This window comes from Sander vitreus, chromosome 2 (assembly GCF_031162955.1).
Source record: "Sander vitreus isolate 19-12246 chromosome 2, sanVit1, whole genome shotgun sequence".
Taxonomy (NCBI): Eukaryota; Metazoa; Chordata; class Actinopteri; order Perciformes; family Percidae; genus Sander; species Sander vitreus.
The window spans coordinates 12,949,575-13,010,425 of record NC_135856.1 but is presented as its reverse complement, the minus strand read 5'-3'; the positions used below and the strand labels follow the sequence as shown (position 1 = coordinate 13,010,425).

Below are 60,851 nucleotides of genomic sequence, written 5' to 3'. Positions count from 1 at the left end.
GAATGAGATTGTATTTCCCCAGAGCAAAACATAAAACCCCAACTCTCATCGGTGATCTTTAGCTTGGCAGCCTGCAATCATCCATCACCACCACGTTCAGGTTCCAGCTCAGGCTTTGGGACAGTAATATGTTTATATAGGAACTTTTTACAGACCAGGATCACATGTCTGCGATAGGCACTGAGACAAGCAGACAGATGACAGACCGATCATCTAACAGGCAGATAAAACAGATGGATATGGAGATGACTTTGGGGCTGCGGAGAAAGATAGTCAGTCAGCCCGTCAGTCCTGTATGGCAGATGGACCACCATGAAGTGCAAGGACAGAACCAGTCTGTTCACAGGGCACCCTCCTCCTCCTCCTCCTCGTCCTCCTCCTCCACCGCAGTTAAAAAGCACCTGTTAGACAACAAATTAACTTGTTGACTGTAAAAAGCAGGACAGCTTTATGCCTGTTTTTATGATAATGAGCTTGATAATGGGATCTAGTATTATCTGTTCATTACTGTACTCCACATTCGGATACCAGACGGCAGCGTGGCAAGTGGATGGTTGAAAAGATATGGTGTTTATTGTCTGAGAATGGAGGGAAGAGGAGATGCAAAGAAGGGAGGATTAGGGAGTGGGAGAAAATGCAAAAGACATACTTTATTAATCCCTGAAGCTAAATAAAAAATTTTCACACTGTTATTAGTATATACGTTACACACAGGCTTGAAATACATTAAATGGGCTGCCTATGCCCATGGCGGTTGGCATCTCTCCAGCTACCAGTCCACACTCCGTATGTGGTCCATACAAGGACTTGAACCAGCAAGCCTCCGGTTCCCAAGCCAAGTCCCCACAGACTGAGCAATTTGATAATATATAATCAACTTATATTTAATAATCAAACTACAGGTCTAGAGGAAGTGTAGTCCTGAATGCTTCCCTAATAATGCCTTCCCTAATATATGCCTTTATGCCTAACAAAATACAACTTTCAACTAGATTTGTGGCAGTTCTTGGCTAACTGGTGCCGTATTACACTAACTTAACTGGCCATCTGATAAACTGGTAAAAGAACTAAATAGTTATCAACTTAGCTTCCAGCCTATATAGTAGCTGTAACCATTTAAAGTTACAAGAGTGGCACTTTAATTTCCTCTTAATGTGACCTCTAACTAGAACATCTACAGCATTATTTTGGAAGGTTGTAAGGCTAATCAAGTAGTTTACCAAGACGGTTATAGCTAGTTTGGCTAACTAGCTATCTTACTAGCCAAAGCTAATAAAGTCTATTAGCTAAAATGTAACAAGACGCATTTGTCTCAAAATAAGCTTCACCAATATATTTTGACATGCCACAGTAGGAAAAGCACAGGTGTAAATACTAACATTAATGATGGCTGAATTCCATTTAGCTGCTTCAGTTTCAGGGTCCTAAAATTGTGCATGGCTGAGCTGCACTTGTTTTTTTTTGGGATGAATTGTCCACTACAATTGGTGCAGAAAATGGCTTTCCTGTCTATTAAGATAACAAAACCGACAGAAGAAAAAATATGAGCTTTTATTTTTGTGAACACAGTTCACACATTTGAGAGAACACAGGGAGATGGAAAGAAAATGAAGAGGAGTTTTGAGAATATGGCAGAACAGATATGAAGCACAGGTCTTCCTGATCCTCATCATCTGACAACTGACTCTCCGACAGATACCTTGCAGGGTTGATAATATCTGGCAAGCAGAGCAACAGATCTGCTCTCTGCTGGCAGGCCCAGGCACAGAGGGATGAGGTGTTCTGTCAGTACCACAGCAGGCTCACTGACGTGTTGGCACCAGTCGTTTCTTTTTTTTGTTTTGAGGTCAGTGTGGTTCACATTTATTGGAATCAGAAAAACATCAAGTGCAGATAATATGGGTGATAACTTTATATGCAGGGCGAAATAACACACCTGTGTAAAAGGACAACTGAAGTCATACAATAAATATATAGCTGCATATTATACATACTACATTCTTGTTTATATGTACTAACATTCACTGTCATGAATTGAAACGACTACATCTGCTTTACATTAACGTTGCGTATTTTTAACACACGTCTGGTATACGCATCACTCTACTGTGTAAAATTATCTTTTGTTGTATATACCTGTGAGTATATATAAGAACAATAAATAACATCAATACGTAACTTTTATACCTGAAATCTCTCTTGTAGTTGGAAAGAGTGTTGCATTGTACTAAGACAAAATGTGGGCATCCTGGTGCACACCATGATAACAATGATATACTGGTGTGTTTTGTTTGTAAATAGTTATAAACTGTGTGCATTATTGCATCTCAGGCAATTGGAGCACTTATTCAGAACGTCATCTTCGATCATTGCCATTGTGTACTAAACTTCTGACAAACAGGAATGGAGTGTAGAAATGTAAATAGATGTTCCTTTAGAAAATGGCAGAGGAATAACAGCTAAGGAGTGAGATGGGGGGGGGGGTTGTTATTGCCTCACTTCATAAGTGTGAATTAGTTGAGAAAGCTGTAGGAGTGCAGTACAGCAGAGCGTGTGATGTAAAGCAGTGGTTACCAAGGTACAAAAGGTCTAGGGAGTGTTAACCAAAATATACCCATTATCTCACTCCAAAAGCAGATCAGAAATGTATTTCTGCTTTAGGTGATGTCTAACAATATAACTGATGTAATAAAGTGGAGTCCAAATATGAAAAACACCCTCTGACGTCACGTACCATGTGAGTCCTGGCGAACACACCGCGGGGAGATGCTTTGGATGTCCACGGTATTACAACACAGGTCCACCAATCCATCTCAGGAGGTCTTGACCTGTCAGATACGCCGTCAGTGCAAGGTGATGTTACACTAGAATGACAGCCGCGTATGTGCGACATGTGGGATCTCCCCTGACACACTGGGATGCAACATTATCATTGATATCAAAAACAGAAATATAACAGAGGTGTAAGGGCTGCGTAAGGAGTGCCAGATTCTGACCATGTGTCCACTGTGCCTCGATGCTCAATCTGAAGCGGGATGGAGTTTCCTTACCTAGATATTTTAAGATTAAATACACGCTTACTGTACACATAATATAAAGACACAGGTACCAAAATAATACAGAAATTATAAATACCAATATTATCGAATACAATCATGGAATATGAGAACACATGTTGAAATTCATCATTTTTGGTAAGTATGTGAATTCCTTGTTTGTGGATTCACTTTTTAAGAATATATTTGTAAATACAAGTAAAAAATAGGATCAATTCGGAACAGATTTGCCAAGCACGAATAAAAAAAATAAAAAAAGGTTCCAGCAACACAATTTTAGATTTTCAAATAATGATGTAAAGCCCTCTTGAAAAATGCATATTTTTCCTCAAAAGTTCAGACCTTTCCTCTGAATAAATACTGCTTTGACCATGTGAGGATGTCAGGTACCAATGGCACAGCACCACCTAGTGGTCTCATTAAGTAGGATGCAACTATGACAGTGTCATACAGTTTATTTTTTAAATCTTTTATTTTTTTTTATGTTTTCTAATTACATAAAATTAACCAAAACATTTAAAAAGCAGATTTGAAAACTAGGTGCAACATATGAGGAGTTTAATGCCAAACAATATATCCAGTTAGGAAATAAAGAAATGATAAATTACAACTTGGCATTCCAGAAAAGCATTTCAGGACCCAATAAGATATGGTTATCCATCACTGAATCCCTTCTGCTTTTTGAAATATTGACTGATGAAATCAGGGAGCTGTGTTCATTTCCACAACGGATATCTGGTGTTAGGATTTAAACCTTTCATATATTTAAGTGACCTAAAAACAGGAAATTACACAATACAGTAACAAAAAAAAAGAACCACAACCTTTAAACATTTTAAGTCATGTGGCTGGTTATGACATATACAAGTTAGAATTGTTTCACGGGTATAAAGAGTATACATTACAGAAACCTCAGAGTGAACAAAAACTTTTTCCGAGGGTGGCAGCAAAAACAAAAATCCAGATCAGCGCGAGACCCTCCCATCTCCACTGAGCTTTAACAATCTTTATCCAAGTATCAATATCAAAATTCAACTGTCTCAACTGTACACAAGATGATTTGCTTTCTGAAAAGGTCCTGAAGGTTTGTTACCTTTCAGAGCATCGGTGGTACTTTGCATTTCAAATAACAGATTACCAAAATTCAGCTTAAAACTATTGTTAGACAGAAAAATGTAACGCAGTAACACAAAAGGTTGTGCTCTGGAGGACCTCTTTAGACTTAATTCATTTCAGTGTAAAACAACTACACTTGTAAGTTGTCAGTGTGATCCAGTGTTGTTGATAAACAGAGGCACAGCAATGCAAGTAAATGTGACAAAACAAATGTCCCCTGCACGCAGATTTTTTAGCAAAACCTTTTCCTCAAATTTGTAGTTTCAGCCTGGAATGATGTCAAAGGTAAACAGTAAATATCAGTTATTTCGAGCTGGGATTTTCTGAGCATATCCAATTTAATCCACTCTTTGGAGATGGTCTGAGAAGCATAAGACTTGCTGCATTGTTTATCTTTAACAAAGACTAAAATAGGTTAGTGGACTGAGTGAGAAATTGATGTCTTTGGGCCCTGTTGTGGAAGTCTTCAAGCTACGCAGTGCACTGTAGAGGAGGAAGAGGCGGCGGGAAGGATGATGAAGAGCTGAGAACTATTAACCATGGGTGGTGTCATCCTCCACAAAGTCTTTGGCCTGCTCCGCTGTGATCACATCGATGTGACTCACCTACACACACACACACACACACCAATCAATGCCTCCATTATAGCCACTCTGACGAAGCAGTGATCATTTATGTTAAGCCACAGGAGGCTCAGCAGAAATCAACCTAGCTTGCAGGGAAAATTGTGAATTAACAGTAAACATGATGATACACTGGCAGATATTGGAGTAGAACTTGCTCTTTTTTAATCCAAAAGCTTGTACCAATTTGTATGTTACAGTCATGCCAAGCAAACCTTACTATGACTAAGCTGATAGTAAACTCTATTTGTTTGCAACACTACAAAACTCTCACTGCACACTTGACTCACCCATCACAGACACTACTGATTTTGGGTTGAGTTTGTGTGTTGTGCCTTTATGCTGAATCGTGCTTTAAAGTTTAATCTCAAACAACTCTACAACTGCATGTTCAATCGTATCTTTAGGAACATGGCACGGATTATGTCAGCGACAGACAGCTAATGGAACAATATGGTTTTTGAACAAAACTGGAGGTTTTACAATGGCATAAAAGCATAAGCTGTAGCAGGCTGTGGTTACAGTCATGACAAACCCTAAACCCTCACCTTAAAGATAAAACAAACATACAGCATGGCATCACGAAGCCCCCATGAATTCTCCTCCCTAATAATAAAGTTCTCTTTCGCTCTTTGCATGCCCCAATTCACAGAAGCACTAATGGAGAATAATTCAATGTCTTGAAATTAGCCGTCAATTAGCCAGGATTCGTCAACTTTGAAACTAGGTTCTTAACTGTAACCATGACACCCTGCTGGCCCAAAAGGTTAATAGTTTTGTACAGGATAAATGGGATATTTACAACATATTCTTCACTACCATTACATTTTGCACTTTTATATCCTGAAGAGTTTTCAGCTAGATATTTTTTGCTGCAGATGCACTGTTGAGCAGGTTCTCCTAAAGTTGTATTGTTTGTTAAATCTTAAAAACAGCAAAATCTGCTAAATGAAAGTGAATTTGAATTTGTATTATTTTAGAAATGTTTTAACACTGTTAAAGCTATAATGCGTAGTTTCTGTCGCCCCCATGATAGAAGCCTTCTGTGATTGCACACGCCCCCACCCCTCCCCCACGCAGTTGCTAGTAGTGAAGGAGCACACAGAGGATAAAAAAAAAACAAAAAAACATGATGGAATCTTCTGAACATACAGTGGGGCAAAAAAGTATTTAGTCAGCCACCAATTGTGCAAGTTCTCCCACTTAAAAAGATGAGAGAGGCCTGTAATTTTCATCATAGGTACACTTCAACTATGAGAGACAAAATGAGAAAAAAAAAAAAAACAATTCAGAAAATCACATTGTAGAATTTATTTGCAAATTATGGATTCAGTCTTCCCAGCCTGGTGCAGGTCTACAATTTTGTTTCTGGTGTCCTTTGACAGCTCTTTGGTCTTGGCCATAGTGGAGTTTGGAGTGTGACTGTTTGAGGTTGTGGACAGGTGTCTTTTATACTGATAACAAGTTCAAAAAGATGCCATTAATACAGGTAACGAGTGGAGGACAGAGGAGCCTCTTAAAGAAGAAGTTACAGGTCTGTGAGAGCCAGAAATCTTGCTTGTTTGTAGGTGACCAAATACTTATTTTCCCGAGGAATTTGCAAATAAATTTATTAAAAATCCTACAATGTGATTTTCTGGATTTTTTTTTCTCATTTTGTCTAGTGTACCTATGATGAAAATTACAGGCGTCTCATCTTTTTAAGTGGGAAGACTTGCACAATTGGTGGCTGACTAAATACTTTTTTGCCCCACTGTAGCTATACTGAGAAATACAGAGAGAGTTGAGTGGAGCTGATAGTCTTAATTCGATTTGTATCAACTCATTTGCCAATGGCTTGAATGTAACAGACGTTCATTAATATCAAAAAGTTACGCACTAAAGCTTTAAGATCCTACACGTCTGTGAGAAAACCTCTTCAGATAAAATTGAAACTTGAATGATCCTTGACAACTGGGCAAATCCTGCCCTTTAGCAGAAGACTCACCTTGTTTCTGAATTTGACACCGTAGAACTTGTCCGCCGACTCGAGCAGCTCAGGCCTGAAGGTCGTGGTGATGAACTGGGCGTGGCCTGCCAGCTCAACGATCATGTCTGATATTGACGTGTAATACAAAGAGAAAAGTGATTTCGACTTTCTTATATTTTGTGTCAAAGACAGACAAAATATCTTAGGACTGATGATCTGAGGTAAATAAACTATTTTCATTATTAAAATAAAGGAAAATTTCAAAAACCTCTGTATTACACTGTACCAGACCTGCCAACCTTGAAAATATTTATTTATTTATTTTTTGAGTAGGAACTTATTGATTTATTATCGAAGTTCTGGTTGATGAACACGGCGGCACGCACGCGCAAAAAATGTGCCATTACCGCTGTCTTTGATCATCTTTGTATCGTTTAGTTCACATGCTTACCAATCACTTCACCTGGTCCTAGGACATAGTCATAGCCCAGGTTACTTATGATCTCTATAATAACCTTACCCTCCATAATGTTCCTACAGTAGCCTAAAGTCTTATAATAGTCTCCAAAATACTGTAATACTTTTATAGTATGTCCCAAAATACTAGGCCTATAGTAGCCTATTTCTATAAGATTACTATAATATTGTTCCAAAATTGGCCTACTATACGATTCCTATAATTCTTTTTCGTGATGGTTTGTACAGCCTAGGCAAACAAACACGAACAATATTACAGGATACCCCCAGGATCCTCCAACTTAAATTCAAGGCTTTTTAAGACCTTTTTAATACCATTAAAATGAAATTCAATACCAACTTCGTACCCATTCCGAAGTATGAGTGGAAAATGTCAAATCTGTATACATTTTAAACCCTAGAAAATAATTATGTACAAGTATGCTACTTGAATTAAATAAAACATTTTATTTAAATTATCAGTCATATTTAATACAATTTATGGGATCATAATATAATCCAATAAAATAAGATATATTACACTGCATAATGAGCACTTTTACTTTTGGTAAAGTATATTTTGATAATACTTTTGTACTATTACTTAAGGAAGATGTTGAATGCAGGACTTGTAACTGACAATTAATTTGTAACTCTACAACAGTTTTCTACTTTTACTGCAATACATGATCTGAGTAAGTCTTCCACCTCTGTAAATCACCAACAACAGTCGTGCATGAATACCTGCAGCAGTGTTTAACACTGAAAACACACAGCTCAGTTCCCTGCCGGTCTTTAACGTTCCCAGCCGGTCACTTCGTCATCTAAACAGTCCACTCACAGTGAAGTCCTGCACGGATCAACAGATGTTAAGAGTCCGGCGGCTGCTCGCTCCGTTTGTTATAAGACGCACACCGAGCAGATTAATGCGCTCACAGATCCAATCTTTGCAGATGTTACCACTCGGTGTTTGGCTAGTTAATAAGCCGTTAGCCTGTTAGCTTGAGCTTTGTCTGAAGGCGCTGAGCGGCCAGCCAGGCTCCGACACATTCTGCACATCCTCCGCTCCGTTTAACCGCTAACGAACTGGTACCAGTCAGAGAGGCGTGTTTACTTTGTGTCTCGGTCCTCCGGTGCGTCCAGCGACGGGCTCCGGTTTTTAATTAGCCTACATTAGTAACAGTTAATTTTGTTAAGTATGAACTTAATCCTAGGAAAGGCTTTTGTAACGAAATCCAAGACTTTGTATACCAAATTCAAGGCTTTATTAATAATATAAATAATATTTCTCCAAAAGTTGACAGGTAGGCTATGTAAATTAATTCATTTCACCTTTCTACATCAAACCCATTTACCTTTGCAAGCACGGTCCTTCCTTTGGGAAACCAAACAAATGGGAATGAGAGAGGAATAACACTTGCATTTGATGCTTTCGTTTTGCTATCAGTAGCAGATATCCCCGCTTGACATTTAAGAGGAAGGAACCCAACGCCGTGCTTGGTCGTACTCTTTAGTTGTTTTTTTTTCCAGCATGCTTATGGCTGCTACGCTGTTTTAGCTTACTACCATCAAGTGTTAGACTGAGACGCGTCAACGAGTGAACTCAAAGCAGTCACCTGATTTTTGCGTAGTTTAAAGTGACAAATCGTATCACCGTATTTCGATGTCAAAATGCCTATCTACTAAGCAAAATGTCTACAGGTTGGCAGGTCTGCTGTACTTATACTAAACTAACCCCTTTCCCAAAAGACAACAGGCTATAAAACTAAAAACCCTTTGTTATGCTACGCAATTAGAAATACCACAATACAGAGAATAATAAAAATAAAACTTGTGCATTAGGAGGTGTGTTTAATTAGTGCGTTGTGAAATGTGAACACGAATGTGCGTTAGCATGTTGGATGTTTATCCATCATATGTAAGACATTCACTTAATTCCCTCTCTACATATATTTAAACTAGCACTTTACCTGAGACAGCCTTCCTGTGCTGGGCGTCGAGGGCTTGGTCAATCTCATCAAACAGGTAGAAAGGAGCGGGGTCACACTTTTGGATGGCAAATATCAGTGCCAGAGCCACCAGAGACTTCTGACCTCCAGACAGCTGCTGCATCTCTCTCATCTCACCCTGCTTCCCTGTGAACGACACCTACACGGGACAGGGGAGGTTGGTTGTTAGACACGAGGCAGAAACACGCAGAGAGATTTGTTAATTTTACTTATTGGTTTTAATAATAATAATAATAATAATAATAATAATAATAATAATAATTATTATTATTATTATTATTAGATTCTGGTTCGGATGATCAAACCGATGAACAGAATGCTTCTGTGCTGTTATGGCAGATCTACTAACAGATACATTTAGAGTGAAGAGAATCGGGTATTACTCATCGCATGACTAACCACCTTATGCCGCATTCCATTTACCTCGCAACTCGGTTTTAACAAGGTCAAAGTCGTAAACACGCCCCCTGACCTCGGATTTACGAGCTCGGACAACCTCGCAGTAGCCCGAGTTCAAAATCCAACATGGCTGCCCCCTGTATCAACAGTTGTGAAAAGCTGCAGTAACATAAAGTTATAAGCACTTCTGTCTTATTTGTGTCACTAAATCAGTCGTTCACACAGGCATGTTCAACTTCTATCTGTGGACATGTTGTGACGCTGTTTGCATGCACAAAAAACGGCGTAATGCGTTGTTATCAACTGGTATTGCTAACAATAGCTAACCGGGCTAGAGCTAATGAAAACAATGAAAATCCGACTTTTGAATACAACGCATTCAACTCGGGTATGACGTCATTCCCAGCTCCGGCTTCCGAGTTCCAAGGTAAATAGAACGCGGCATTGGTCCTGCTTTGTAGCGATAGATCAGGCTTGTTGATGATAGTCCAGAAATACACATTCACATGTTTCCAGACAAAAACTCCAGGAAACTCTCATACACTAGGACAATGTTATACCCTTGCAATGCTTACCGTAGTTCAGTCTGAATGTGTGAATTACAGTATATAATGTGAATACTACAAGAAATGCACCAGAGACCTCACCGTTCTACATTTTCTTACCATTTTACATTACAACTGCCTTACAGTAATAGAAAATACAACTTTAAATATAGTTTAAAAACTAAATCAAAGAGATATTGTCATTTCAACACCTTTGACTCGGATTTAAAAACATAAATAATACTTTGTGTAAGAAATTGCTGTACATGTTGAATTACTGTTATAAAAGGAAAAGCACTCTCAGTCAAAAGGGATGAAATGAATAAAAAGACTCTTACCCTGATGCCGACTCCAGTGAACTGGTCCACTGAAGGAACGCTGCTCTGTGAACCGGAGCCCCTCTCACTATCTGCACCACCCTCTCCTTCATCTTGAGACTGGCTGCCTTCAGCATCACCCTTCTTCATCACCAACGTAGCTTTGCCACCTGGAACCAGCTTCTGGAAAACCTCACTGAAGTTCTTTGACACCTGAGGGAGAGAAAACATGACAAGAAGAGGACCAAAGTGAATATTAGTCATATTTGTCAGATTAGAAAATGTGCATCTAATGTGAGGTTTAAGCAAAATATTATTCTTTTCTAAAAGTACAACTATGAGAATAAATATTAAGTGGAATAATTTATCAGATTGTTAAAAAAGAGAATTAAAAAAAAATATATATTTTTAACACAAATAAAATGTTCAAACATTAAAACTGCAATACTCTTCTATTTCCGTGGTGGCAGTGTTTCAACAGCTGAAATTGTCATTACATATATTGTTTTTACATATTTAATTGATCTAAAGAAAAGCTGATTGTGTAACACAAAGTAGTAGTTTCCACAAATAGAGTTAACCTGTTATACTATTAACTGTGAGGCTACGTGCAAATGCAGATGTCTAAAAATCACTGTTTTAGTAGTAGAGTGTGAGTGTGTGTGTGTGTGTGTGTGTGTGTGTGTGTGTGTGTGTGTGTGTGTGTGTGTGTGTGTGTGTGTTTAGTAATGATTTGTTCATTCATATTTTCTGCAACACTTGGATCACTTGAAGATGCTGACTGGCAAAACTGCCACTAATTCTCTACACTGGTATAATATTGCCCAATTTAACTGTAGGTGCCATATTCTATAAATATACAGGATTGCATTGACTCTTATATCTTATGCCAGAGCTCCACTGTAGGCCATAGCCAAGGGGATTAAAAACATGCATGTCTGAGAAATATTCAATAAGCCACCTACAGGCTACATCTGTGTTGTCTTGTCATGTTAACCCATTAGCTGACTGATATATGACAGACTTTTGCACGAGCTAAGTGATGTCAATGAATGTATGCACCCATCTGGACACTTTGAACAGGGTCTGACGTGCCACGTACCTGTTTGAAGGTGAGCTGGATGGCCTCATACTTGCGCAGCTCCAGAACGTTCATGAGCTCCATGATAGATTTGTAGCCACGATCCAACTCATCCTGACGCTTGATTAGCTTTTCCTTTTGCTCAGAGAAGTTGACAAACTGATCCAGAGCTTTCTTGTTGACATGACTGTACTTCTTCAGCTCTGTGTTGCACTGCTCCAGTTTTCGGAACAACTGTTGGAGAGGAAAATAGGAAAGATTGAATTGTTATAATTTTAAGGTAAATCAAGCTGGTATGTTTAAAATACCTCTCAAAACGTGCTTGTTTTCAGAGTCTTGTCTGTAATGTGGCTTTGAAGTATTATAATAATAATAGCCTTTTTATTTATTCCATTCTTCTCCATATTAGTCAGACTGTTTTTTTGGTTGCTATACATCATTTGTCCCTTTTTATTATTCCTGGTAAATAAGTTTTAAATACACTATAAAACCCTAAGATTAAGATTCTTAAGTTAACGATTTAATGTTTTAAGATATATACATTGAGAGGCAGTGGAGGAAAAATGCATGCCTGCTTGAATTAAAATATTCTTATCTAATGTTTTGAAAACTTAATTTAGCATTTTTGCTGTTATTACACCTACAGTGCCAGCTAATTTTGCAGAAATGATTTTATTATTTGTTTAGGGATTTTTTCCCCCCACCGAAATATGCAAGCAGAATTCTGCCAACAAACTTGTGTATCATCTTGATAGATTTTGCAAAGCTAGACAGTGAGCTGCTAGTATTAAGAGTGTCCACTTTTAGACTTTAAACAAGGACATAAATTCAGATCCATTATTCATTTCAGTACAAGTATGACCTGATTAGGAAGCAGCTTTGCCTGGATCAAAAGTGGTATGCACTCTACAAACTCTCAAACTATAAATGTATCCATCTGAATCACTAATGACCGAGGGAACACAAGCAAGCGCCATTATTACTTGGCCTTCTAATCCACTTCTGCAATCAATGGCACCATCTTGCCCCCGAGCAGTCCGTGTCCTGTGGAGAGCGATTAACTATGTGGAGTGTTTATCAGACAGTGTGAGGCTATTTTCAGCACTGTCAAGACGGGAAGATGACACATACATACACAGACACACACAATGCACACACTCAGACACTTATTAAAGATGCAGCCAAGTTCACTCAACTCAGAGTCTGTGCTCCCAGAAGCAGCTGGCTGAAAGAAAATCAGAGACCGAGCACTATCTAGTGTCTGAGTCACTGGTGAGTGGGTGGGATGTGATGGTTGGGTCTTATTCCTTAGGAGATCTGACTCTATCCGTGTGTGTATGTCCGCACACTAATAAGCTTGATACAGGAGTAGGATTGGATGCACAGAAAAACTAGATCTTCATAGTTATTGTTAGTGCTGGTGTTGTTATATCTTTAGTGTCGATGTGAAGTATTTGTACTACAGTATGTAAGTACTATTTTTTATAGCAACAACTGCTCAAGTGACTGTGTTATAAAAAAAGCTCATAGCTCAGCAAGGAAAGACTGTCTGGGGACAATCAGACAGACAGTCTTTCCTTGCAGTCTTGAGTACAAATTTCCCACTTTGTTACCTAAAATATTCACTTGATTTGTCTTAGATTGCTAAAGCCTCATTTTAACTTCAGATAAACTGTGGAACGTATGTTGTTTTGCAAAGGACTGTGTATTTCATCGCTTACTTAATTGAAAGCATACAGGCACCTGACTATTATTTTAAAGATCCAATATGTAATATTTTTACTGTAATAAATCCAAAAATGACCCCCAATGTGTCATCAGATATTAAGGAAACATGCTAAGTTGAAATACTATCTTTTCTGACAACAATGCTAACGCCAGTATTTTCTCCTTTTGAAATTTCCGTTCCGTGACGGAATTTCTGTTTGTGTTTTGGCCTGTGTGTTGATATCAACTGTCCAGTTTGTCAGCCAGGCCGGGTTGCCAGATATACCTGTAAACACGTAAACCCAGCGCGCTACAGCTGTAACGTCAGTCCAGCCATGAAAACAGCAAACAAACGAACAGGATCAACGAAAACAGATTCTACCCGACCTTAAAAAAAAAGAGGCATTTTTCTAGCAGTTGCGTGACCAGAGACATTACAAACCCCGGGTAAATATTAAAGATGTATTTGTAAGATGGAGACAGTTTAGAGCCCAAAAGGACGCCGAGTTGACTAATTTCCTCCTAAAGGTGAGCATTAGCTTCATTCTAATTTATCACGACTACAAGGGACGGGCATTTTATGTCATTTCAACATTTGTGTAACGTTACTCATATTGAATTATATAGCTAGAGTACCCAAGTTGGTTACTCGCAAAAACAATTGAGACACAGCCAGTAAAGTGATCCCGACTGGTCCTAACGCCGCCATGCTAACCCTGCCATGCAACCAGGCAAGCGGGCCACGGCTGTTTACAACGTGAAGCCCGTTCAGCGGCCGTAGCCGACAACGGTGAAGTAGTTTAAGCCAAGAAAGGGGGGCTGTAAATCAGGAAGAGAGGACTGTGAGTTTGCAGTGTGTTTAGAGATTGCTGCCCTAATTCTAAGCCAATAAAGTGTGTTCAGTCGGGTGGAGAGGATGGCAAGGTAGTGGTATTTTTAGCGGTTCTCACCGTAATTCTAAGCCCGAAAAAGTGTGTCTGTCAGTTGGCTACAGAGCTCCCCGTGAGCACGGACTTTTATGACTGTCAATATAGCCAGCATCTAACGTTAGCGACTCCACTGTGCTGTGAAGTAATGTCTGGCTATGTGAGACAAGCATCTAGCAACATTGTTGGATGCTGCAGTCTCAGCCTGGCAACCTCCGTCAACTTCGAGTCTGGGGAGGAGGGGGCGACGACGCTCTCCATCAACTATTTTAAACACTAGCTGTCAGTATTACATATTGCACCTTTAAGACAGAAAAATGTGTGTGTGTGTGTGTGTGTGTGTGTGTGTGTGTGTGTGTGTGTGTGTGTGTGTACCTGTTTGAGTGTGAGGGTCTGGTACTTCTCAAAGGCCTCCTGAGGTAGCGAACCAAGCTCTCTGATCTTCTTCATGCACTCCTCCTTCTTCTTGAGCAGCATGCCCTGCCTGTTAGTCATCTTCTCCAGCTCCTTGGTATCGTGGTTGATGGCATCATTCTGCTCCTTCTCAATGTTCTTCCAGCGGTCCATGCTCTTTATGTGGTCCTTGATCTCCCCCTCTGTCTTGTCAACCAGAGAATCCAGATCTGGGAAAGACATTGGAGGAGGCGGTGAGGTTGTGCAGTAATAGAGACAGTTTCATTCCAAATAAAACATGAGTACATTAACCCATGGCTCAGAAAATTATAAATACTGTCACAGGCTTCTAAAAGTTACTGAAATTAACTTTTCAAAAGTAGACTGCTGCATGAACTAAATACATGGGTTTCATCTTCATTCAGTGGCCACAACTACTCCATTTGGCTTTACAACAGTCATCAACATCCTGCTAACATGGAGGCTATTTCTCCCACCTTGTTAAGAGAGAGACAAAAGAAAACACTGATTGTTTAATGAATCATAAATGGAAAATTGGCATGCAAAGATAAGGTCATGCAGTGAATATGTCTTTACTTAGTTAGTGACAATGATTAAATATGAACCCATAAAAAACAATTATATTCAGCAACAAGTGTTATAGCACCACGAGAACATTTATACAACAGCCAGGCGCTCTCTGGAACAACACATTAGCCACATTGTGAGTTGATCCCATCACAGCGATTCTCCCCATCTGCTGGTGGTAGCAACCCATTGAGGACAGTTTCTGAATTTAGATTCCTCAGTGACAGCAACTTTTGGGCTCAATAGATATTAAATCAGTTAAGATTACTTAAGATACCAGACAGTTGCGAAAATCTTTGTTAGCTGTTGGAAATATACCTAACGATATATATGGCTGTCAAGGAGTGACCAGTACTGCATAAAAAGGCTGCTTAAATCAATTATACAATCCAAAAATCATCATATCTGTCACTTAATGCATCTTGATATCCATTTTTACTTATATTCTGGCCTTTTCTTCATGTATTATAAGTATCAGTGTATATGTGTATGTGTGTGATGATCTGGATGAATTATCAGAAATTATATTTTGTTTAAGGGTCCTGAGGGAAAAGTGTGTGTGCACTTTTTTTAACTGCTTATCTAAACTTTAGGCTACTCTCAATACCCCAGTGTTGTGTCTTTGGTACAATGCGTACCTTCTGATCGTGCCAAAGTCTCTTTGACACGTTTGTTGATGCCGTCCAGCTCAGATGTTGTGGCTGTGAGCACTGTGCCTCCCTCAGTCTCTCGCAGCTCATTTAGCTCCTGTGTTAATGCAAATTAGGTCACATCAAAAAAAGAGGGTCATACAAATTCAAACACCTCTGACAAACAAAACCTTTGAACTTGTTGATTCTGCATACAAGTATGTATAATTGGATTTAAGAATAACAAAAAAGAACCAAACAGCACTTAACATAAATTTTACATTACCCTATAGAAAAATGATTCCGTATGCAGAGCCTTACTATGAGATGTATGACTAACATATGAATAATTCGAGGGAGTTTAAAAGGGACAGCGTACCTGCTCCACTTGGTCAAGACGCTTTCGTAAGTTCTCGTTGAGATACGTTTCCACTCTGGTCATTATGCCCTCCAGCTTAATCCTCTCGTTCAACAACTGTCTGTTGTCCTGTGGGTAGATAGGGAGTCAACACACAAAATACAAATGGTTACTCTTTGCCAAATGCAGACAAAACAAGACATTGGTATATTTTCAGTAACTCCATATGTAAACATTTTTAACTAGGTTTTATCTTGCTCCGTGTTTTAAATGGAAGAAATCTGCCACATCGAATGCGCAATAAGAGAGCCAGAAATGTGAGTAATGTTAAGTGAAATAATATCTGCCTTTGACATCTTATACAGATTGCTATAATGTGACAACAACTTCCACTTCTCACACAACACTGAATAAAGATGTTGCTTAAAATTGTATATAAGCAGTCTCTGGGTAGTATCAGCTACATCTGTGGTTATTTGTGAACAAGGACACTCGTACATGCAGTCTTTGCCCCACAATTGTAAACAAACCCCTCTGTGTGTGGGTTCACTTAAGTCCAGGCAAATGCCATATTAACAATAACTCCTAACAAAGTCTTATGTCGCAAACAATATATCTTGACAACCGCCAACAATGCAGAACCAAACATGAAAGGATCCATGGTGCGGGGGCGGAGATGTTGCACAACGATAGTGAGAATGGCTGAGAGTTCATTGAGGTAAGAGCTGAGAGCAGCTGGCAGTGAAAGTGAGAAGGAGGGGTTAACACTGGATCACAGGAACAAACACACAGATGCTGCCTGCTATTCTCACCTCAGTCAGGTCATTTGAATACACTAACAGGAGGCGGAGAGGGAGGGGAAACAGAAAACAACAAAAAACAGATTCTCTGAACTACATATAAGCAGGTGTGGGGGGGGGGTAGTAGCTAAACCACCAGTTTAGCTACACAGTGATTTTCTAAAAGGTTTCTGAACCAAATGATCCTTCAAATCCATGTCCCACATTATGGCTGAATCAAACATTGTAGGTTTTTGTTGCGCCACATAATTGAGACGTCATACATTTGAATATCAAATCTAATATATCTCACCGCCTCGGTACAAAACCATTTTTAATTGTTTTCCCGATCCAAGACAAATCTATATCAGGGACAGAAATCCCTGTGACTGTTGGTTATTTCAAAGATCCTGCATATAAAAATAGACACAGATCATAAGTCTCTGTCCAATCCTCCTGCTGACCTGCTGGAGTTGACGGATCTCATCGTTGAGGTCATCGACACGCCTCTGGTCCTCCAGGCTGAGCTGAGAGAGCAGATCTGTACCGAGCTCGGCCTTCAGTGACTCCCTGGTGGACTCCATCGCATGGAGGCTGGCCTCCAGACTCTGGAGACTGCGTTGCTGTAGAGGAAGGAAGAGTCAGACATCAGTGCATAGCACATACAGACTGAGCTAGGAACAGGCTGAACCCGTCATAGTGCATGCAACAAAGAATATTCAATTTGTTCAGGTCTTAGTGACCTTGAACTCTGGGCTGGTATAGAAGCTTAAATGATGATATCGTGACAACATCAGTCACCTTGGGCATGAATGTCTTCTCTGACTGCTGCCTCTTCTCCTTCAGCATCTTCATCTCTGACAGAATACTGTCTCTGGATGCCTTAAACTTCCTCTGCTGTGTCTCGATCTGCTGCATTTGGTTCATCAGTTGGTCGATCTCATTGTTAATGCGTGGAGGCAGGGATTAAGGACGTATCAGACAATGTTTATTATGGACGAGCATTTTCATTTGCATTACCTCTGTTGCACTGCCTAGTCAAGACTAGACTGCCTGCGAGTCAAGTCAATATTTTTTATACAGCCTTGTTACGAGAGGTCTATTGAGTAGTTAGCTGATAGGGCGAGTGACATTAATGGGGGGGAAAAAAGGAGAAAAAAAACTCAGACAAGCAGTAGATGTTGCATGGACATAAAAGATCAACATAATAAAATGACAATTACTAAACTAACAATCAGGATGACAAAATTGTAGATTGTAAACATATATGAAGAATGGGCGCACATTGCATTTTCCTTTTGCAAGACTCACAAGGCTGAAACACTAAATACTGTTCATCCACTCAGTATAGAGTAGGACAAAAAAAGCATTATCCACAAATTAACCAAAAACAGAAGCATCAGAACATAAAAAATGTCACAGGACAGCTAGTAGGCTTTTTAGTGCAACAGAGTGCTTCAATAATGTGATTGGCCTTCTAAGGCAAGACTGGCATCATTGATATCAAGGCAGAGGATTAAGAGGGGCGGCACGTCACATCAGTAATCTAATTTAACAGACCAGCTTATTGATCGTCCAGGACTACAACACTCTTAGGGGCCTTTGAGGTTCAACTGGACTCAATAAACACTGAAGCCAATCAATCTGCTGATTTAAAAAGAGCTACTGAAAGTCAGAGGGCCGACTACCCTGCTGTTGCCCAGAGCAGATGGAAAGAAATAGCTGGTTTAAGGCCATCTGATCAGAGTTTTCAAAGCTGACATCAGGTAACTGCCCTGAATTAAATTAAATAAATAAAAAAATCTAAGTAAAAGAAACCTGCATTGACCTCTTTGATGACCATTTAATCTCTCATGAATAAAATACAAATCAGGGGTATTTGACATAACCAAGTTGTTAAGAGTTGTAGCAGTTATGAGCAGTCACAACGCAAGAGCCCTACTGCGTGACCTCAATACTTTCACTGCAATGCGGTGCTGGTGGCAAAATGAAAACTTAAAATAGAAGGGATGTGTGAGGTGCATCAGTGTAATCTCATGTTTATCGACAGGGCAGAGGTGGAGAGTGAACAAGAAGAGGCTTTTAAATAATGAATCTGTTCTCTGACTCATCGCTGCAGGACTTAAGGACTAGCACCATGTCATCCATCTCCCCTGCCTACGCACACATATATACACAATCACCAGGTGCACACATTAAACCGCATACGCAGTCACACAGGTGTGCAAATACACATATAATCATACCTGGGCGGAAGTGATCATATCCATAAAAAGACCGTATATGCCAACCCAAATCCTCTCTGATCCCCCTGTTTTGCCTTCATCAGCTGTCCAGAATTGAACCATACACTAATCCTTCTTGACCTGCTTAGACCGTCTTATTGCACCCGAGTAAGACTGGGTGAAGTAGCTACATAACCCAGATGATTAATCTGCATTTAAAATTCAGGTTCAGTCATGCGACATTATCACACTGTAATTGAGTGAAGACTGCACTCAAGGATGTTTCAATGGAGTTCCTAGACAAGAGAAAGGCTCATATACACTGAACAGTGGTATATGAATTATAATAATTCTTTATCAACAGACGGATGACTGTGTAAAGGTCTTTTTAAAAGGCAGATATTTTCGGTTTCCAACACACTAACAAAATATTGACTGTGCACGATGTTCTCTAAAGCTGAGTGAAGAATGCCAATATCACAAGTGCCTACAGTTTATCACACTTACTGCTTTCTTTCAGTGTATTCCAGACAACAGCCGTGCATTGCCTGCTGTCCTTAAAATATATATATTTAAATACATGATTTTATGCAAACTGAAAAATATGTCAACTGTAAATCTAATTTGGAAAAACTACTTCCAACTGAAACTCATCATTTAACATTTTGGAAAAATAGGCCATTCTACCCTGATAACTGAAACACTTTCATTACAAGATAAGAAACAGATTTCTGACTAACTGTATTCAATTTCTATAAATATAACAATATTTCAAATGGGATGAAGTCTTAAATAACGTTAAATAATTCATTTTCAAAAATGTCATGTACTCCTTCAACTACTTCCTGTTTACCCCATGGGATGAAAACTGACAAAATAATTGTTGGTATTCATTTGTGACCCAACCCATTTTGTTAAAATCAATACATCTCAATGCCAGCCAACAGAAAGAGACCTTTCTAATCTTCATTGAAACGCCAACAGATTTCCGTTGTAAGTAATACCGCAACGTCTGCAGCACTGCTAGCCATGCAGGGACTTTTTAAAACTCTAATACAAATCTCACAATGAAAACAATTTCAAATGTGTCCGACTTCAGAGTGCACAGTTTTTCTGTGGGCATTGATGATGTAATATTATATTTTTGAGATATAATTAAAAGGATATGTTCAATGTTCCTGCGCAGGTTCTCATTGAGCTTGGCCTCCAGCTCACCCAGCTCCTCCTCAGCCTTCCTCATGTCTTTCTGCAGCTCCAGGCGAGACTTTCTGGTATCGTAGTAGCCTCCTGTCAGGGCTCCACGGTGGCTCACCTGGTCACCTAGAAGGTCACAACACAATGTTCCGAATATAAGAGATAAAAGGTTTCTACAGTACTGGAATTACAATGACATATAGTCCTTAAAAATAAAAAATAAAGTATGCTACACAAAAAGCTCAGCCACAAGGCACTACTTCTTGTGGTAGTGGTATATGCTACGCTGTGTATCACAGGTCAGCTTACCCTCCAGAGTTATACAGTCCATGGTGAAAGCTCTGGCCAGCTGGGTGGAAACTTCCATGCTGCGACAAATCAGGGTCTTCCCAAACACGTGCTTGAAGGCCTTGTCAAAGTTGGTGCTGTAGCGTAGCTTGCTGATCATGGGAATAGCGTCCTTATGGGGCAGAAACACGTTGGTATGAATTCAGTGGTATGGCTCATGTATCCAGCTAATTTATATAGCTCTCGTTAATGTATTGTGTAAAAAGTCATTTCATTTTATATTGTATGGGGCGTTTTCTTTTGCGGGGTGCAAATGTTCCACCTAAACAAGTTCCTTCCCCAGAATATTTTGCAGAGCCACCGTCGCTGTGTCCGGAGCTTAGCACCGCCCAAGACGATTGTGATTGGTTTAAATAAATGCAAACAACCCGTTTATTCCTGGAATGTTGTGTGGACTAGCCAGACCTTCCTCTGCAGCGCTGTGGCGAGGTCTGGCAATGAAAGACTATTGAATGGGTAACAGTGGAATATATGGTTGGTGTAACTGGGAAAATTGAGTGAGCTCACTGTGGCCTCATGTCCCAAGGGGGATGAAGTTAGGATTAAGTTAGAGTAGGTGTATGGTAGTTATACCTCAAGGTAGCAAAATCAAGTAGGTTTTTAACATGCATGAATACAGTTTATTGTATGTTAATGGTTTCAGAGTTAGTTTTACACATTTGCTGTCAGGGTCTAAATGTACTGCCTACAGTACCAGGTGCAACGTATGCATGTTCCTTACATTGGTCTCTGGGTAGGCTGTGTCCCTGACATCAAGCTTGGTCAGGGGCAGGAATGTGACTTCTCCAGGCAGGTTCATTTTGTTGAACTCCATTAGTATTTTGGTGCTGACCTCGTCAGTCTCCACAATGTGATAAAACAGTCTGGGGGAAAAAACATGACATGAGCAGATAGGCAGAGATACGACAAGGAAAAAGAAAAATAGAGACATATGAGTGGATGAGTTTGCCACATTGTAACTTTAACTACAAATCAACCAACAAATATGTGTATATCTATGGCATTTAATGTAAAAAATATATACAACTGCTCCCATAATAAGTAGACCTTATTTGATAGAGACATTTCCATTGAAAACAACAAGTAGCTAGCAATGAAAATTTAAAATGCAGCCCCCACCTGGTACCAGCAGTCACCTCCACACAGGTGTAAAAGGCAGGCTCACACTCAAAGTTATTCATGACAATGCCGTGGTAACCATTGATGACATGCTGGTTGATGCCCTTCCGACGAAAATGCTCAAGGACTTTGTTGATGCTGTCAATGCCGTTGAGAATAGCCTGAAAGACCACAAGAGAAAGAAGAGGAATAATGAGTCTGGAATTTGATCCTAAAATCAATTGTTTAAAACTTCAGATTGGAAAATACCATTCACTACAGTATGAAAAATACTGGATGAATATTAATGTAACAATTAACACAGCATAAAAACATACCAAATCATTATAATATATAATGTTCTCATAATAATTGTTAATTTTTTTTTAATCATAAAAAGCAGCCATGATCTTTTCTCTATAAGTAGAAGATTATTACAGAGGAATTTCTTAAGAGATGAAATACTGTGCTGTTAAATGAAGAAAATCAATAAAAACAAAACAAAAAAACAACAATAAAAAATGTGTTTCAAATACATTGTAGCTCAAATTGTGAGGTATAGACAAAAACAGGAAGAGAACTTTTAATTTTGTTAAAACTGTGCTGCACTATGAACTGTACACTATGAATATAAAAGGTGACAGAATAGATAGGTTCCATCCTATTCACTGGTGCCTGTCCTGAAGACAGGTTGAGTCAGCAGGGACCAATGAAAGAAAAATAAACGCTGGACATTTGCCCATGAAAACACAAAAAGCCTTCTTTCATCTTGGCAGACATTATTCAGAGTGATATTTGATTGATACCAGAAGAAACGACTGGTGGTTATTGGATGAGGCAGCGTAGAGTGAGTCATATGTAAATTTAGCTAGCTACGATAAGTTGCCAGTAGCGAGGCAGATGAATGATTCTATTTGATATACCTATCCTGACAACTGGCTGAGTCACAAAGTGAGTCCTTCGCAGCTTTCAGCTGGGCTCAAATAGAGAAAGGCACTTTTTCATTTGGGGTTTGATTTATCTTCACTTGCCCATTCCCTCTCTCACAGTACTCCAGCAAGTAAGTGCATGTGGGAAGGTTTAAAATATGTGTGGCGTGTCTACCTCTGGTTAGTCTATATCCTTGACGTTCCACTTCAGGGATTGCTCATTTAGGCCAGATATCCGTTGCCTTGGGCTTCCTTTGTGTTGGCATTTTAAACTCCGGTCGATTTATGAGGATGGTTAACCTTTTCTCAGATCTCTGCATGGTAAATCCAGACAGATAGCTAGACTATCTGTCCAATCTGAGTTTTCTGTTGCATGACTAAAAACAACTTTTAAACGTATACATGTTCGCACCAAAAGTTCCTTCCTATTTTGCAGTGGCACCGAGGCTTTTCTCTGGTGCTTAGCACTGCCCAAGACGATAGGGATTTGGTTTTAAAGAAATGCCATTAAACAAGAGCACGTTTTCCTCCCATCCCCGAATGCTATGTGAAGTAGCCAGCCTCTCTTCCAGCGCGCTTTTGAGGGTCTGGCAAAGCGAGACTAACCTCTGGTGTACAAGTGTCATCCGGAGAGAAAAATGCAGGTAAGTGTGTGCGTGAGCGCGCAAGTAAAACGATTAGTGTGGTACCATGAATTTGTCATCAATTTTGTATCCTGTAGCTGAGTTATGCAAGTCAATAATTACACAGTTGTGTACAGTGACACGGACCTTGCCAGTGGCCGCTCGAAGGAGCTGCTGTTTCTTCTCCAATTCCTCTCGTTTGGCAGCCAGGGCCTGCTGCTCTGCGTTCTCCTCACGCCACAGGTAGCTGGACAGACACAGACAGTCACACACTGTTACACTTATGTCACCAGAAAGATCAAAACCCAACGGCAGCCATGATACACACAGAAGAAAAAGCCAGTCAGTAATCAAAACACCCAAAAACTAGGACACTGTCCTAAAATGGTTAGATTTATGTAGAAACATTTTTAGATGTAAATAATTCATACATCTTACTAGAAAGAAAAACTCAGGTTTAATTCATATTGGAAGAGTTCTCTTCTTAAGGTGTGTGTATTGTGTGTTGTAAAGTGTTGTATAAATACAATGCATTATTATTATTAAAAATTAATTTATTATATGCTTGGACGAAATATTAAGTAAATTATAAGAATATTCACCTCTTTTTTCATAATTCCAAATCATTTAGATTTTTTGATCCTTAAGTGAAACACAAAGTCCCTTAATTCTTGTTAAATAATCCAACTTAAATAATTCAAACAATATAGCTTGCAGCTATGGGGTCTGCATGTTGTGTTCAATCAAAGATGTCATTATGCTGCCTTTTCACCCACTACAGATAAACAATAGCTCACAGTGAACGGGTGGGTGGATTCAACATTAGACAAACACAAACATATTCATGAAATGTTTAATTTAAATAACAGGCCCTCAGTACCATCACTACATTTTTAAATGTATATGAAAAAAACTTCGTTGAGTCTCATCTTAATTAATAGTTGAAGACTTGAATGGAAATCCTCAGTTTGTCACATTTCAAGAAGCAGGGAAGCAGCTGTCGAGACTACATTTTCTCCACATCCCACAACACAATTCAAAAAGGTGTCTGGCAGCAGAGGCCTGAGGCATCATCCTCTCTGTTATATAAATAAACCTCATTGTTTAACAGGACAGAGAAGGCACGGTGACATTCACAGCAGACAATACTCTGGTATGTAACTAAAGGTTGCCAAGCAGAAACTGCATATTGGCTTTAGGGCTGTCAACAAATATTCTTTAAAAAAAACAGGACATATGAAAATGTATATTTAAATTTCGTTTGGGGGGGGGGGGGGGGGCTGTCTGCCTCACATGCTGCTGGAGATAAACAAACAACAAGGAGGAAGACGACGCCAACAAAAATGTCTAACTGGAGAGGCGACTAGATTCAGGAACTTCTGTCGGTAAGGGCAGACGTCAAAATCTTGAGACAAATTCGGCAAGAGACTTGTTGGTTAATTACCAAATTACAAACCGGATACATTATTGCGGTGTAATCTGTATACTGTCCTGCCTCCTGCATGCTCCAGAGAGAGGTCTATTATTTTATTTGTTTATTTTGTAACGTGTAGGTATGTAGATATTTTAAAATACATGTTTATGTTGAAATAAATATAACTATACAAGTAGTTATGTCTCCCATTGTATTGGTTTGCCCTCTTATGTACATAATGCGCACAAACAGATATTCCCTATCAACCTACAGTATGGGGTTTTTTTTTTAGAAGGGAAATTCTAACTTCATTTTTGGACAATTTGACAGCCCTAATTGGCTCAAAGAGGGTAAACAATTTAAGCTGAAAAGCTTGATGCAAGATGCAGGCATGACTCATGTAAAGATTTATCTAAATGAAGTGATGCTATACTCTGTGAAACTACACACAAATATAAAAAAGCATGAGCACAAGAAAAGGCCAAACTTTAAATTAAGTTCAAGATGTGTGATCAAAGAGAGGTCTGGAGGGGAAAACAAACTTCTTACTTTCTTTCGCTCTGTAGCTCATCTTTCCTGTTCTTTACTTCATAATACTTTTTGTCCAATTCCTCAACACGGGTCTTGACCTCATTTAGATCTTGATCGAGTTTCTATAAAGAAAAGTTGAAAGTTGATATTAGATATACTCACCTGTTAGGAGGTTATATTAAAAACTACAGAAATTACACGACAAAATACATCATACAGTAGCATTTAAAATGAATAATAAACAAAGTATTTAAAGTTCCACAGGTATATTAACTTCAGTTAATCATCAATATTAAAACCCTTAACTACAACCTGATGTAATTTCGAAAAATAACTAAACAGGTTATCACTTTGTTATCTTTAAACAAAAAGAACATACACTGTACTGCTCAAGGTTCTTCTCCTTGTTGGTCTCAGTGTCCTCCAGGTCTTTGTGGATGGCTGTGATCTGCCTCTTTTTATCATTGATGGCCTGGTCCAGAGACTTCAACTCCTTCTTAATCCACTTGTCCCTCTCTTCCTTGGAGGTGAACTGGCTGCCACGGCCCTGCTTGGCATACAGGTCTGTCCTCTCCTGTGTAGCCTGGGCCAGTCTGGAGTGAGGCATAACCACAGAGGGAGTTACATTTTTCAAAACTAATTCACAAGTTCACACAGCATCCCCCTCTTGCAATGCAAATGGATTCAAAATGTGATGACCGACTCATCGAGCTATACATGGTCATCAGCTGCTCAAGGGGTCATGGCTGAGAATGAGTCATCCCTACCTAGATATGCCGCGCTCCTCTTTTTCCTTCACCATGTTGAATTTGGGTTCAGTCTCCTGCAGCTCTTTCTGCTTCTCCTCGATTTTCTCCAGCAGCTTCGTCCTCTCTTTCAGCAGGCGTTTCTGGAAGTTAAGTTTGAACGTAATTATAATTACTATGATTAAGATACTAAATGAACTCCTGCCTTTTAAAAGTTGAGGACAGATGCCATACATCTGTGTATTTATAGATTCACAATATTCAGAAGAATTCAGAAAACAAAAGGCAGAGTGTGGAATTGGAGGTTCACTTATGTATGCTTTGCAGTCTGGAAACTCTGCAAATGTGTATACCCAATGTGTATATTTATTGAAGTATAATTAAAGTATTACTTTATAGTAAACATAAAGAAAACACCGTAATGAATTCCCATCACTATAACTGATGGTGTCAGTAGGGAACCAACCTACAACATTAAAAACATGCAGCAAATTCAGAGGCAGAGAAGTAATAGGAAAAAAGACCCTATGTAGAGTAAACCCATTCTGATAAATTAATCTAGATTTGAAAAAAAATAAAAATGCAGACCTGCCTAGTGACCACTGATTTTGACAGATTTTTCTGTGTGGATGCTGATGGAGGGTTGTCATCCCACAGGCATGAAAACCTATACTTTCCCCTCCGTATCAACACCATCTTAAATCTGAACCATCAGCAGCTAGTGACGAAGTTCTGCTTCCCTTGCTTTTCATTTTGCTCCAGTACATTTTGGCTGATGTTCTGCCAGGTGGGCTTAATCCAATCAACAGTCAGCATGCCACCTGGGACCCATCATGGGTCACACACAGAGCCAATAAAGCCGTTATGTATGATTATCGTCTTCATACTCACACAAACATACACTGAACACAAGACCAGACGGAGAGTGATTCATGCCAGCTCTGTACACACAACCTAATGCCAGGAATGATGCCTAGTGGAGCTGATGGCAAAGAGTCTGATACACAGGCTGGTACTTCCTCTGTTTTGGTTCTCAATTCATCCAACTATTGGACCAGCAAACGTTCAACTCTATACATTAGACCAAACTGCTTAAGTAAATTTAACAGGTAATTCATCAGGACAATTTTGTAAATCAATATTTTTACATTTAAAGTTTTACAAGTAAAATGAACCAATGGCCTTTCCTGCCATTCGCTGATAAGGATTTATTGTACTGTTTTTTTTTAAACATCGTATAGACTGCAGAATTGATCAATGAATTTTTTTTAAAAAATCAACAGGATTATGAGGGCAGTATTCTTAAAAGGGAAAAGTAATTAAAACCCCTCTTTCCAACTGATAACAGGGGTGAAAAGAGAAAAACACTACCATCGTTCTCTACATACAGCGTTGGTGCAGGGGAAGGGGGAGGGGGGAGTGTTGCTGGTGCAGCATCACGTGTGCAGAGTGACGCAGATGGGAGGCTTCCGTACCCTTTGTTCGCTGTTCCCTGCCAGCTCGTCCTGCAGGTCCTTGGTCTTCAGCTCCAGCTTGGTCCTCTGCTTGATCTGCTCCTGGCGCTCGGCCGATAGCTGCTCCCTCTCTTCCTTCATGGCAGAGATCTTAGACTTCAGCTCTCGCACAACACGCTCCGTCTCCTACAGAAAGGAAGCCAAAATAAATAAAAAGGCTGATTTAAAGGAGTGTAAATACAACAACTTGCTTCCTCCTCAGTGATTAAGATGTATTTATAAAGGCCACATACTGTCAGGAGAGTTAGATACATTAGACCTATTAAAATGTAAAGTTAAATTAATTACGTATTGTGTACGTTCTGCTTAGTAGGCCTGCACGATATTGGAAAAAACTGACATTGCAATATTTTTATGAAAAAAGAAATGTAATTTTTACAAGATGACATAAATAGCTCTATTTGGAAATAAATCATTCTCGACTACTGGGGAGACTTTTGTAGGGGAGTGCATCTACATAGAAAATAAAAAAAGGAACTTTTCTAATGTGAACCATTCTTTAATGCTTTACAAACACCAAAGCAAGTAACTGCACTGTGACTACTCTTCTGAAGTGATTTTGGAGAGGGAAATTACACTGGTTGACTGACATGACAGCATTGTATTCATGTAATACTATCAATCCAGGCTAAAGTGAATGATATTAATAATTAAGGGTATCACGATTTCGAATCGACCAGAAATTAAGTCACAATCTTGACCTTCAAATAAAAAAATTGAATCGTCGATGCTGCCACGCCCCCATGTCACGTCTGGTCAGCTTGCCAAGCGGAAAAAAAGATGAAGTGATGCAAGTCAACCTCCTCTAACTTAGCTCCAGCCAGTCAAAAGATAGCATGGCAACTGCAGATGCAGGAGACCCATCGACAGAACTTGCACCCCCTCCTCTTTCACTGAAGTCGCCGGTGTGGAAGTATTTTGGATTTCCAGTGAGTTATGTTGACAATGTTCGCGTCGTCGACAAAAAAGCCACAGTTTGCAAACTCCATATAAGCTACCATATAAGCTACCATATTCTTCCACTGGCAGCACGACTAACATGGCAGCTATAATCTCAGTAAAGTGACAATCTGCAAGAAACAGGTTTGCTTATAAATCACTAAAATAGCAGTGATAGCACCGTTTGGCTTAGTTATCAATGCCGTTAGCATCGTGACTAACACTTTTGTTACTTTATTTTTTGACAGATCGTTTCGGCTGTGCTTTCTAACATGATGTCAATGTGCTAACCGAGCACCGTCAGCCTTTACAACAGAGCCGCTTCAATACACTTGTTAGATAATTGTTTCATTACAGAGTTCTCTGTTTAATTGTGTTTGTCGCTGTGTGCTCGTGGTGGAAAATTAATATAAACAGAGAGCGGCATGTCGGAAATGCAATGCGCTGTGACGTAGGTCCCTTTCAAGGCCAGGCTAATGTTGGAAGTCCCTCTAGTGGACAGAACGTGTAACAACAATCACATGCTTATGGTGGCATTGGCAATGCATAAGCCTGAGTAGTGTAGTAATAACAGGCTGCATTTGAGCATTAAATCTTTGAATAATGGCATAGCAACCTGTGCTTTAAAAAACGAGAGTCAAATCGAACTGTGACCTTAGAATCGAAAATTTAATCGAATCGAGGATTTGGAGAACCGGGACACCCCTATTAGTAATGCGTGCATGTTGCTTCCTCTAAATTTCAGGTTGTGGTCGACTAGCGGGGCCTGCTTGTTTGTTTGATAAATTGATTAAAATTGATTGTGATTGGTGGTTGGCTGTGCATGCAGAGCCTGCATGTCACACACTAGCAACAAACGGTGTATCCAGAAACACTTAAATCAGTGTAAATTACGTTAGATCAGAAACAGACTTCTGTTGTAGATTAGTGTTACATTTCCAGCGTCGCAACTCCGAACCGTAACATTAGTTGCGACAGACTGCCCGGTTCTTTAGGCTAACTATATTAGCGTTAGCCTGGCTGGTAGCAGCTTTCTGCGGTGAAAAATGGCCGGGAGATGTCGTGATAACATTGCATTATTTAGGTGATTTAGTTCTTTTTCGCAACGTACATAAAACACTGACTACTGTAGCTTCACTACCCATGGAAAAGCATGTGCATCACTGTGTCAGCGGCGCTTACGGTACTTTTCTACACACGGAGAGCCTCACTTCCCATAACAAACCCAGTCGGACTAACGTTACATCACATACACACGTAGCTCGCATGGCTAACTGTCTTAAGCCCGAGACACACCAAGCTGATAATCGGGCGTCGGACAGTCTGGTGAGGTCAGTGACTCGAGTCTGTTCGGTGTGTTCCGTGCCGTCATCCGTCGGCCTTCATTTTGGCCGATTTCACATGTTGAATCGGAAGGCGGGCACTGCCGGCAGTCGGACTCAAATGTAGAGATGCACCGATAGACCGGCCGGTGACCGGAATTGCCCGGTTTTCACATGCTCGGCCATGACTGGCAGGTCAGTCTGACATATGCCGATTTCATGCCGGTCAATGCTACAATTAACTGACAACATAAGTTATACGAGTTACAGTTCTCAAGGGCGCACACAGACGCGACAGCACAGTCTCTTTTTCCTCTCAACTTTTCCGCCGTGTGTCGCGCGTACCCGCTCGCGGTAGGGAACCTCGTGAATTAACCTGCAACATGTCAGCTGTCTGGAAATTCTTCAGCGTGTGTGCAGAAGATAACAAGTTTGCAATATGCAACATCTGCAAGGAAAGAGTAGGGCGTGGAGGGACGACACCAAAATCACATTTTTTTAGTTGGATATTGGATGTGAAAAGAAGGAAATGGTTCTAACATTGCACTTTAGATGTGTGTGAATTTTATATAGTTCTATTTTATAGTGATCCATTATCTGTTCAAAATTTTTTCTATGTTCTGTGCAAAATGTTCCATTAAAGAAAAGATAGAAAATAAATATTTGTGTGCTGTAAAGTGGTTAGAAAAAATGAAATCGGAATCAGCTAAAATCGGTATCGGCTGGCCTAACTCAAAGAAAATCGGAATCGGCCTAGAAAGTTGTAATCGGTGCATCTCTACTCAAATGACCAATCTGATTGGTAGAGTGCTAACCCGGAAACAAGGAGCGGGATGAGCATGACTAGAGTCTCTCAAAATCTGACGAAAATCTTTTAAACTGACCTCTGTCAATCTGAAATGAAGACAGATTCAGCAACTGTATGGCCTATTTCTCGCTTAAAACGTTTTCAGTTTCAGTGAACTATTTTAGTAAAATATGAGATCTTATACTGAACAAGCCGCCATGACAGTCTGGCTTTGAATTTCCGGAGAAACAAGACCCACGTGACGCGTTCGTCCAATCAGCTGCTGTTTTTAATTTCTTTTGGGCGACAATACAGATTAGCGCCACCTGCTGTTATGGAGACGTATTACGTCTAATCACTTTGGTGTGTTCCGAGGCACTTCTTTGACCAATTTGGGGAGACTAATCAGTCCAACTGCCTTTTCTGCTAACGGTCGACCGTGTGGTTGGTGTGTCACGACCTTTAAAAGGGGTGAAAGTTTACTTTTCTATCAAGCAGCAAAAAGGTTTTAGCGTCAACGTCGTAATGTCCTGCGATGTCATCACGCATGTGCACATCGCAATGTAGACGATGAAACAAAATATCGTGCAGCCCTACTGCTTAGAATAGGACATATAAACATTTAATTTCTGATGCCTTAAGTTTTGCAGCCAAGATATTGGATAGATTCACGTTGAGTGACATCATTCAGTATTTCCCATCAATTACCTACCTTCAAGAGTACAACGTTCTTCATAGAACTAGCCTCTTACTTTTGCTCTCAAAGTGCACCAGATGATGCATTTAACTTCAAAATGTACAAAGGTTTCTTCCCTTCCCTCTAGGAGGTCCGGGGTCCACCCACCACAGTCTTACAAAATCCTGTGGGAAACACTGCATCATTTATCATCTCTCTCTACAATCACATCCTGACAAAATTCCTATAGTGACACTGATTCACAAATCATGCTTGCATGATGAGTAAGTGAAATCTTGCTAAAAATAGGTCACAGTCAGGGTTTTTCCTGGCTCAGAATGGGCCTTATATGTGTCCCCCACACATATGAAGCAGGGGCCGGGTGTCTTGTCCCCTTCAGGAAATTTTGAGCGTCAAAGACTTCATTTCCAGCATTCTTATAAATTTTCAGGCACAAATTTATGGTGAAAACATCTTAATTTATGTCAAGGAAAACACTAAATTCTGGTGGCAGGTAACAATTCAAAATTTAAAATATAATGCAGTAAGGGAAGGGGGCTTTTGCATCTGACTACAACTGACCACAAAGTCCAGTTCATTTGATTAGTATGATCAGAGCATAACCGTGTGTGAAATACAGTTTCAACATGCTGCTGCTGCTACTTGAACGGGGCTCAGCAGAGAGGAGGAGCGAGACCACGTCTCTGCAGCTTATTCAGGGAGTCAGGTCAATGCCGCTAAAGCACTCAAAACTTTGGTTTTCATTTTTCTGATGCACTGGAAAATGTTTAACGCTACTACGAAACGTTTTTACAGGTTATGAGTGTGGTTAAAACTGTGGTTTCTCGCTGCGCCGCCGGTCCCCCGGTGCAGCATGGTCACCAGGAGGGTCCAGTACAGCCTGACTGCAAACGGAGATCCCATTAGCGCCGTACAGGAGCGTTCAGATCCAGTCAAATCAGCGCCAGCCGCATGTGTATATACACAGGGCTTAATTTGAGCCGGAACATGTTCTGGCACCTCCGACGTTGGATCCGGAACCTTTATTATTGGATCCGGCACCTCCTGTGTCACTATGAAAAATGAATCGCCTAAATGAAAAAAATAAATTAGTGTTTGTGTAGTGTTCAATGTTGTTATCTGTCTCGTTAGTCTCTATTCCCCATTGAAGTTCCAAAGAAATCTTGTGTTTGCATTTTCGATGCGTTTTGAGGTGAATTTTCAGGGTAAGACAGAGGGGGGAGAGGGACGGAGGGAGGGGAGGCACTTCAACAGCGCGGCGCTGCACTTCAAGTGACACAAGCGCTGGTTGAGATTGCTGTTAGCCTCGTTTCACTCAGGGGAAAAATGTCAAAAAGACAACAAAGTTTGCTTAACTTTTTCAAATATGCTGGCCAGTCGGATCCCAAATAGTTTCTGCCGATCAAGAATGTGGAGACCACGGTGGGTTTTTTGGTTAATTTAATAGTCCGATGGATAATTGCTACTTGTGAAAACGATTGTTGCAGTGTATTTTTATTTTTTACATTTCGCACCGATGCAGTGCATGTTCTGAAATTAAAATAAGCATTGCCCTGATGTACACATAGCGTTGTTTAGGTGTTTTTTTTTTTTTTTTTGTTCTGTTATCTCCAACCCCCGTTTTGAGTCGTGGATCCACCATCCCCCCCTGCGCTCCGGGACCTCCCACTTTACAAATTAAGCACTGTATATACAGTAGTGGCTGTGGATGAGAGGGAGGCTGGCTGCTGAAAATCAGACGTTTTGGTGCTCGTGATATTCCTTTGGTGCTGGCTAAAACCTCTTTGGGGGGTGGGGGGGACCATGTTATCATTCACTAACAAATGGGACCATATGATTTTGAATAATTCACAAGATATTGGACTCCTTTTTGGAGATAATGCTGTGATGATAATTACAATGTTTATTCTCACCCAACCTAATCCAAGATATCAACACTTCTTCTGCAAGGTGGAATACTTTACCTCTACTTTGTCTCTGGCATCTTGTTGAGCATCACGCAGCTGTCTGGATTTGTCTCCACAGGTCTCTCTCTTACTGGACAGCTGGAAAAAAAATAAAAAAGTCTGGTTAGTCTGGCTGTACACAACAGAGGAGGAAACTCATCCTTTGGATAACAGGCCACAGTGACAACAGTGACTGGTCAAATGGCTCTATACCCATCTTAAACAAATGCTGATAACTATTCATAGCCAAACTAAGATTCTGTATTTTTGTATATGTAATATAAAAAAAAACATGTTCTTTTACTGTATATACACACACAGTACATAATTAGTTTTTCTTGAGTTTGTTACCTCATCAAGTTTGGCACGGGTTTCATTCAGCTCTTGGTTGTAGATGGTGTACTCCAGGGCTCTTCTCATCTTGTCCCACTTCTGGTACTGAGCCAGCTCCTCCTTCTCATCCTCCAGGGTGTGCAGCCGCTCCTCAATGTACTTCAACAGCTCATTGATCTTCTCTCGCTTCCCCTCTGAGGAACACACACTTCATGATGATGTTGTTGTTGTTGTTTAAATGTGACTATTAACTACACGTTGAATTTTCTGGGACTGGAATCTTTTTGATACAAGTGATAATTTAATGGTGACTAATGCTGTGTAGTAGGAATTGTAAAAGCATGACAGTCTATGAGACAGTGATAATAGGAAGCTTTTACCCGTCTCCTTCATGAGAGAAATACTCTCCTCTTTGCGCTCATCGTACACCCGTGTCCCAGCCACCTCTCTCAGCAGCTTCAGACGCTGGGAGTCGGGTGCTGTGGCCATTTGGTTGATCTGCATTAAACATTGAAATAACTTGTGAGATGGAACATCCTGCTGATCAATGTAGTGCTAAGATTTTAAAGATTAAAAATTGTATTTAAATTTAGCAGATTGATTTAAGAGAAAACTCTTAAATCAGCTGATATTGGCCAAGATATTCAGCTAAGTACAGTTGGTACACTTTTTACAGACCTGCTTAAATACTGCAATACATTACACAACACTGAAAAATAAGCTATTATGTCTTAAACAAGTGTGAGGTTGGCACCCACTCCTTCCTCACCTTTCCCTGCTTGACGATGTAGTAAGGGTTACTGCGGGAGAAGCCGGCACTCTCCAGAAGGTTCATGACATCATTCTTACTGCAAGAATCACAGACGCAAACAAGTGATTACACAGGAGTTGTTATTTTCTTCGATTAAATGGACAGTTCATCCACAGCAATGCTTACGTCACCATCTTCTTGTCTAAGAAGTACTGGTCCTTCTTTGCACCAATGACGCGGCGAAGGGAGACTTCCTCTTTGTCAATCTGGAAGAGACAGTTATCACTGGTCAAGAGGAGTCTCACACACATCTGGTTATGTCACAGTATTACCAGGCGGCAATCTTTGGATTTCTAGAGTGGCGCAAACATCCGGCCTTCATCATCCGAATAATAAGCACTGTGTGTACTGGAAGCAGTGTCACTACAATCAGTGGTCATAGCAGTTGTCAGCAATTTAGGGAGACAGTTCAATATGAACTCAAAATAGTATAGTGATAATTTACCACTTCCACTGGTAGCCTGGACTAAGGATGTTGTGAAAAGTTCTTTTAAAAGTGATGCCAATATCTGGTACCTTTGCTACATGTATGGTGTACATTTTAAAAGTCTTGGTACAAATGCAGGTGTAAAATGGGTTAAGTTGCTAAGTTGATCTTAAAAGCGTTTTTAAAATTCTGTGGTTAATTTAACAGTGGCAGTGTTGTACAGTGTTTCAGCCAAACTGAAAAAAACTGGACGTACAAAGATATGCACATTTAAGCTTAGATTGGCCAATCCAGACGGCATGCCATTACACCTCTAGCTTTAGCTGATACCGTCTCAAACAATTAAAACAACCAAGTATGTATCACATGTAGACAGAGACGACAGGGCTTACTGGAAGGTTTCAAGAGTATCAAGTTAGTCAGTCAATCAATCAGTGTGCCTGCAATTACAGTAATAGATCAATATGAAATGATTGTCATTCCTACCGGCAGCCGGTTGTCAGAGTTGTCAAATATAATCTCCACAAAAGCTGAAATGACACGAGGCCCAGTTCCCTCCTACAGCGACAGGGAAGGAAAAACATAATATTAAATGGTTACATTCATCAATAGCCTTGTGTGTAAAAAGCTGTTTCCCCATTGTGTTTCAACCTTCTACAATACTTCACATTTTAACAGAAATGCAACTAATCCTATGAAAAATAATCCACTGTTTATTAGTAAGCTTTTGACGTTTGCATGTCTAACAAGACATTTTTACAAAACCACTGTCACAGAGCCATTTTCAAAAAACAGTAGCTGGGATCTGTAAAGTGTCTGACAATTGCCTGAACTTACATGGAGCAGGGCCAGGCGCTGTTCAGGTCGCAGGTGGCTGAACTCATCACTGAGCACAAACTGGATGGCTAAAAAAGCAGAGCGGAGCCACAGTTTGAGACAACAAGAAATAGCTACACAGAAGGGAAACATGTTTGACTGCTGTATGGTGTAATTCATTAAGGCAGACATACCATAGAAAAAGTTACTTTTTCCTGACCCATTTCTTCCAACTGTAACAGACAGAAAAAAAAACATAACAAAATGATGACATAAATACACTACAGCAACCAACATGAGACAAGTCTTTGGCACACCCATTTTTGTCTAGGAACTTATGCAAGTGCCCTCATTCAAAAGTAAATCCCCTTACACCAACATACATATATTATTAAAAAATGCAGTATCGTACAAGAAGAAAGTTGAGGTGAGCACATAATGTTACTCACCGATGACATTGTGCTTTGGACTAAACGGGTCTACCACAGTTTGGTCCCTGTAACTTCGGAACCCCTGGATGATGACCTGCACAAGAACCCAGAGAACACCGTGAGAAACAACATCCACCTATTTAACATGAACCACATACTGTAACGTTAGCTAGACAAAGTTATGTAAAGTGACTTCAGTAGCAATCCAGGAACTATTCCTGAATGCAGCAATATTACTAACGCTACCTCGCACTTCCGATATAAGTTAGACTCAACATGTTACAACGTTATAACTTTGGTGCTCAGCGCAGCATCAAATGCATCATAAACGGGGCACGATTTCCAACAGGGCCTTGCCTGTCGGCTACTGTATGGGCCAGTTCTCATTCAAACGCCTATGGGTTTGCAAGCTTGCTAACAAGATAAACCATACGGTAGACAACCACAAAACTATCAACGCTCATGTTAACATATGATGAAATCGACTGCTAGCTATGTGGTATCGTGCAAGATTAATAGAACAGCGACCACTCCGCTAACCTAATGTTTTAGCCTTGTAGCGTTAGCTTAGCATCCTGGGAAAGGGGGGCGGGCAATTCCAACTATAGCTAGATTAATCCAGGTAGCCATAGCTAGCATTAGCAAGCTAGCTATTTGATGTATCGCCGTCGTTGGTGTGATTTTGCATATCTCTGCAACCAAATTAACGTTAAACTGTGTGCAAACCCTCGGTATATCGAGCACAACCATGTAGCTAGCTAGTGGAATAACGTTAAGAGGCCAGGGAGAGTCGGCAACACGCAAGTGTCGTTAGCTTACCTGTTTGATGTACATGGCTGTCTAAACAGGGCGTCTCCTTGTCTGAATTTGGAGATAAGCTCCCCCCCTTCACTAAACTGGAGAAGCCAGGAATTTAATAACCCAAATTTAACAAATTATTAGAAATTGATGCATTCAAAATTGGTGTGGCAGAAGAGAATAACATGGAAAATGGCGGCGGGGGCGGGATAAAATGGATCATACCATTATGTGAAAACAGGGTTGTAGCAATAAACATATACTAATGATGTTTGGTAGTGAAAACAAATTATACGGAATTATAAATAGAAAAATACCATATTTATTTATAAAGTATCTTCAATCGTTGGTCGTATGTGTTTGTGCGTAATTACAGATTGGACACGTTTGTTATCTACTTACCTCCCTATTTGTAAAGCTGGTATAGTCTAGCTGCCTGTCTTCTAGGCGCCAAAGACCGAAAGAGTCGATAGCGCTGATCAAGTAGAAACCAGTCTCGACAAAGATTAATTGATAATCCCCAATCGAAATATTGTATGTTTCCTTAGAAAGCAGAACGTCACTCTGCTTCAAATGGGAATTTCGACAGATTATTTTTTTTTTTTTTACCTGTGACTGTTTCTCATTTGTGCACACGTTTTCATTAAAAGTGTGTAGGTTGCACTTGATGATGAAGAATCTAGACGTGCAGTCTGACCATTATAAGCAATGCTGCTTATTTTAAGATATAAAGGCCAACTCAGTCACTGCAGGTGTCACTGTTGCCTCTTCTGCTGTATTTCGGCCTGTGTCCTGTCAGAATGTATAATGTAATTGATATGTCTTAAAGTAGTATTGAGTGTTTGCGTGCTACTCTCGACGTAGGCCTAGCCTACTTCAGTAATTCAGTAATCCATTTTATGCAACTTATTGTACTTACTTTTTTATAAATTTGGTGATTTTTATTTTTTCTGATAAACTGAAGTTGAACTGATTAAATGTTCCTTTATGGGTTGATAACATTCTACTAGCCTACTTAATATAAAAAAAGAATTAACAATTCAAAGACCCTCCTGGATTAGCTAGAAACTGCATCGTCACAAAGCTGAAAACAGGTCTGTTTTTTATTATCCAGGTGTCTGAAGTCACTGAAATGTTGAGAAATCAAGACACAACTGCACACAGATGATCAGAAACCTGGATACTGTTAGGATTTTGTATACAGGGATATGAATAACCAGGTTTCTCATGTTCCATGTAAAAAATCACATGGCAAATCAGATATAAACCAGGATAAGGCTCAAGAACAGGATACGAATGCGCATGTTAACGCACTCATTGATTGTTGTCTTGTCTTGTCTTGTTGTTTGAGGGAATAGTCCTAAATGACTCCCATTTGACTTCTCAGTTATAGACCTATCAACTACCACTAAAAAATGATTTCATGACAACAACTTCATCATGTGGTGAAAACATTTATTAAACACATATTAACATCCACATTATTGAAAAAAACTGTAATTTTTCAAATAAATTAGGTTTAAATGCCTGACTGTATTTGTGAATAGGCATACATCACAATAACAACCTAAGGCATGTATATTGCAGTTTATCAATGTGCTGTGTTTTTTCATCATAGCAGTTCTGAAGACAGGAAAACAGCACAGCGAGTGTTTGTAGCCTATTGTTTTGATAGGCCTCGAGTCCCATGGACTAATACTATGATCTTGACTGTTTCTGTCTAACTGCCGGTTTCAACACCAGGCACACAGAGAGCATTAATCTTTATTTTTTCAAGTAAGACTACAAGCAGTCACAGTTCATTTTAAGGCAGTGCCGTTATTGGGCTCAGTTTGAACTGGTGGTGGACCGGGGACTGCAGGCAAGAGGTAGGGAGGGTGAACACAGACGGCTCAAAGTTTTTGGTGTTGAAGGTGGTGTTGAAGTCGTTGGCAAAAAAGGAGGCGGACTCCGGGGTGCAGGGTGTGGCAGGTTCAGGTGTGGCGGCATGAGCTGGGGCCATGGAGAGGACCTCTGACTCAAACTGCAGCAGCTGACCCATGAAACTGAAGTTGGGTGAAATGACTGCCCGGCGCTGCTTGATGATGTCAAAGGCTGCATCCAGCCGCAGGTGCTGCGTCCTCATGATGTAGGCCAAGCAGATGGTTGGTGAACGGGAGATGCCTGCTTCGCAGTGGACCAGAACCTTTCCCCCTGATTGCTTCACGTGATCTGGAAGGACAAGAAGAATGGAACAAGCCAACGTTAATGATCTGTGGTGAGATGGGGGCACACGTTTTCTTTCTTTATGTGATCATGATCTTGTTTAAGTATTAAAGAAAACATTTTTTCTTTCATTTCAAAATAGAGGCTCTCATGTTTTATTTTTTTTTTTTGTTTCTGTCTGTAATTGATATTTTTTTTAAAGTCAAGTTATGTTGTGGAGAGGTTCCAATTAATCAACAGGGTGTTTTAAACAGTGAATTATAACAAATGAAAAATCAATTTAATAATTTTAACGGTGTAATCATTGCCTACTTCTTATGCCCACTCACTAATTAATGCAAACACTTTTTTGCACATCCATCTATTTTTTTTCTCAATCACCCATATATATACAGCAGCAGCAGCAGCAGGATGTAATGGACCAACAGGAATATAGACTTGTCAGTATACTTCATTTGTAGGGATACACATCTTAAACCAGTTTCAGACACTTGTGAGGCTTGTCTGAGTCACAGAGTGCAGCTGTACATGAGACTTTCTTTCTCCTCCACTGAGTTCTGAGTTATGTTCTAATTTAGAGCTGCAGCACTCCTACACACTCATCTGTATGTTCTAATGCCCACACAAAAATCTACTTTCTGTCAAGTGTCACTCACGACACATTTCAAGATTTTGTTAATTTCTAGAACTACTGCAAACACCTACACGTCTCCTTCTGTCTGTTTCGTGTGTAAATTTGATCTGACCTACACACACTTCCATGGAGCCACTGCAGACACCTAGACGTTTGTGTGTGTCTCTCTCTACACACTCTGTCTGGTCCTTAGAGCCACGGCAGGGGGGAACAACAATGATTTCTGACAGCTTCTCGATAAACCACATGAATGAATCATGAACTTCCCATCTGGAGTGGAGGATGGTGGGGTGAAAAAAGGAGTGATGGCAGCAGTGGGTCAATAATATGTATCATCTCCTTCCTGACCAGTCACCAGATCAGAAGGGTTTTTGATTGGTGATTGATTTCCATTTGGGGCCTAGCTGCAGCTCGGTGTTTATTTGTGTGCACCGTGTTTCTAATCACTTGGCATGGTTGATCAATTTTGGTGGCCCTATCTAAATGTAGGCTAAATCTGACTCTAGAACAATTTTCGGCCTTATTTAATAATAGACGGGCTTACACAAAGACACCCTGAATGTACGCTGCATCCACAAACAATGCACAATACCAACAATAGCCACCCAATTTCGGTCAGCCAAGCTGCTTGTGGGTGAGCTTTGTCCTTAGTTATGCCTGGCTATAAATAGCCACCAGCACATTATGTACACCTTTTGCTGCTGCTGCTGCTGCTGCTGCTATTATTCAGCAACCCTCTCCTCTCCCACACACTCTCTCTTCCTCTGTAACACATTCACTGCCCGGCTGCCCTCAGGTTCATCAATTATTCCCACCTGCAAGCAACCAACAACTATGCTTTCTCATTATGTCAGCTGGTTTTTGTCTTCCACCCAACCATCATAAACAACTGTGTGTGTGTGTGTGTGTGTGTGTGTGTGCGCGCAAGCGTGTGTGTGTGTGTGTGTGTGTGTGTGTGTGTGTGTGTGCGCGCAAGCGTGTGTGTGTGTGTGTGTGTGTGTGTGTGTGTGTGAGTGTCAGTCAGCCCCCAACCTCCTCCACCCCACCATTACTAAACACGGACAGCTCACCCAGTTGTCACACTGACTGGCCACACCCGGCAGAGTAAGCCACCGAGATCAGGCCTGGAAGGTGATGACGGCATTTCGTCTTTTTCAAGTAAAGACGGGGGGAGGCAGGGAGGTTAGACGGGGACGGGGGAAGTGAGCAAATCCTGAATGAAAGCAAGCTGGCTGGATATGCTGGTTGGGGATTGAAGGCAGGCGATCAAGTTAAACTGATTACAGCTTGGTTTCTTAAAGCCTTCTTGTGAATGGCAGCCGGTGAGAGGTAGCGACAAAGACTTATTTTAAGATGCATTTCAAAAATAAACACACCTATGTATAGGAGACTCCTTAGGGTGATGTTGCACTATAAATATAAGGAGTTGATGTTCCAGGAAAAGACTCCATTTTGGTGGAGTATTTATTTCCCTTTCCAATTTGAGTGATGAAACGATTTAGAGTATTGAGCCATGGGACTTTTTAGAATACAGATTCAGACACAAACGTTTGAGTGCAAACCCCTGTTGATCAATAGTAGTTAAAGAGCTACACCCCATAAAAGAACGTTCATTCCGTTCAACTCACCAATAAAATCTATGGCCTCCTGGAAGTGGGAGCTGATGTCAGCCATGTTGTTGTCCTCCACTGGGATCCACTTGTAGTCATAGTGACCCTTTGCCGGCTGCAGGTCCCTGCGCGACACATTGAGCAAGGCCGTGATGTGAAGGTCGCTGAGATAGTCCTGTCTGGAGGCGTGGTAGGCACTACCGAGGTAGAGGAAAGGCAGGATCTCTACAGGTTTACCCTGAGAGGGAGAGGGAGGAGAAAAAAAAAACAGATGTGAGTTCATGTAGCAACTACAATATACAACGCCTTACAAGACCCCCAGATCTTGATTCATCTGCTTTAATTCACCCATAATCCACCCCTGAGAAAATAGTCCAAGCCACAACATCCAAACACCTGTCAGCCCAACATGCTGCAGGGCAGAACATTATGTTCATCTGCAGACAAAACACACATGGATGCATGCAGCTGGACTAATGGATGTCCCCTATTATGTAAACCATTAAGTTAAATAACCCCCAATATGTCAACACAATATAGTGTTCTTTGAGATGTGAAGAAGCCACATGCTTTCTATTTGGGCAGTGGAGGAGATAGAAGAAAGGTCAGAGATGAAAGAGTGCTTTTCTCTATGGGGTGTCCTGTTGTCAGCTGGGCATCATTTAGTGGTCTCTCCCTTTTTGAGCCAAATATATGAGATGGCTGGGGAGCATGAAGGTCAGAGAATACCATTGGTTGAGAAAATGTATTGATGGACTGATGCCAAATATAAGTCTCTCAGGACTTGAATGTGTTTTTTTTTTGTGGATAAGGTTAAAAATACAACTGGCAGAGGATGTATGCCCTCTGTGGCCTAGGAAGTTTAGTAAAGGGTGTTTCCATACCTGATCGTAATCTGGTTTGCGGTGAGAAAGCTTCTCGCTGAGGCTGCTGACTCGTTTCTCGGTTTCAGTTTCGCCCTGGTCGATGGTTTTCACCTCAGTGCAAAGATCAGGGTATTGAGAGTGGAAGTTTTCGTATCCGCCTGAGAAAAAGGGTTTAAAAAAAACATGAGCACATACTATAATAAATAATTCTGCCTCTACCCCCAACAAACACATGAGCTACACATCTTGAAAAATGGCAGCGTTTATGAAAAATGTCTTAGCAGTGGATTATAACCTTTACAACCTGATTATATGCGCCTAATTAATTACAGGAGCCAGTGGAAAGACCGGTAATCCTTTTAGGGCAACATCCTGAGGACGCAGAGGTGACAGACGGAAATGGATGTGTTTCAACACATTATCACACACCCGATGGTTTTATTTAGCTAAAGTAGCCTAATGTTCCGATGGGATTACTTTTTCTTTTTTCTTTTATCAGTGGAAGTCATTGCACCACCAATTTGCCTGCGTTTCTCTCGCACTGACTCATCCGCTCCGTTGACGCACGCAGGACATTTGTCTCTCCAAGAAGTGAGAGAAAAATGTAGGCTGCTCTCAACAACACAGGCGAGAAGGATGAAAAGAGAAACATGACTAGGTCTTAACTATAGGCCTCTCTGGATTATAAGGACAAGTAAAATAAAATATAAAAACATGGGTTAGGCCTACAGGGTTAGTAGCTAGTAAATATAGTGACCGACGAGGAAATAGGCTTAGCTCTGACAGAAAAATGGACAATAGTTTATTTAGGCCTAATTAAGAATAGTCTCGGCCACTACTTTTACATTTGTGGTGCATGAACTACAGAGACATACACTAACTAAATGTTTATCCCAAAACAACTGTTTAATTTATTTAACAAAAGGCTAATATTTAAACTGTAGCCTAAATGGCTTTCTTACAATTATAATCTATTCTTGAAACAACAACTAGGCAAATTGATAGTTTCTGGATTAAAACAAATCTCTCACCTTTCAGGAAACAGACTTTTGCCCCACTCGCTAGTTGAGAAAGAGTATTTATTACTATTTGTGCTACACTGTCCATCTTCAGTTTTTGCCAGTGGGACGTCCGGTCATCCAGAGCTATGATTGCCGATATGCTCCCCTCTCGAAGCCGAAGCAGGGATCTCTCATCCGGGATGACAAACTGCAGAGGAACCAGCCCTCCTCGAGATCTCCGGACCACCACTGAGTTGAGATTTACATTGACAGAGCCTTTGATATTGGAGTTCGTGAATGAAAGATAAGGTCTGCAATCCACAATAAGGCAGCTCCCGCACTCCTTCCTGATGATTTTCCTCAGACGCCGGCAGTCTATGCTGGAGATTTTCATTTTGACTCCTCGGAGTTGTTATTATTGCCTAAAGAATTAAACTGGATTACTTCTGAACTGCGGATACGGGTGAGCGAGGAGTCCCGTGCGCGTCTGTACATGTCCTGAAAGGGGATTCCGGCAGATCAGTTTTATGTGAATGGCACCTCCGGCGCGTGACGTCAGGAACCATATATGGACACCGGCGAGGTGTGATCGCAGCAAAAAACCCTCCTACATCTGTGACTGGACTGTGACTCCGCCCCCGGTCGTGGTAAATAAAAACCCCACTGCAGTGTGTTTGATTCAACTATTACTCACCGTGTATCCAGCACATAGGCTACACCGGTCCTTTCATTTTCAGCTTCCACTCTGTGTTCAGCGAACATTTGTGGACAAACCAGAGTGACTACAGCTAATTGAAAGAAATCCAAACAATACTGTAGGCCTACATCCTCTTGACTAAAACAACGATGCAATGGTTTGAAAGGATATTAAACATCACAGCCACAATCACAAATCTTTATACGAAACAAACACAGTAAGAGATAGCCTACTAGGCTATGAATGATGAAGAATACAACACAAACACAAACATATAGGCCTTTCCGAAAGGTGGTGTTACCATATGGATACAATACAATATTATATGAAAAAGGATGGCAACAGTGACCTTTGTTTTTATTATTAATTCATCTGCTGATTCTCAATTACTGTAACTGATGATTATTCATTTGGACTGCAAATGTCAGAAAATGAAAAATGCTTCAAATGTATTATTTTGTCCAACCCCAAAACCCAAAGGTAACCAATTTTCAATTATATAAAAACAGAGAAAAGCTGCAAATAGTCACATACTGTATACATATAGTCATTATCATCCACAAAAACACAATTTACACAAACACATAAACAAACACGTAGGCTTGTATACGCACCTATGGGGGAACATTAAAGAATAATATTAATGTGATATTACAGGAAATTATTGTAATAACACATAGAGCCTTCATGACACTCTGCAGGTCTTCAAAAAATAACCGTTTTATTGCTGTTATAGAATAAAAAATGCCATATCATATCACATAGCTCACTATAAACTCAATAGTCAGTTAAACACTGAGTGTAAATCCCCAAATTTCTTTTGTTTAGGCTACTTATAAATAATCTTCCATGTACTTGGTAATGTGGGGACTTTTAAGGAGAAGGAGGAGCTCAGTCCCATGTTCAGCCTAGTGAACCTGCCTTATATCCCTCAGCATGTAAGCTTAATCCCCCAAAATGAATTAACAGGTTTAAATGTCACACTGCATGCACTCACATGAGGTCATTACATAATAACACACGGCTCTGGACTGTTTAAATATGTAACGTTAGCCCTTACAATCCAACTGAAACCATTAAGTGTTTTACTGTATGTCATACGTGGAGTATATTGCTACCCAAAAAAGCAAGGAGAGTGGTATTAATCCATCAATCTTCTCATCTAACTTTCATCATAAAAGCGAATAAGCATATTTTCCTAAAATGTCAATATACTGTATATTGACAGTAATTGAACTCACTGAAGCAGTTGCTCCTGGAATTAGATAATTCGACTATTAATGTGAATCTCTGAGCCATTTTTTGTTTTTTTTTGGGTAGAGTTTCCCACCGAGTGTGACAGAAGCTCAAGGTTCAAGGGCCAAGCCACGCTTAAAATGTAGCCTATACATAGCACAAACAAGAGGCCCTGAAAGCCTCTTTGGTGAAAATAATCCAACAAATGTGTTACATCATGTTGTGTCTGCTGCAGGAATGCGTGGGAACAATAAGTGCAAAACAGAGAGAGAGAGAGAGAGAGAGAGAGAGAGAGAGAGAGAGACCATTCAATACTGTAATGGAGAAAGGACTGTACATGTGGTGCGTTGCCTGGCAAGCTGCCTGTCTGTGATTGGCTGAAAAAAAGAGACCGTTGAATAGACAGACAGACATACAGACAGACAGACAGATAGATAGACAGATAGATAGATAAATAGATAGATAGATAGATAGATGTTGGATGGAGAGATGCCTGGATGGATGCTGAGGATAAGAGGGACAACAGGCAGTGTGCCATATGGTCCAGTCTAATCTGGGCTTGTGACATCATGGCTGATGAGTGGGGAGGCCCACCTTCCGTTTTTGAGCCCTCATTTCATTACGGGGTTTGTTAGTGTCAGCTGCAAATAACACTTAACACACGACAGACAAGCCAGATAAACAAGATGTGTATTCAACTGGCTTTTCACTCAAGTCTTTTATATACATACAGTGTGTGTGTGTGTGTGTGTGTGTGTGTGTGTGTGTATATATATATATAGAGATATATATATATATATATATATATATATATATATATATATATATATATATATATATATATATATATACAGTTGGGCAAAAAAGTATTTAGTCAGCCACCAATTGTGCAAGTTCTCCACTTAAAAAGATGAGAGAGGCCTGTAATTTTCATCATAGGTACACTTCAACTATGAGAGACAAAATGAGAAAAAAAAATCCAGAAAATCACATTGTAGGATTTTTAATGAATTTATTTGCAAATTATGGTGGAAAATAAGTATTTGGTCAATAACAAAAGTTCATCTCAATACTTTGTTATATACCCTTTGTTGGCAATGTCAGAGGTCAAACGTTTTCCATAAGTCTTCACAAGGTTTTCACACACTGTTGCTGGTATTTTGGCCCATTCCTCCATGCAGATCTACTCTAGAGCAATGATGTTTTGGGGCTGTCGCTGGGCAACACGGACTTTCAACTCCCTCCAAAGATTTTCTATGGGGTTACTGATGGTAGGCTTTGTTACTTTGGTCCCAGCTCTCTGCAGGTCATTCACTAGGTCCCCCCGCGTGGTTCTGGGATTTTTGCTCACCGTTCTTGTGATCATTTTGACCCCACAGGGTGGAGCCCCAGATCGAGGGAGATTATTAGTGGTCTTGTATGTCTTCCATTTTCTTATAATTTTTCCCACAGTTGATTTTTTCACACCAAGCTGCTTACCTATTGCAGATTCAGTCTTCCCAGCCTGGTACAGGTCTACAATTTTGTTTCTGGTGTCCTTTGACAGCTCTTTGGTCTTGGCCATAGTGGAGTTTGGAGTGTGACTGTTTGAGGTTGTGGAGAGGTGTCTTTTATACTGATAACAAGTTCAAACAGGTGCCATTAATACAGGTAACAAGTGGAGGACAGAGGAGCCTCTTAAAGAAGAAGTTACAGGTCTGTGAGAGCCAGAAATCTTGCTTGTTTGTAGGTAACCAAATACTTATTTTCCCGAGGAATTTGCAAATAAATTCATTAAAATTCTGAAATGTGATTTTCTGGATTTTTTTTTCTCATTTTGTCTAGTGTACCTATGATGAAAATTACAGGCGTCTCTCATCTTTTTAAGTGGGAGAACAATTGGTGGCTGACTAAATACTTTTTTGCCCCACTGTATATATGTATGTATCCTCTCTTGTTTGTCTCTCCTCTGGTCTCTTTCCTTCCCTCCTTCTACTCCCTTACTTTCACATCAATTGTTTGAGCCCATACACATCTCTCTAACAGGATTGCCTCAGTATATCAGTGGCTCTGTAGTATCGCTAATATATTTAGGAAGCAGGCAGGCCATTTTTCAGTCAGACACAATCCTGGTTACTCAGAGCCCTGTAGTCAGCTGGTTGGTTATTAGGACTGTTGTGTCGGCCGTGTCTAACATGTATTACAAAGCGTGTCCTCTGTGTGGTGATGTCATCGAGTCACAAGTGCAACAGGTAATTTGAATTTTTTTTGTTCCGAGTTCAAGGTTCAATTGATCCGTAAAAGCATGGGAATTGCAGTGTCATGTGCCTGTGCTATTTTTGTCAACCAATGCTGAATAAGTAGAGTAGAGTAGAGCTGAACATAATGATTTCATCTAAATCACAATATCACTGCCAGTTATTTTCACCTGCTATACTGTTCTCATCAACATACCATGAGATTAGTGCTCTTACTCCCCAAGGGAAAAACAATAACAGCAGGTTGGACGGAGGGTTTGAGAATGTCCACAAAGGAGGATGAATGCAAGAAAATGTTACACTTTTAGATGTCAACAGTATGTTTATTCTTTCCAAGCGTTTTAATATGGTGAAATGTTGCAGTTTAGTTTTGGTTTGGTTTAGTACCTGTTTGTCATTAACCTGATTTGTCCACTTCCAAATAGCAAGTTGATCAATTTCCTGTTTTCTGCTTTGTCAAAGATTTACAGAAACAGCACCTCAAGTCTTATGGCTTATAGTCTGGTCTATTGAGCCTCCTGCCAGTCTCTGCCTCATATATTTCATATGTTTCATTGTTGAACACATCCAAAATGGTTGATCTAGAGAGAAACACTCTGTTACTGTCACTGTCACTGTCACTTCTTAGGGGTAACTCCAACGATTTACTGTATAGTGCACTATTTACAAAATAGTTCACTGGAATGTTCTTGTATTTTGATGTCAATTCACAGTCTACATTTGCGAAGTCGTTTGCAAAAAAAGAAAAAGAAACAAGTTTTTGTTGAAGGATTTTTTTACCTTAATGTAAAAGATTTCTTCTGCATGTTTCTTGTTTACATTATTTGCTGACAGAGTAGTTTATACTGCAGCCATCTTTATGTGTTGTTTTTTTTTGCTGCATGTAACTCCTGTCACAAGACTTTTTATTCAAACCAGACAATTACTGTTGGCCAAACTGCATTAGTACGGTATGCAAGTGCGTCAAGTCACTTCCTGTCCAGAATGTCCCTTTTTCCACATAACTTATAAAAAGCACCAAAACACAATAGGTTGCCTTCGCTGGGACATGTACCCCCCCTCCCTCCCTCCCCCTCAGCTGCACAGGTGCTTCCTGATTTGCTGACTGAAACGCCAGATGATGATACTGTTTCCTAATAAAGCCCACATTACTCATCTCGCCTCAGCTGACCACTGAGTACAGCAGGTTGGAATTCCACTCGGGTATCAAAAATGACTCAAGTGCAGAGCTACAATTCATAACTCCTAGTACATTTATTGTAATAACAGCAGTCATTTCTGGTAACATCCCCCACAGAAACAGAAACTCATCACAAGAAACTAATACACCAAGTAGTGTATAGCATGTGAAATGTGTTAATACAGTGTGTTTTGAAGTGTCAATGAAGGTTAAAGAATATAAAGTACAGTGTGAATTTACTGTCAAGCCCATTTCATTTATACCATCCAAAATCACTAATCAGTCAAATCACTATTTAGTTTCAGAGGGTGCAATCTCTCATTTCCTCAATTTGGATAAGAATACACTTCCCAAAAAAATATTTTAATGGAAACAAAAATGGAGAAACTTCAGAGATAACAATAGGTGACGTAATACAGTGTTGCCAGATTCTACTGAGAAAAAACAGCCCAAACAGATAATGTATATACTATTTTTACCATCTATTTACATCTATGATATATGATATGATATACTTGTGTGTGTGTGTGTGTGTGTGTGTGTGTGTGTGTGTGTGTGTGTGTGTGTGTGTGTGTGTGTGTGTGTGTGTGTGTGTGTGTGTGTGTGTTTGTGTGGCTAAACATGTCCTATCGCCTCAGTCTTCTGTTTTATTGTATAATTAGCCAAACTAATCATAATGATAAATAATAGTCATAAAATAAAATAAGTCTTTCAGATAATATAACATGAAACATCAAAAAATATCCCTCATATGAACAGAGCTTTAAGTGTTTTAATGCAGAACTATGAATATTAGGGATAAGAAAAAGATGTTTTAACTTAGTAGTAATAGAGTGAAACGAGATGAGCCTACTGAACTCAGTGCCTTGTCAATCTGAGTCATACTGTTCGGATGAGAGGAGGGGCCGACTTATTGAAATACACTTTTTTGTTTGTGGAAACCACTCAATACAAAAAGTAGCCCAAATTATCACAACATGCCCCAAACCCTCTTTACTGGAAAACAACCCAGTCTGGCAACATTGGTACAGGGTAGATACAAATAGCAGTCACACAATTACAATATGGAGAAAAACAAGTAATGTTAAGTAAATTAAGCACATAACACAAGTATAAGTAAGTATAAGTACATAAGTATATCAGGGAATGCTGATGACATGTAGTCACATGCTGTTTTTTTTGTTTTTTTATGAGCAATAACAAGCGTCAGCATTGTGAGTAACCACACAATCACATCCAATGCAGCAGTCAACCTGTGGCTGCCAAATTCAATGTGAAACAGGAATGTTTGGTATTCCTGAGTTCAAGTCATGATATGATGGCCCAGATGACACATGCAGAACACACACACACACACACACACACACACACACACACACACACACACACACACACACACACACTACGATTTCCACCCACTGCTCATCGTCATGTCAAGACTCTTCCAGGCAAGCCAATCTCTTAGGCAAGACAGGGAGAGCGAGAGAGAGCGAGAGAGAGAGAGAGAGAGAGAGAGAGAGAGAGAGAGAGAGAGAGAGAGAGTGTGTTTGGCAGGTTAAAAAGGAGGCAAATCACCCATTAACTGACCCCAGTTATTGTTGGAAAGAAAAGTCACTCTGGGTCTCTGGGTGAAATTTCCATTGCATAAAAATAGTTGAAGCCTCAGGTGATAATAAATGTGGCTTGCCCAGTTTATGTCGCGGACGTGAGAGCCATGGGAATTCACCGTAGAGCTCAAGGCGTTGCCGTGCTGCTCTGTGACGTGTAAACTATGAAGCAAAATGTACACACCTGGTTATTTCTTTTACCCATGCTGTTATTGTGTGTCCAGATGTTCCACAACATAGACAGCATTTCCAGTTGACAAGATGCTGTAACTCCATGGAAAACCGAATTACATTGTGTACTGTACTGTGCTGGCTTGGTTATCGTAGAGGTGTTTTATAGAAGAGCCCATGTGTATCACATCTCTTAAAATAACATAAGTATGCACGTAGATCCTTCTCCGGGAACCATCACCTTATCGTGGTGGAGAGGTTTGTGTGTCCCTATGAACCTGAGGGCTGTGTTGTCTGGAGCTTTGTGCTCCTGGTAGGTTCTCCCACGGCAAAGTGGTCTCAGGTGAGGGGCCAGACAAAGAATGGTTCAAAAATCCTATGAAAAATCGAGGAAGGGATGAAGTGACCCTGCCATGAGGAAGCCCGGGGCCCCCGTCTGGAGCCAGGCCCAGATGGAGGGCTCGTCAGCGAGCGTCTGGTGGCTGGGTTTGCCACGGAGCCCGGCCGGGCACAGCCCGAAAAAGCTACGTGGCGGACATCCCTCCATCCCATGCCACCACCTGTGGGAGGAACCGCTGGGGTCGGGTGCGCTGCCACATGGGTGGCAGTGAAGGTCAGGGGCCTCGACGGACCAGACCCGGGCAGCAGAGGCTGGCTCTGGGGACGTGGAATGTCACCTCTCTGTGGGGGAAGGAGCCGGAACTTGTGCGGGAGGTGGAGCGCTACCGGTTAGATCTGGTGGGGCTTACCTCTACGCACAGTCTTGGTTCTGGAACCATACTCCTGGATAGGGGTTGGACTCTTTTCTTCTCCGGAGTTGCCCAGGGTGTGAGGCGCCGGGCGGGTGTGGGGATACTCACAAGCCCCCGGCTGAGCGCCGCTACGTTGGAGTTTAACCCGGTGGACGAGAGGGTCGCCTCCTACGCCTGCGGGTTGTGGGGGGGAAAACGCTGACTGTTGTTTGTACATATGCACCAAACAAGAATTCAGAGTATTCGGCCTTCTTGGAGACCTTGAGTGGAGTCCTGCATGGGGCTCCAGTCGGGGACTCCATAGTGCTGCTGGGGGACTTCAACGCGCACGTGGGTAATGATGGAGACACATGGAGAGGCGTGATTGGGAGGAACGGCCTCCCTGATCTAAACCAGAGTGGTTGTTTGTTGTTGGACTTCTGTGCTAGTCATGGATTGTCTATAACGAACACCATGTTCGAACATAGAGATGCTCATAAGTGTACTTGGTACCAGAGCACCCTAGGCCAAAGGTCAATGATCGATTTTATAATCGTTTCATCTGATCTGAGGCCATATGTTTTGGACACTCGGGTGAAGAGAGGGGCGGAGCTGTCAACCGATCACCATCTGGTGGTGAGTTGGGTCAGGGGGTGGGGGGAAGACTCTGGACAGACCTGGTAAGCCCAAACGGGTAGTGCGGGTAAATTGGGAACGTCTGAGGAGGCCCTGTCCGACAGACTTTCAACTCACACCTCCGGGCGGAGCTTTTCGTGCATCCCTGTGGAGGCTGGGGGGCATTGAACCCGAGTGGACAATGTTCAAAGTTTCCATTGCTGAAGCTGCGGTGAGGAGCTGTGGTCTTAGGGTCTTAGGTGCCTCAAGGGGCGGTAACCCACGAACACCGTGGTGGACACCGGTGGTCAGGGAAGCCGTCCGACTGAAGAAGGAGTCTTTCCGGGATATGTTATCCCAGACGACTCCGGGAGGCAGTTGCAAGGTACCCGAAGGGCCCGAAGGGCTGCAGCCTCTGCCGTGAAAGAGGCAAAGCAGCGTGTGTGGGAGAAGTTCGGAGAAGACATGGAGAAGGACTTTCGGTCGGCACCAAGGTACTTCTGGCAAACCGTTCGCCACCTCAGGAGGGGGAAGCGGGGAACCATCCAAGCTGTGTACAGTAAGGATGGGACGCTGTTGACCTCAACTGAGGAGGTAATAGGGGCGGTGGAAGGAGCACTTTGAGGAACTCCTAAATCCGACTAATACTACTATTATGAGGGGGGATTGGCATCAATTTCCCTGGTGGAGGTTGCTGAGGTAGTTAAACAACTCCACAGTGGCAAAGCCCCAGGAATTGATGAGATCCGTCCAGAAATGCTTAAAGCTCTGGGTGTGGAGGGGTTGTCTTGGTTGACACGCCTCTTCAACATTGCGTGGAAGTCTGGGACGGTGCCAAAGGAGTGGCAGACCAGGGTGGTGGTTCCCCTTTTTAAAAGGGGGACCAGAGGGTGTGTGCCAATTACAGGGGTATCACACTTCTCAGCCTCCCGGTAAAGTCTACTCCAAGGTGCTGGAAAGGAGGGTTCGGTCGATAGTCGAATCTCAGGTTGAAGAGGAACAATGAACAGTAAGTCGGACTCGTTTCAGGTGAGAGTTGGCCTCCGCCAGGGCTGCGCTTTGTCACCAATCCTGTTTGTAGTATTTATGGACAGGATATCTAGGCGTAGTCGGGTGGAGAGGGGTTGCAGTTCGGTGGGCTGGGGATCTCATCGCTGCTTTTTGCAGATGATGTGGTCCTGATGGCATCATCGGCCTGTGACCTTCAGCACTCACTGGATCGGTTCGCAGCCGAGTGTGAAGCGGCTGGGATGAGGATCAGCACCTCTAAATCGGAGGCCATGGTTCTCAGCAGGAAACCGATGGAGTGCCTTCTCCAGGTAGGGAATGAGTCCTTACTCCCAAGTGAAGGAGTTCAAGTACCTTGGGGGTCTTGTTCGCGAGTGAGGGGACAATGGAGCGGGAGATTGGTCGGAGAATCGGCACAGCAGGTGCAGTATTACATTCAATTTATCGCACCGTTAGACGAAAAAGAGAGCTGAGCCAGAAGGCAAAGCTCTCAATCTACCGGTCAGTTTTTGTTCCTACCTTCACCTATGGTCATGAAGGCTGGGTCATGACCGAAAGAACAAGATCAACAAGGAGGGTAGCTGGCGTCTCCCTTAGAGATAGGGTGAGAAGCTCAGTTATCCGTGAGGAGCTCGGAGTAGAGCCGCTGCTCCTTTGCGTCGAAAGGAGCCAGTTGAGGTGGTTCGGGCATCTGGTAAGGATGCCCCCTGGGCGCCTCCCTAGGGAGGTGTTCCAGGCACGTCCAGCTGGGAGGAGGCCTCGGGAGAGACCCAGGACTAGGTGGAGGGATTATATCTCTAACCTGGCCTGGGAACGCCTCGGGATCCCCCAGTCGGAGCTGGTTAATGTGGCCCGGGAAAGGGAAGTTTGGGGTCCCCTACTGGAGCTGCTACCCCCGCGACCCGACCCCGGATAAGCGGATGAAGATGGATGGATGGATGGATGCACGTAGATCTGTGAAAGCTATCGTGACAGATGACAATCCAATGGAAAGCTGACTACATGCTCTTCACATTTACACTTTTAAACATCCATATCTGGAAGCTGCTCAGTGTACTGTTTCCCACCAGAGCTGCTCATAAACCCAATATATCACTGCATTTAGTACTCTGTGTTCCCTATGCTCCTTACTCAGAAATTAGACAGTTATTTACAGCAAAGATTTAACAGAAATGTGGTGAAAAAGTAATACATCACCACACAAAATAGGTCAGTAGTAAAGTGATTTCCTGTTTTGGCTTATCAACAAGGCTATTGGCTTTTTGCCACTAAAATGTGTTGCATTACTGACACTTTGTTGGCAGCACTGAGCTTTATTCCCGTTGAGAGCAGAGTTACAGAATGTGTCTTGAAATGCCAGTCGATGGGTAGTTTTTGTTTCAAGACGATACAAGCAGTCAGGGGGGTTAAAGGATAAGACTGTTGATATGCTGTATTTTTTATTGTTAACAAATAGAATGAAAAGACCAAAACCAACAATGAATTGATTATTCTAACTAACAAGTATTGTCTGTTTATCCAAAGCCTGATATCATGCATTCCTCTGTGCCATAGACTTCACTGACACATTCCTTCATTACTATGAACATGGGAACTGTGGTTTAATTCAAGTCAGTCCTAGTCCCGATGCCATAAATATTCACCAAAGCACAAAATATCTACTAATTCTCCACTGAAAATAGTCCCTAACAAATGCACCATTTACTCTTATTGGGGCAAGATTTACTGAAAACTACTGTGCCCAGCTATTTTAGGAATCCAATTGGAATCTTTAAAATTATATATTTGTGACCTGTTTATAAGATTCACAAAATGTTGGTGCAAATGAGCTTGTGACTGAGGATGAAGTCAGAAAGTAGTGAGAGCTGGATTAATGCATTGTTGGTTTTTACAGTAGTTTTTTTGTAGGATTTGTTGACAGTAAGAAAAGTACATTATGGCGGTACAGTCTTTTTTGTGCTACATTGGTTCACATGACCAGCAGGATGAGCAGGAAGTGGAAGAAGTGGAAGATCTGGGCAGAAATGTAACTTGAAAACAGACTCTGTAATTTATTAGTTGAAAAAGTTGAGAGTATGAACACGTTTAGAGCGTTCACATAAGGTCACCCTTCTGTCTGCCTACCCTGCATTATCTTAATACATTGTGGAGCCTTGCCTTCCTCTTTGCTCTCTAACAAATTTTAGTGTCTATAAATATACTGTTCATATATGTCACTATATTATAATCTGTCTTTACTTCCGCTTGAGTACAGTGAGTCACAGAGGAGAACAAGGAAGGAAGCCCCACATGCACTTGCACGCAGCATGATTGTGTACATCAAGCTTTTCTGCATAAAGAACAAAATGACCTGGGTTGTATGAGTGCAGGAGGGGGGAGACTAAAGGCTTTTAACATCATGTGCACTGCAGAGGACTCCAGCCATAGTGGCTGTGAATTTGTCTCAGTTCACCTTTGTCCGTCTATATGATTATGAGATACACAGTTGTTGAAACTTAATATGGGATACAGGAAACAATGTAAAAAACTAAAAGTTGGAACAGTTAAAATTGCAAAAGTCCCAGGAGTTTTACTAAGAGAGATATATGGTTTCAAGAAGCTTTGTAAAGCTTCCAGAAAGAGTGCCAGTTTCCTTATTCCATACCTTTGCTTTGTCACTTGACAAAAAACAAACCAACTGATTTATAGGCAAAACAGCCTTCAGCTTCTATTGAGCATTTGCTGATGCCTGGGAAACTGGCCTTTGTTGTTCAAGGAAGTACGCTGTCTCGCAAGCTCAAAAACATTCCTGTAGACAATTGAATACTTTTAACTGCAGCTGTGTGTGTGTTTCAAAGGTGAAAGTATGCAAGCAGTGAGATGATTGTAGCCTTCAGATGAAACAACATCATACATCTAGTTGTACAGTCTAAATTATAAATTATTTGGCACGTGATCCCCTGAGATTACAAAGCATGTTGCGGTTTTTACAATGAAACACTGGACTCAGCAAGTACAGTACAATACAAGTCATATCAGTGCCACAAGTTCTTGACAGTTTACAGTAAACAAGACTGATGAGTTTGTATTTCAGACATTAATGTGGCCCACCACCCAGTCCAGTACAGGATGAATCTTACTAGGGGGATAGTAGTGCAGAATTGTACAGTGAAGAAAAACATATATAAATAAAATAGAAAAAGATGTAACATCTTGAAAACCAAAAAGTGTCTGCAGAGATATTTTATTTGTTTGTGGCTGCAAAAAAACAGCCGGGGTTTTACCGTACAATGGGGTTTTCCTTCACAATCTATACCCAATAGATTTGTCAATAGGACTGTGGCTTATCATTAAAACAAATAGTATGTGACCTTCATGAGAAGGCATGCCAGAAAACCTCCCCTGTGTAGCTGCAGTGATATAAGGGATTTTTTAATGTAAGACCGGAATTTAAGAGTCACTTCTGCACCCATAGCTCTGTCTGGCTGTCTGTCGGTCCCCCACTCACTCTCTGTCTCTCTTTCTCTTTTACTTCCACCCTCTTCTCTCATCCCCTTTTGTCCAGATGCATCCCCCCCCCCCCACCACACACACTTCCCCATCCTCCCTTCTCATCACCTGTGTGGGAGGCACAAAGCCAAATCCACTCAGCTGGAATTAAACTCACTGGGACCTTGCAGATTGCACTGCTCCGCTTTAGTCATACACAATGTGCACGCACACACGCATTAGGGTGGACTTTTCTTTTAAGGTGAATGTTTCTATAAGGTTAAAGACAGTTTGTGTGGCTGTTTTTGTTATTTGGCTATACACAGCAAGACCTACTGTACACAATGAACATGCATGCATATACATGACCAAAGTAACACCATGACAAAAGTTACAATCTGCAAGAAAATGCTACCTATTGGACTTTATGTAATTAAAATGAAATTATCAACAGTATTAATACATCAGTAGCGATTTTTAACCTGACAAAAAATATTGGTGTCTGCCTTAAAAAAATGTATGAGTTGTTTACATCTCATGCAACCTACTGCGGGTCTAAAATGTCATTGAATAAAACCATTCACACAGTGTTTTTGTACAGAATGTATATATTTGTTACGCAGACCATTGTTTTAGTGTTTATAGTCATGTGGTTTAAGCTGATGTGATGCAGTACACTGAAGGTGGTGGTGGGTTTAGCAGGCATGCTGACATTCAGCTGGGCTTTGACATTTACTCTTTCTATACCATTCTTTACAAATCACTCGGAGCGGAGGTAGGGTCTGGGCTGGTGACTCATATTGTCTGTCTTCATCTAACCTCCTCCAATCAGTGACAGAGGGAGCAAAGGATGTGGAGGTTTGACTTTCAATTTCTTGTTTTTCTTCTTCCTCATATTGACTGTAACTCCCCAAGCTGCCACCTCAACCAACTGACTTAGGGAAGAGTTTGATTGTTTGAGAAACGCAAAGGTTACGCATCCCTTATTGCTGGCGCCATACCCCCCCCTCTCCTTTCCTTCTCACACAGCTATCAATTAGAATGAGTGACTCATTTTATCTTGATAACACACTGCCTTGATTACGAGGAACCGCTGCTTCTTGATAAGGCTGCTCTGTGGGAGGGATGAAGTGGTGCAGAGGAGGAAAGACACGAGAACAGAAAATAAACAACACTAGAATCCCAGCTGTGATTAAGTGGCCGCATCCAGCTCGTCAGTTCTGGATAGGTCAGATGACAAAGTGAGAAACACAACATGTTAAGACTTCACTGACAAAACTGAAAAAAAAAATGGTTGACATTCTGATCTGTGTTCCTCTGCCCATTCATTTTAGAGTTTAGAGTGTCCATGTGGCAATGAATATCCAGCCATCACAGCAAGATGGCATATAGTACAGATGCTTTACTGGAAATAAATTACACTGATTTAGTAAAGCGGAGGGTACACAAAATCGTCATCAACATTTGGTGAAAATTAGATGAAAAGAAAGATAGTTCATTTCAGTTTCATTGCCAATTACCAGCATTTATCAGCACTTTGATATCAGATACACTCTGAATCTGAGTATAAAAAAAGGTCCAAACTGCCGGTCCTAATTTTCAGTAGCATTGATTAAAAAAAAACAGCAACACAAATGTTGTACTAAAGTATATGAAGGGAAATGGTCTGGAAAACCATGACAGCATATGTGAAACACAGACAAACTGCACGGAGAAAGCCGAGTTTATGGGTGATGTATGCAATGGGTTAACAGCTTTCCTACTGTAGATAGACGTAGGTTTTGATTTATAATACAGCGTCAAATTTCACCCTGAACAGATGTATCATAGATGATAAGGCGGTATCATCTGTGTCTTATTATTGATAGGACTCCACTGCTGTTCATTCGCCATATTTATCTTGTTTCATTCACTGGGATACAGAACAGGGATCGTGGTAAGCAGAAGCTTTGCAGCAGAGATGTGCGTTACTGAAAAAGAGACTTTCCTCAGCTTCCTTAATGTTGTCTTTACCATCAACTATCGCTACTGGGCAAACAGAAAGACGAGCAGACCATTTACAGTTCTTGTGGCCTCCATGTTGTATCTCCATAGCCCCCCACCCATCCCACACCAGCCACTGTGTAGCCTTCGCCATAGGTAGAGTGGCTACTGCATAGGCTCCGTAGCTACAGTGGAAATCCAGCTTTAACAGGAAAGGTGGTAACATGATGGATGTACAGTACATACATGTTGTTGAAAAAATACTAGTAATGACCATGCAACCTTATATAATCCTTACGGAAAATATATCATCCACAGTGTACAAACTATGGCCACTGTCATTAAACAGTGTTTACATATCTGCTAATAGGGGCAATTAGGCCATTCAGATGGGAGTCTTACAGTAATTTCTTGTTTAGATTTCACAAAGGGACAAGCGCTAACATGGCATAGTCTGAAATGATGCACTCTTCAGTAAATCTCATGAATGACTGAGTCATAGCCGGTGATGGAGCGGGCTATGTGGGCAGTGGACAAACCTGGGCCAACCTCTCGCAACCTTGATATTAAGCAAAAACTGCGTGCCCCGATAGATTGTGCTCAAGTGTTGACCTAATATGATGAAACTTTGGTGAGAGGTTTGTGCTTGCTTATCTCAATGACACACTATGTCACTATGTTCAGTGAAAACATCAGTGTTGGGAGTGTCTTGAAATGTCAGTGGGAGGTGAGTTTTATTGTTCCAGGATGTTCCTGAAAGTAAGTTTTGAAACAAGGAGATCTTGGCTCGTGGCAAAGGAAAATGTTGAGTGTGTGCGTGTGTGTGTGTGTGCATGTGTGCCTGCGTGTGTGCGTGCATGTGTGGGTGTGTGAGAGAGAAACATATTAATCCTCCAGAATCCTGCAGGAGCAGAAGAGGGCAGACATGTGGGACAGAGATGCTGGAGCTGAAGACAGATGTTGGTCAATCTATTGTTTAAAAAAAGTTTTCAGTGCAGCTCATCATATATATCCTATTATGTATATAACCTATTACTGTATTTGAGACTATATACAATATGGGCACTACTTTACTTTTTAAAGTGTACTGTATACAAATAATGACAGTTTTCTATATTGGCAGTTAGTATACAAGCAGAGTCACGCTCATATTAGCTTATTGGCATCAATTGCTTCACAATCACTGGCTCGTCCATCAGCTGCTTGGCCACCAGCTGACTAATAACATCTAATAAAATGCATGCAGGTGTACGAGGTGGCTAATATAACATGACACTTCTTGCTATTAGTCTCCTGATGCGCCACTCCACAACCCCAACCTCCTCCTTAATGGCAATACTTTTGTTATTGTTGATTTAACATTGTGTGTATGTATTTATTATGGGGAATTAGTTCTCCAAGAAGAATCCTTATTTGGTACTCAGAGTCTTTATATCTATTTTCTATAAATGGTTAATTCGTTAATGCAGGTGTATCTGACTGAACTTTACTTTTATTCAGAAAAGGAAATACAAACAAACTAAAATTTTAAAACACAAATTTCAACTTTGAAAACCCGAACACTAGCAAAAACGCTTTTCTTGTTCTTCAAGTTTTTGCCAGAGCTATTGCACCGTTGTGCACAATGTTTTCACTTTGGATCTGTTCTGAGCAGCTCTTCAATTTGTTTTGTGTGTTGCATTGTGGGAAATAGTGTCTATTAACAACACACTCAAAAATGGGTGATATTAGTGCATGCTAACAGTGTTATGGATGCTTGGTTCTGTCATTTTTTCCAGGGTGACCGCACTTACAAATAGTACCAGACAGGTATTCTCCATCAACATCAAAGAAACAATTGATCAGTCCATCGATCTACCACAATGGATCTGTTCACACTTATCAATAGGCTGTTTATCTTCTTTGTCTACTACAAGATTATCTCCTCGGACTAACCATTACTGGCGAAGCAGTGTCAATTGACAAATCACTACAGATTGGAATATGCAGGTGTGAGTTACATTATGATGTTGTACAGACTGTTGAGCCCTTTGAGGCAAATGTTTTATTCTGGGATGTATAAATCAAATACAATTTAAAAAAAAATTGACAAGATGTCTATGATAAAATAAAATGTCACGATAAATACTGACATTTCAATCCCATGGGCCCATCTTGCACCCAGCGCAATTGACTTTGTACACCGACGCATGTATCATTCCTATTTTGCACCTGACGCACAGCAGACTTTTTCCTCCACAGACTCACGTCGGTAAATTAGGGAATGAACTTGCGCTCCCGGGGGCGGTTCAGAAAAAAGAGGAGGCGTGTTCCGGCGCAAACGTTCCCTAATGCTATTTTGCAGTTTCAGAAAACAATTCCGACACAGAACAGAAAAAACCTAGTCTAAAGTCAGTGGCGTTTATTCAGATGCTATTTTAAAGCGTAACTCTCGCCAAAATGCAACCTAGGGTCTTTTTACCCGAGTCAGACTTTCGTTTAACAGCATAATTAGGACGGAAACGCCACGTTTAAGATTTACCGTATTTTCGTTTTTTGGTCAAATGGCCTTTTGAATGGGAGTGCTAGGGGCACTTTTATGCTAGCCTCAAAATAGCTATTTTTAAAACACTAAGAAGGCTCGACACAAAATGAAACTTTGCTGCAAGTATCACCAGGGTCTCTACACATGAACTCGAGCATTGAGAACATTGTTTGTGTACCCAGAGTTTACTTAAAAGAA

At 40.9% G+C, this 60,851-nt stretch overlaps 2 protein-coding genes across 2 annotated transcripts; both read right to left on the bottom strand.

The window, feature by feature from the left end:
* Positions 1 to 3,597: 3,597 nt before the first annotated feature.
* On the bottom strand, positions 3,598 to 37,083 carry smc3 (structural maintenance of chromosomes 3). The gene is made up of 29 exons (XM_078278733.1): positions 36,902 to 37,083; positions 36,101 to 36,176; positions 35,846 to 35,884; positions 35,673 to 35,740; positions 35,322 to 35,393; positions 34,535 to 34,614; positions 34,367 to 34,445; positions 33,978 to 34,095; positions 33,616 to 33,791; positions 33,283 to 33,363; positions 27,535 to 27,699; positions 26,081 to 26,202; positions 25,693 to 25,906; positions 25,332 to 25,435; positions 23,516 to 23,615; positions 21,838 to 21,998; positions 21,440 to 21,581; positions 20,680 to 20,830; positions 20,346 to 20,496; positions 17,753 to 17,906; positions 17,416 to 17,574; positions 16,194 to 16,301; positions 15,824 to 15,932; positions 14,580 to 14,827; positions 11,593 to 11,805; positions 10,512 to 10,703; positions 9,191 to 9,368; positions 6,783 to 6,889; positions 3,598 to 4,777 (listed from the first exon to the last, which is right to left on the bottom strand). Exons 1-29 carry the CDS (start codon positions 36,914 to 36,916, stop codon positions 4,706 to 4,708), a joined length of 3,654 nt encoding a protein of 1,217 aa, XP_078134859.1. The 5' UTR covers positions 36,917 to 37,083; the 3' UTR covers positions 3,598 to 4,705.
* Positions 37,084 to 38,318: 1,235 nt separating this feature from the next.
* dusp5 (dual specificity phosphatase 5) lies at positions 38,319 to 43,707 on the bottom strand. The gene is made up of 4 exons (XM_078278720.1): positions 43,227 to 43,707; positions 42,214 to 42,353; positions 41,348 to 41,567; positions 38,319 to 39,091 (listed from the first exon to the last, which is right to left on the bottom strand). The coding sequence occupies exons 1-4, from the start codon at positions 43,588 to 43,590 to the stop codon at positions 38,685 to 38,687; spliced, it is 1,131 nt and encodes a 376-aa protein (XP_078134846.1). The 5' UTR covers positions 43,591 to 43,707; the 3' UTR covers positions 38,319 to 38,684.
* Between the last annotated feature and the right edge of the window lie 17,144 nt (positions 43,708 to 60,851).

What these genes read in the sequence shown, in the direction of transcription:
- smc3 (XM_078278733.1), bottom strand. An exon ending in TCCAAAGCACAATGTCATCG is followed by an intron (nt 35,885 to 36,100) that starts GTGAGTAACATT and finishes TGTCTGTTACAG; the next exon opens with TTGGAAGAAATGGGTCAGGA. An exon ending in GAGCTACAGAGCGAAAGAAA is followed by an intron (nt 23,616 to 25,331) that starts GTAAGAAGTTTG and finishes GTGTCTGTCCAG; the next exon opens with CTACCTGTGGCGTGAGGAGA.
- dusp5 (XM_078278720.1), bottom strand. Translation starts at nt 43,590, where the DNA reads ATGAAAATCTCCAGCATAGACTGCCGGCGTCTGAGGAAAATCATCAGG. An exon ending in AAAAGTCTGTTTCCTGAAAG is followed by an intron (nt 42,354 to 43,226) that starts GTGAGAGATTTG and finishes CCTTTTTCTCAG; the next exon opens with GCGGATACGAAAACTTCCAC. An exon ending in GGAGGCCATAGATTTTATTG is followed by an intron (nt 39,092 to 41,347) that starts GTGAGTTGAACG and finishes TTGTCCTTCCAG; the next exon opens with ATCACGTGAAGCAATCAGGG.